General features: G+C 41.8%; 1 long non-coding RNA gene across 1 annotated transcript; it reads left to right on the top strand.

The window, feature by feature from the left end:
• The first annotated feature begins 25045 nt into the window (after nucleotides 1-25045).
• Nucleotides 25046-33901, top strand: LOC140917962 (uncharacterized). The gene is made up of 3 exons (XR_012161051.1): nucleotides 25046-25124; nucleotides 28432-28579; nucleotides 33857-33901. It is a non-coding gene; the product is annotated as an uncharacterized LOC140917962 (long non-coding RNA).
• Nucleotides 33902-72089: the final 38188 nt, after the last annotated feature.

Below are 72089 nucleotides of genomic sequence, written 5' to 3'. Positions count from 1 at the left end.
ATATTCCTAAAATTTAGTTTATTTACAAATCAAGTTACCTACTTATTTATGACACTTAAATATTTATGCATTTAGTGGACAGTTAATATTGTTGTTATTTACTATTTCTTAGGCATAATGTGCTCTGCGCTGCACAAAACAAATATAAAGATTGTCCCTCCTTCTAAGAGAGTACAAACTACAGCCCTGCTCCAAAGCCCATTGAAATCCATGGGAGTCTTTTCATTGATGTCTGTGGACATAGGATTGGGCCCTAACTGAAGACAGGGTAAACTGGCAAACCCAGGAAAGAACAAAAGCTTTGAGGCATTTTCTATTGTTTGCTTGTTTGTTTTGTTTCTTCGAAATGCCCACTGGATCAAAGTAAGTTTCAAGAGTATTTCTATGGGATTTTTGTCAGAAAATATTTAGCTCAAGAGGGTTTTTTTTAATCTATATCAGATTCTTTTTCTCTCCCTTTCCTTTGGGAACTGGGCAGAAGAGATCATGCACCCTGTCCTAAAGAACAGAGTTACATACCATTAAAAAGAGGAGGATAAACTGGAACACATGTGAAGGACTAGACAGTCTTAAAAAGAATATTTTTAGCCATGGGACTAAACAATAGGAAATATTCCTGAGTACTCTACGCCACATACCATCCAGTATACGTGTGACTGTATTTATAGGTATATGTATTATACAGTATATAGCGATTTCTATTGTGTGTGTATATACATTTGTACAGATGCATACATGCATACAACAGGATATAACCATGGTAACTATAATATACTGGTTGTGAAATATTATCAGTTTTCCCCCCCACTTCACACACACTCACACACGCACACACAAATGTGTGACTAGTTTGTGCTTTCTGCAAATCTATTTTAATTGAACTTGATCTTAGAGTAAGATGAAACTTCAGCACTAGTAATACATGCTGTTCATGTCCTCTGCAGGCTGGAAAGCTGTGTCATGCAAGACATGTCACGGTTTATGCTGCAACTTTAGGGCAGAGGTCTAGCAATTCTTTTCAGGAAGAAGCAGCTCTGTAACTCATCAGAGAGAAGCAGATATTGCCCGTCCAGAGTTTAAAACCACAGCAAGAACGTATTACCTTTTTCCAGCCTCTCTGGACAGAGTGTGTTTCTCCATTCGGTGAAGAGGGAACTGCTAGAGGTATACACAGATTCCCTTTAGTTTTTAGCCATCTAATTGTACCAGCCGAAGGGGTGAAATTGCGTGGTTTACGGGAGGTTTCTTTCTGAGTCTCCCCTCCCCCATTTTATTTTAACCTACTGTTTAAAATTAAAAAAAATTGATTGTATAGACACGTTAGCTTGATAGAAGAGTATTGTTAAACAAACATGAAAAATAACGTTGCAAGGGGCTACATTATTTAGTTTATAGATACCTTTATTTACTAGTGTTAGTGATCTGGATGTACTCATATTCTGCATAGAAGGTCATATGGTATTTTTTGGTGGTGTGGAGGGTAAATTGTGCGTACACACACTGTGTTGTACGCGTTTGTCATACAAAGGCATCCAACACTACTCCCCAACCCACTGAAGTATATATACATGCAGACTGATGCAAGTAATGTCTGCAGCTGAAAAACTACCCTATCGTATCTATATTACTGTGTATTATTCCGCACCAAGTATTTAAATTATTTTGCAGAATGTTGTTCATGAAGAGTTCAATACAGCTTGTAGTTCTGAGTGCAGCAAGTACTCAGTTCCAGCGGAGAGGTAATGGAGAAAATAGTTAATGATAACCCGATAGCCGTAATCACTTCTTTTGAGACAATCCAGAAGTATGTCCTAGTCTGTGGAGCTGTAAAGCTTTCTGGTCTATTATTTTTTTAAATGAATATGGATTATTTGGAAAAAAATTGTTACTGAGCCAAAAAAAAAAATGTAAAAGGAAAATGCTTTTCAGAGAGTCATACTGGGAAAGAAACTTCCTAGCAAACTGGGTTAAAATAATGTTGAAAGTTTCAACATGAACCAACAACAGACCAATTCAGAGGAAAATGCTAAACACTCCATACTTAGCTCATCCCATTGTAATCAGGTTGTAGAGGCCATTGCACACTGTTTAGGTCACACTCCTTGCAGACCCCTGCAATATGTAGGTGCAGAGGGGTGACTATAGGATAGATGGGCCATCATGCTTAACTCAGAATTCCCTAAACTTTGGACAATTTAAACCAGACTTTTAATGGGACTTGAAAAGTTCTTTGTGAGATCTCTCTTTCTTTCTTCTTTTCTTGCAGTTAAATCACAATTCGTGGGGTGGTTGGGAGAATGGGGTGAGGAGATAAAACCCTCCCTGTAGGTTTTAAAGAAATGTATTGATCTGATACTCCATAACGATACAGATATCATGTAAATATAGAAAATATATTTTTAAAACACATGCTCTAGCCCAACTAGAAGTTATGCAGGAATTAGTGGGTGAAATTTTCTGGCCTGTGTTATGCAGAGGATGGATAGCATAACCATAATAGTCCCTCCTGGCTTTAAAATTTATGAATACAGGAACTGCTCCAGCTTTTTATGAAGTCATTGGGAATTTTGCCATTGAGTTCAATGGTTGCAGGATTGGACCCAAATGTAGGTTAAAAAAAGACACCATTATTTGCAGTTACTGTGAAGAAGCTGTTGTAGGTTCTTTTGTAAATACCCCTAATAGGATTTTGTAAACCAGAGCCCTCTAATGATTATTTATTTATTTTATATAGACTTGGTCTATGATGTCATTGATCTCTTGGGGACCCCTTTTCCATAAAGACAGCGACATGTCACACAGCTGATGCTCATGCATGCTACATCTCTGTACTGACATGTTAGGTAGAAAACATATATCTCCTGTGCAAAACCAGCTACTATTTAAAATGAAATAAATAATTTGCCTTTAATGTTCAGTTTCCCAGTGCAGCTAATTGAAAGGCTTTCATTCACATTCTGCACCTGCTAAAAATCAGATTACCCCTCCACTCAAAAAAGCTGTTTTCAAAAATTGGGGAGTAGGGAGTTTCATGCAGAACACTGAAATCAGTTAGACTTTTTGTGACTTAAAATGGGAAAAGTAGGATTTTGTCTTTAATTTCGTTTGCAAAATAAATAACTAAAATAACAACCAAATAATCAGCAACAGCAAGTGAAAAAGGTCTTCCCTGGCTAAGATTTTAGATGGTCTATTTCAATGAACAAAGTTTTGCGGCCAAATTACAACCCCCCTACAACTAACAACCATTAACTACAGTGGTGCTGGTGTAGTTTGAAAAGAATAGATCTCAGATTGGGTTTTATTAATCTCCCAGAATTAAAATGTGTAACCTTCGCTGACATGAAAAAATATTTTTAAAATGTCATTAGTAAAATGATGATTTATAGTGTTTATTAGCTTGCTGGTTTTGTACATACTGCTTGAATATTATGCAACAATTGCCAAGTTTTGAGTGAATTTCTGCTGAGGGAACGATAGAAATGAAGAGGAACAGAACATTAAGGGAGAGAATGTTTGCTTCTGTAATTTTTAACAAAGCCAGCTGTGATATTCCTAAAAAGGGTAGATCAGATATCACTTCTGCTTTAAATATTTGTGGTCATTTCAGGTCTTTGTGCAAAACTGTTTGATGCTGTCGTTTGTTGTGCAACACCAATGTATGCTGTGATACAGGGGTGCTGCCAGTTCAAAGGAGACGGCCCTGTGTAGTGTCTTTTTTTCATGTTGTGGCTTTTGCTAGAGGCTTTTGTTTAAAACATGCATCCAGCACGCTCAGTCTCTGTCTCTCTCATTCTCTCGTGTGCTGGAGACGATGAGTCATTTGCAATAATAATTATAAAATCAACTGTTGAATTTAGAAATTGAATATGCATGGAAATATTGCATAATATTGCTACCTTTCCCAGCTTAATTTAGGTAAATAAGTCTGAAATGTGTGTTGGTGGTATAATGGATATTTATATACTGGAGATATTAATTACATTGAGCTAATTTAAAGTTTCTGTTATTAATTCCCTTCTAGTTTTACTGCCTTCAGGATTAATTGCAACCACCGACATGCACACCCGTTTGGTAATATTCTTAATTACTGTTAAAATGGTGCTTTAACAAGCAGCTGTCTTGCACTCTCTCTTTCTGTGTTTCTTTTGTTTATTCAAAACCAATATTAGCCAAGAAAAAGAACAGGCCAATATTCTGAAAGTAAAGACTGGCCTGAGGGAATTGGGCTAGCAATGATTTTGGTGAATGTTTAATTTCTTGTTTGGTTGAAAAAGGGCTGGATTGGCTATTGACAAGTCCCTATCAATAGGCAGACCCTGGAGGTCTGGCTATTTGCACATGGACTGATTGACTTGTCCTTAATAGACATATAATTGTTGACAAATACCTTTGAATAGATGATGGCAGGCATGGCTAGGTGGACAAAAGAGGTTGCTCTGTGACAGAGACCAGAGCTGAGCGAGGCAAGAGAGACAGTACCTTAAATAGGAAATAGTTTGCCTCCATAAAGAAGCCTCTCAAGTAAAACCCGTAAAAGCAATCCAGCTTTCTCCCCACATTGAGTGTCAACCAGCTCAGATGGTAAAAGCATCATTGTACTTCAAATGTGCAGGATCCGTCCAGGATGAATTTCACATCTCTCGTTCTGCTGGGTAATGTGAGAAATGCAACTTAATCACAATATTAATAATACGAGGCACTTCTGTAGTACCCCTTCCCTATGAGGTGGAGGCACTTTAAAACGTGAATGGGTTTCACCTCAAAACTCTTCCATGTGGTAGGTTAAATAAGACTGTCATTCTCCTTTTTACAAATAGGGAAACTGAGGCACAGGTAGGTTGGTGCCAACATTTTCACACGTGGGTGTGTGATGTTCAATTGAAACAGGCACCCGATTTTCAAAGGTGCTGAGCCCTTGCAGCCAGAGGTGCTGAAACTAGGAGTGTTGGGGGGTCCTGCCGCACACCCTGGCTTGAAGTGGTTTCTATCAGATACAGGGTTTACAGTTTGGTTCAGTGGCTCTCAGCATCCCCCACTATACAAATTGATCCAGTACCCCTGCTTGCAGCTCCCATTGTGAGTGCTTTAGCATCTCCGGAAATGAGGTGCATCGACAGACATATTTAAGTGCCGAACTTGGATCACCCAAGCTTGAAAATTTTGGCCTAGCTGACTTGCCCATGGTCACACAGGAAGTCTGTGACACAGCCCAGCCTAGTCCTGTGCCCTAACCTCATCCTCCCTTTTGAACAATGTTCTCCCTACCACACACGTGAGAGGATTAAACAATGCATGCACTGATTACCAGCAGAGGGAAAGAGAACTGAAGAGGTGCAGGCCAGGGAGAAAAGATAATAAACTCTGTTTATCTGCTACATGATAATCATTCTATATTTGTTATGTTGGGGAATTAATTACATGGATTTTTAGCATGTTTAGTACATTATAGGCATGCAATACTTGTCACAAGACAAAAGGCCATTGAAACGATGCTGCACAGCCTTAGGCAGCCATAAAAGAACAAACTGTTCAAGTTTGTACATGAGAGTGAGATCAGAGAAGCCCTGGCTCCAAGTAAAATATCAGAGGAACTTACATCTTTACCTACATAATAAATCTCTCCAGAAGTGGTCCGAAACCTGGATTCTGGCCCTTTGGTCCACGATTTGATGTGCCTGTCTTTCCAAATCAACAGCCAGCTGAGAAATCACTCTTGAAAATTTGCCTTGCAGGACGTGCTCCCCTGGTCAGTTTGGTTTCAGTAATTTCTTTACCCTTGGGACGCTGCTCTTGTCAGTTAGCAGTATCATGGTTATCTCTCTGTGTAAGGAACCCTCTATGGGGTGGGGGGGGGGTTGTCAGAAAGGATGTGATTTAATATTTACATCTCTAAGCTAGGGTTGTCCTCTTCTGCACCCCCCCCCTCCAAAATCCCTAAACCCAATAAAAACAAAGACAAAACTGCTCCCGATCATGACCACAAAGCCTAGGAAAATAGGTTACTCATTAATGTGACACCATTAAGGTGACACTGCAGACAACCTCTGACACCCAACATGAGGTTGAATGCCTCGTGCCAAAAAGACCTTGAGCCTTGTCTTTGACTTTTATTGATCAAATACGTAGATTAAATACAGTATCAGATGGCCAGGCTAAAGCCTAGAATTCTATGCAACATCTTTATATGCAACTCCTTTGGGCCTTATACAGCAAAGCCCCTTCTGAGTCATGAAAGAACACACAGACATACAGCAAGTAGATAGATAGATAGAATAACTGTACAGTGAACAAACAGATATAGGTTGAGACAGATACAAATTTACCTGGTGAGAGACAAGCTTTCGTGCTTACAAAGAGCTCTGTGTAAGGTCGAAGCTCACATCTCTTACCAAACAGAAGTTGGTCCAATAAAGGATATTACCTCACCCACCTAGTCTGCCTAATGTCCTGGGAGTAACACAGCTCCAACAACACTGCATACAACACATTCATCTGACAGACCGGCAGGATTTTGGGTTACTGAACCTTCCTACATGTCATGAAATTCAAATCTCGTCTTGACAGTTCTTTAGATATAAAGGACAATTTTTTAAACGGTGTCTTTGCAATCCCTAAGCATTCCTAAACATGCAGCATTCTGCAGCCAGCTGCTTCAAAATGTTTGTATGTGTATGTATCCATTAATTCAGAATTACTCCAATTACGAGCTTTTGATGCTCCGAAATCTCCTCTCTAACCCAAAAGAGATGGAGAGCCCTTGGACTGTCCAATCAGATCATTTCCCCTCCTGCCTGCAGCAGATGTAAGCAATTTAGTTTTTTATTTCTGCATATTCAGTGCGAGCGGAGCTGTTGGTGACCTTTCACCTTGGAGCCTGCAGGATTCTAACCCTATCAAATTAAAGCATTTTGCTCACTTATTCCCAAATGCTTGGCTGGTGCTAAACAGGCATCCCGCTGCATAGCAATGGCGGGCGTTCGTGTCCGCTCATACCCCAAGCCTAATCAGAGATTATTAAGGAAAATATACAGTGCTTTAATTTGATGAGACTGGTTATAGGTACTGCAGTTAAAGGTCACACTCTTGCGTGTATCTCCCTCCGTCGCTGTAATATTTCCCTCTCGCTTGACAATCCTCGGCTCCAAACAATAGGCCAAGAAGACACGTTTATTTTTGTCACGCTCTGATGAGCTCAATAGGGATAAAAATGAATTATTTAAAGTTCGCATAAACAAACAACCCTGTGCAGGTTCCCCTACCTTTTTCTTCCCCCTCCCCCCCGCGTTTTCTTTTTTCTGCTTTGTTTGGTTCTTGCCTTAAAAGAACATGCTAGAGATGTGTGCATCAGTTGGAAAGAGAACCCATTTAGATGTCAAGTCCAGATAGGCTGATGCCGGATGGCCAGTGCCTGCTTCATAACTCCTCTTGTTGGGAAGCCAGCAATGTCTGGCTGTTAAAACCTTTCAGATGCTTCTGGGTGGGTCCCAACAATGTGTGCCTAGTAAGGAGGACCTTCTGGCTTCTTTGGCTCTTAAAGGTTTCCTCACCGCTAGGCGGTAATTGAGATATCCAGTGCTGAACAAACACACAGGGCCTGATTCTGCAAGGTGCCGAGCTCCACTGAAGCCAATGGGAATTGAGGGTGCTTTCAGCTGTTGGAAGATTTGGGGTTGTGGGGAGAAGTGTGCTGACTCGGACGTATCTACCTGGGTACTGAACCGTAATGGACTTGCATCATATTCTAAATTCATCCAGCTTCACATCAAGGGCAAGAGGATGGATGCAACAATACAGCTTCCCCCCCCGCTGCTTCTCGTGGCTTTAACTCTTCTGCCACTCATTAAAATACAGAGGTGATTTAGTCTCTTGTAAAAGCAGTGTGTTGAGAGAGAGAGAGAGAGGGAGACAGGGAGCGAGAAAGTGAGGGTTAATTCTAATCTCCTGTCAAGCCTAATGGTTTGAGCATATGTGTCCATGCAGCAGACCAACAGCAGGCGTATTTATTTCCAAAATTTACATGAGAATTGCTTTATGCAGCTGTATGTAAAAATTCAAACCACACAGTGTCACTGTATCCCGCAGGTCACTCCAAAGCCCAGTGGCATTATAGCTGGGGACAAAATCTTGCCACTTTGCCGAGGTTTCCTTTAGGACTGAAACTTGTCCTGTTAAAAACAAAAATGGGAGCATTTCCACCCCCTCCTCACTCCCTCCAGCTTCCATTTACATTCCTCAGAGGCTTCCAAACGTACAAGGAATTGGGGCCTGATCCTGCTGTCACTGATATCAACGGAAGTTTTACTGTTAACTTCAAAGGGCGACAGGACTGGGCCCTGGATCATTCCTTTGTCGATGAATAATCCCGTTAGCTGATCCAGAGCTCTGACTTTTTACTATATACACGTTGCGGACAGGCAAAGGCTGACGGGTTTGCAGAGGTTCAGTTTCAGTGCTTATCCTAAACAGAGGCAGATTGGCTCAGGCTGCTTGGGATGCTGACGGCATCCTGGCCTGTCTGTTAAATGGTTTGTGAGAGCCTGTTTTTGTTTTTTGCCAGATTTGACGACCTCCCATATATCTCAAGAGCAGCCAGGGCTAGACATCCATTTTGTATCTCACTGGCAACCTGAGGATCCTAAGGGGGTTCAGGAGAGATCATATCTTAAAATCACCTTACTTGGATTATACTCTGGTGTATCTACTTATGCTTTTAGAAAAGCATCCTGACATGCGAGCCAGCGTGCCGGCCTCACAGACGCTGATTCTGTGTGTATCCAAACTCATCTGGAAATTTTTGGCAAATTTTATGAGATCAGGTTTCAGGTTCTACCATGGTTGGAAATGTTGAATTAGAAGGCTCTGCGGTGGAACTTTCCCCAAAAATGCAGCGTTACGGTGTGGGGCGGGAGAAGACGGGAGTTACATGAACTTTTTCAAACTTTGGAAAAGCTATAGATGGAGGTTTGGGACAGTTCTTGTTTAGTCTGAAGTGGATCATTCAGCCTTAAAATCCACATGCACCCTGCTATGTCTCTGCTCTTTGATCAGAATGAACTTGCTTAAAGATCAGCTCAACCACGGTTCAAAGTTAAGTTTTTTGATTTAAAGCCCTCTGCTCCCATCCATGAGAGATGGTCAGAAGCACTTTAGTAAAAGCCACTAATAAGTGTGATTCAGTAGTGGCCATGCCTTGTAATGTGCAAACCAATTAGAAAAGAGATGCTTATTGTCAGTGTTACAGCTTAAACACAGATCACTCCAAATATCTCTGGCAGAACATACTGGATATTACAAAAGTCCTTAGCTTGCCACTGCGCAGCTATTCAGAACTACACTGACAGAGGAAGAGAACTCAGATCCTCTCACTCCAAAAGCCTTACACGAAAGGAGAATCTCCATTAGCTGACAGCAATACAGAGCTATGACACACACTTTGGCAGTTCCGATACTATCCATTAGAGGGTGGCAGTGCTCCTCATGAGATACTTTCCAGGTTATTACAATAAGCTTTTACATGTATGACTATAACTCATTTCTAGAGCTCAGAGCAGAAATCAGCCCCTACCCCAGTATTACAATTTATCTCCAGGTGTTGTTTTATTCTGCACAAGAGAGGGATGTGTGGTTCCTGATATAGTGAACAGAGATTGTTCTCCTTCCCGAATTGCCCCATACCCCTCGCTAAACATTCTCGCCTTTAAACCCACAAAAAAAAAATCTATCCCAGGTGCGCACAAGAAACAAAATGCAGGAAAAGCACAATATCAAAATATTTCAGGTAGCAGTGTCACCGTTTTATTAGAAGGGCGGTGATCGCTCTTTTGAGGAGGGATCATTACCCCGCTATACACAGCAGCAGACTGTGCTGCAAGGATCGTATGGAAACACCAGACCACAGTTCCCCCCTTCACCATTCAGAACTTTACTTTGTCGATAAGAACTAAGAGAATAAAAATAAGTTGCTTTTTTTTTTAATTTTATTTTTTTCTTTGCTCCTGGTGAATGAGAGCAATTTGACTTTAAATATCAGTGCTGTGGCCAATACCTTCAGTCGCTGCATCCTGCTGGGTCCTTTCACTGGGGATTGCACAGACCTCTCTTTTCTTTTCTGACTGGACCCTTAGGCACTTTCCTATCTTCTCCATCTCATTAATTTGCCCTTGTATGTGCCTTTTGGCAGGCCAGAGAGTGTCCTGGTAATTCAGGGGGAAAGGCAGGCACAGCCTTTATTACCACAATCACTTAGCTGTGGTGTAGCAAAGGACCCGATTTACTCTGGAATTAGACATGAAACTGTTTCAGAGGACCGATTCTGTCAGCCCATCCCCCAACCAGTTGTCCCACTGATTTCAATGGGGCAACTGGTGTGAGTAAAGGCTGCACGTATAAATAAGGGTATGTCTACACTATGAAATTAGGTCGAGTTTATAGAAGTCGGTTTTGTAGAAAGCGTTTTTATACAGTCGACTGTGTGTGTCCCCACACAAATGCTCTAAGTGCATGTAGTCGGCGGAGTGTGTCCACAGTACCGAGGCAACTGTCAACTTCCAGAGCGTTGCACTGTGGGTAGCTATCCCACAGTTCCCGCAGTCTCCGCCGCCCATTTGAATTCTGGGTAGAAATCCCAGTGCCTAATGGGGCTAAAACATTGTTGCGGATGGTTCTGGGTACATATCGTCAGGCCCCCCTTCCCTCCCTCCTTCCGTGAAAGCAAGGACAGACAATCGTTTTGCGCCTTTTTTCTTGAGTTACCCGTGCAGACGCCATACCACGGCAAGCATGGAGCCCGCTCAGCTAACAGTCACCGTATGTCTCCTGGGTGCTGGCAGACGCGGTACTGCATTGCTACACAGCAACAGTTTATTGCCTTTTGGGAGCAGACAGTACAGTATGACTGGTAGCCATCGTCGACGTAGTCCTGGGTGCTCTTTTAACCTACCTCGATGAGGTCGGGGCGCCTGGGCAAACATGGGAATGACTCAGCCAGCTCATTTCCCTTTTAAGTTTTGTCTCATGGCGATTGAGTCCTAGCGGCAGTGCACTGTCTTTTAATCAGCAGCCAGCAGAAGGTGATGGCCAGTAGTCATACTGCACCGTCTTCTGCCGAGCACCCAGGAGATGACGATTGCTAGTGGTCGTACTGCACAGTCTGCTGCCAGCAAGATGTATAAAGATAGATGAAGTGGCTTAAAACAAGAAATAGACCAGATTTGTTTTGTATTCATTTTCTCCTCCCTCCCTCCGTGAAATCAATGGCCTGCTAAACCCAGTTTTGAATTCTATCCTTGCGGTTTTGAGTTCTATCCTTGAGGGGGCCATTCAGTTTCTCACAAAGCCCACCCCCTTTGTTGATTTTAATTCCCTGTAAGACAACCCTGTAAGCCATGTCATCAGTTGCCCATCTCTCTGTCAGGGCAATGGCAGACAATCGTTCCGTGCCTTTTTTCTGTGCAGACGCCATACCACGGCAAGCATGGAGCCCGCTCAGATCACTTTGGCAATTAGGAGCACATTAAACACCATACACATTATCCAGCAGTATATGCAGCACCAGAACCTGGCAAAATGAAACCGGGCGAGTAGGCAATGTCAGCACGGTGACGAGAGTGATGAGGACATGGACACAGACTTCTCTTAAAGCACGGGCCCTGGCAATGTGGGCATCATGGTGCTAATGGGGCAGGTTCATGCGGTGGAACGCCGATTCTGGGCTTGGGAAACAAGCACAGACTGGTGGGACTGCATAGTGTTGCAGGTCTGGGACGATTCCCAGTGGCTGCGAAACTTTCGCATGTGTAAGGGCCCTTTCATGGAACTTTGTGACTTACTTTCCCCTGCCCTGAGGCACAAGAATACCAAGATGAGAGCAGCCCTCACAGTTGAGAAGCGAGTGGCAATAGCCCTGTGGAAGCTTGCAATGCCAGACAGCTACCAGTCAGTCGGGAATCAATTTGGAGTGGGCAAATCTACCATGGGGGCTGCTGTGATGCAAGTAGCCAACGCAATCAAAGATCTGCTGATATCAAGGGTAGTGACCCTGGGAAATGTGCAGGTCCTAGTGGATGGCTTTGCTGCAATGGGATTCCCTAACTGTGGTGGGGCCATAGACGGAACAGATATCCCTATCTTGGCACCGGAGCACCAAGCTGGCGAGTACATGAACCGCAAGGGGTACTTTTCAATAGTGCTGCAAACACTGGTGTATCACAAGGGACGTTTCACCAACATCAACATGGTATGGCCAGGAAAGGTACATGATGCTCACATCTTCAGGAACTCTGGTCTGTTTCAAAAGCTGCAGGCAGGGACTTTATTCCCAGACCAGAAAATAACTGTTGGGGATGTTGAAATGCCTATATGTATCCTTGGGGACCCAGTCTACCCCTTAATGCCATGGCTCATGAAGCCATACACAGGTAGCCTGGACAGTAGTCAGGAGCTGTTCAACTACAGGCTGAGCAAGTGCAGAATGGTGGTAGAATGTACATTTGGACATTTAAAAGCACGCTGGCGCAGTTTACTGACTCAGTTAGACCTCAGCGAAACCAATATTCCCACTGTTATTACTGCTTGCTGTGCACTCCACAATATCTGTGAGAGTAAGGGGGAGACGTTTATGGCGGGATGGGAGGTTGAGGCAAATTGCCTGGCTGCTGGTTACGCACAACCAGACACCAGGGCGGTTAGAAGAGCACAGGAGGGCGCGGTGCGCATCAGAGAAGCTTTGAAAACCAGTTTCATGACTGGCCAGGCTACGGTGTGAAAGTTCTGTTTGTTTCTCCTTGATGAAACCCCCCGCCCCTTGGTTCACTCTACTTCCGTGTAAGCTAACCACCCTCCTCTCCTCCCTTTGATCACCACTTGCAGAGGAAATAAAGTCATTGTTGCTTCACATTCATGCATTCTTTATTAATTCATCACACAAATAGGGGGATAACTACCAAGGTAGCCCAGGACGGGTGGTGGAGGAGAGAAGTACCAGGAGGAGTGATGGAGGAGGGAAGGACAAGGCCACACAGAACTTTCAAAGTTTAAAACTTTAAAACTTATTGAATGCCAGCCTTCTGTTGCTTGGGCAATCCTCTGGGGTGGAGTGGCTGGGTGGCCGGAGGCCCCCACACTGTGTTCTTGGGCATGTGGGTGAGGAGGCTATGGAACTTAGGGAGGAGGGTGGTTGGTTACACAGGGGCTGTAGTGGCGGTCTGTGCTCCTGCTGCCTTTCCTGCAGCTCAACCATACGCTGGAGCATATTAGTTTGATCCTCCAGCAGCCTCAGCATTGAGTCCTGCCTCCTCTCATCACGCTGCCGCCACCTTTCAGCTTCAGCCCTCTCTTCAGCCCGCCACGTACTCTCTTCAGCCCACCACCTCTCCTCCCGGTCATTTTGTGCTTTCCCGCTGTCTGACATTGTCTGCCTCCACGTGTTCATCTATGCTCTGTTAGTGTGGGAGGACAGCATGAGCTCAGAGAACATTTCATCGCGAGTGCGTTTTTTTCACCTTCTAATCTTTGCTAGCCTCTGGGAAGGAGAAGATCCTGTGATCCTTGAAACACATGCAGCTGGTGGAGTTAAAAAAAGGGACAGTGGTGTATAAAAAGACACATTTTATAGAACAATGGGTACACTCTTTCACAGTAAACCTTGCTGTTAACATTACATACATAGCACATGTGCTTTCGTTCCAAGGTGGCATTTTGCCTCCCCCCAGCGCGTGGCTAGCCCCTCCCTGTGGCTAACAGCGGGGAACATTTCTGTTCAGTCACAGGCAAACAGCCCAGCAGGAACGGGCACCTCTGAATGTCCCCTTAAGAAAAGCACCCGATTTCAACCAGGTGATCATGAATGATATCACTCTCCTGAGGATAACACAGAGAGAACGCCAGCAAACATACACTGCAATGCTTTGTTCTACAATGATTCCCGAGTACGTGCTACTGGCCTGGAGTGGTTAAGTGTCCTACCATGGTGGACGGAATAAGGCTGCCCTCCCCAGAAACCTTTTGCAAAGGCTTTGGGAGTATAATCAGGAGAGCCACGAATGCCAGGGCAAATTAATCATTAAACATGCTTGCTTTTAAACCATGTATAGTATTTTAAAAGGTACACTCACCAGAGGTCCCTTCTCTGCCTGGCGGGTCCGGGAGGCAGCCTTGGATGGGTTCGGGGGGTACTGGCTCCAGGTCCAGGGTGAGAAACAGTTCCTGGCTGTCGGGAAAACCGGTTTCTCCGCTTGCTTGCTGTGAGCTATCTACAACCTCATCATCATCATCTTCCTCGTCCCCAAAACTAGCTTCCGTGTTGCTTCCATCTCCATTGAAGGAGTCAAACAACACGGTTGGGGTAGTGGTGGCTGAACCCCCTAAAATGGCATGCAGCTCATCATAGAAGCCACATGTTTGGGGCTCTGACCCGGAGCGGCTGTTCGCCTCTCTGGTTTTCTGGTAGGCTTGCCTCAGCTCTTTAAGTTTCACACGGCACTGCCCTGGGAGATTTTGACAAATGTTTTGGCATTTCGAAAACTGGAAGGTAGTTCTGATAGCACAGATTCCTCTCCCCATACAGCGATCAGATCCTGTACCTCCCGTTTGGTCCATGCTGGAGCTCTTTTGCGATTCTGGGACTCCATCATGGTTACCTCTGCTGATAAGCTCTGCACGGTCACCTGCAGCTTGCCATGCTGGCCAAGCAGGAAATTGAAATTCAAAAGTTTGCAGGCCTTTTCCTGTCTACCTGGCCAGTGCATCTGAGTTGAGACTGCTGTCCAGAGTGGTCATAATGGAGCATTCTGGGATAGCTCCTGGAGGCCAATACTGTCTAATTGCGTCCACAGTACCCCAAATTCCACCCGTCAAGGCCGATTTCAGCGCTAACCCCCTTGTCGGGGGTGGAGTAAGGAAATCGATTTTAAGAGCCCTTTAAGTCGAAAAAAAGGGCCTCATTGTGTGGACGGGTGCAGGGTTAAATCGATTTAACGCTGCTAAATTCAACCTCAACTCCTAGTGTAGACCAGGGCTGAGCTTGTCTGGTTTGGGCCCCAGGTTTGCTTCCTGTCTCAGTTTCCACAGGACAATCCTGATTTTGACAGGCTGTCTCATGTCACAATCAGGACATGCGAACCGCTGTCATGCCATTGCTGCACTGAAGCTGTGCATGGCAATATAACACCCCAGCACAGCACCGGTCAATACTGTTAACAAGGGCTGATGAGTGGGAGATAAGCTCCCACTCAACATTTCCTTCAGGAAATCCATGTTCAAAGTACTGCAAAGTGTGTGTCAGTCTATTGGCACAAACCACGCCCCAGGTTAGTTTGTAACCTGTCCAGACTGTCTTGAAAGTGCAGCTCATGTTTTTATTTTTACAGAACCAACTGTCACAGAGTGGTGGAGCCCATGACAGGAGTGTACACTTCCATAGTTTAGGGATTGATCTGAGGCTCTTTGAAGTCAGTGGCAAAGGTCCAGTGATTTGGGGTCCGGCCTTTAATGAACAGTGAAAAAAGTTGGTTGCTTGGCCTCAAGTTTCTTCCCGTTTCCCATCAAAAATGCAAGCAAAAAGTGGTTTTGCGGTGGAAATGCCACTCTCACTTGTGGCAAATGCACGAAGAAGCGGGACTCTGCTCCCACAGTGACTTAATATTTGTTTTTATTGCCACTGCCCTTTTCCCTGAAGGTGCTCTCTGGTGAAACAGGAAAAACCTTGCTGGAATGAGCCAATTTTCTTGAAAACATGGCAAAATGTCTGGTTTTGCCAACAAAAATTGGAAATTGGAAACTGCTGATTTTCCAAAATTCTAGCAGAGACCCAGCTGATCCGTTGTGGTCTCCATCCTCACTTTCTAGTGTGGGATTCTTGTTCAAGGGTTAGAGCAAGGAATCGGGCATCTGACTCGCTGTGGGACCTCAGGCATGTCATAGAATCATAGAATCATAGAATCATAGAATATCAGGGTTGGAAGGGACCCCAGAAGGTCATCTAGTCCAACCCCCTGCTCAAAGCAGGACCAATTCCCAGTTAAATCATCCCAGCCAGGGCTTTGTCAAGCCTGACCTTAAAAACCTCTAAGGAAGGAGATTCTACCACCTCCCTAGGTAACGCATTCCAGTGTTTCACCACCCTCTTAGTGAAAAAGTTTTTCCTAATATCCAATCTAAACCTCCCCCACTGCAACTTGAGACCATTACTCCTTGTTCTGTCATCTGCTACCATTGAGAACAGTCTAGAGCCATCCTCTTTGGAACCCCCTTTCAGGTAGTTGAAAGCAGCTATCAAATCCCCCCTCATTCTTCTCTTCTGCAGGCTAAACAATCCCAGCTCCCTCAGCCTCTCCTCATAACTCATGTGTTCCAGTCCCCTAATCATTTTTGTTGCCCTTCGCTGGACTCTCTCCAATTTATCCACATCCTTCTTGAAGTGTGGGGCCCAAAACTGGACACAGTACTCCAGATGAGGCCTCACCAATGTCGAATAGAGGGGAACGATCACGTCCCTCGATCTGCTCGCTATGCCCCTACTTATACATCCCAAAATGCCATTGGCCTTCTTGGCAACAAGGGCACACTGCTGACTCATATCCAGCTTCTCGTCCACTGTCACCCCTAGGTCCTTTTCCGCAGAACTGCTGCCTAGCCATTCGGTCCCTAGTCTGTAGCTGTGCATTGGGTTCTTCCGTCCTAAGTGCAGGACCCTGCACTTATCCTTATTGAACCTCATCAGATTCCTTTTGGCCCAATCTTCCAATTGGTCTAGGTCCTTCTGTATCCTATCCCTCCCCTCCAGCGTATCTACCACTCCTCCCAGTTTAGTATCATCCGCAAATTTGCTGAGAGTGCAATCCACACCATCCTCCAGATCATTTATGAAGATATTGAATAAAACCGGCCCCAGGACCGACCCTTGGGGCACTCCACTTGATACCGGCTGCCAACTAGACATGGAGCCATTGATCACTACCCGTTGAGCCCGACAATCTAGCCAGCTTTCTACCCACCTTATAGTGCATTCATCCAGCCCATACTTCCTTAACTTGGTGACAAGAATACTATGGGAGACCGTGTCAAAAGCTTTGCTAAAGTCAAGAAACAATACATCCACTGCTTTCCCTTCATCCACAGAACCAGTAATCTCATCATAAAAGGTGATTAGATTAGTCAGGCATGACCTTCCCTTGGTGAATCCATGCTGGCTGTTCCTGATCACTTTCCTCTCATGCAAGTGCTTCAGGATTGATTCTTTGAGGACCTGCTCCATGATTTTTCCAGGAACTGAGGTGAGGCTGACTGGCCTGTAGTTCCCAGGATCTTCCTTCTTCCCTTTTTTAAAGATTGGCACTACATTAGCCTTTTTCCAGTCATCCGGGACTTCCCCGGTTCGCCACGAGTTTTCAAAGATAATGGCCAGTGGCTCTGCAATCACAGCCGCCAATTCCTTCAGCACTCTCGGATGCAACTCGTCCGGCCCCATGGACTTGTGCATGTCCAGCTTTTCTAAATAGTCCCTAACCGCCTCTATCTCCACAGAGGGCTGGCCATCTCTTCCGCATTTTGTGATGCCCAGCGCAGCAGTCTGAGAGCTGACCTTGTTAGTGAAAACAGAGGCAAAAAAAGCATTGAGTACATTAGCTTTTTCCACATCCTCTGTCACTAGGTTGCCTCCCTCATTCAGTAAGGGGCCCACACATTCCTTGGCTTTCTTCTTGTTGCCAACATACCTGAAGAAACCCTTCTTGTTACTCTTGACATCTCTGGCTAGCTGCAGCTCCAGGTGCGATTTGGCCCTCCTGATAACATTCCTACATGCCCGAGCAATATTTTTATACTCTTCCCTGGTCATATGTCCAACCTTCCACTTCTTGTAAGCTTCTTTTTTATGTTTAAGATCCGCTAGGATTTCACCATTAAGCCAAGTTGGTCGCCTGCCATATTTACTATTCTTTCGACTCATCGGGATGGTTTGTCCCTGTAACCTCAACAGGGATTCCTTGAAATACAGCCAGCTCTCCTGGACTCCTTTCCCCTTCAAGTTAGTCCCCCAGGGGATCCTGGCCATCCGTTCCCTGAGGGAGTCGAGGTCTGCTTTCCTGAAGTCCAGGGTCCGTATCCTGCTGCTTACCTTTGTTCCCTGCGTCAGGATCCTGAACTCAACCAACTCATGGTCACTGCCTCCCAGATTCCCATCCACTTTTGCTTCCCCCACTAATTCTACCCGGTTTGTGAGCAGCAGGTCAAGAAAAGCACCCCCCCTAGTTGGCTCCTCTAGCACTTGCGCCAGGAAATTGTCCCCTACGCTTTCCAAAAACTTCCTGGATTGTCTATGCACCGCTGTATTGCTCTCCCAGCAGATATCAGGAAAATTAAAGTCACCCATGAGTCACCCATGTCATTCAACTTTCATTCAAAATTAAAGTCACCCATGTCATTCAACTTCACTGTGCCTCAGTTTCCCTATCTATAAAGAAGTGATGACAATTAGGGATGTGACTGATCATCTCTTTTGGAAACTGGTGAACCCCAAATACTTGCTGCTTTTTCCTATCAGAGAGTGAGAGGAGAACTTGGTGCCCAAGGACATGGTTCATTACTGGGAGGCATTAATTTGTGCAGCAGGGAAATTCTCTTCCTCATTCACAGATTCTCCCTTCTCCCCACTTTCAGTGAAGACTCAGGACTCCTTACTTTTCAGAGTTCTCTCCAGAGGGAATGCCAGTCTGAGAGCTCCCTCAGTTTTCAAGGGTGAGGCAATAACATTTGGGTGATACCTCGTTGTCTATAATTGGGAAGAAATTTTTGGAGTGATGTAATGGCCTCATGCCAGGAATAGATGCCTCTTTATTGACCTGATGTGGTACCTAGAGAGCCTCAAAAGCTCTCTCGTATCTGTGAGCTCTGAAGTGAAGCCCCATGATTCCTAATGTAGTTGCTTGAAAATTCATGAAGGTTCCTCAAGTCTTTCAGGGTGCTAATTGCTCATGTGGGTGACTGAAGAGCCTGCTGCAGTAAGAGCGGGTGAGTCATTCCTGTGTGGCCATGGAGAAGCCTTCTCTCACTGCCCTGACAGATTCAAAGGGTGCTTCTTGGTCCCACAGAAAAACTCTTGGAATTCAGGGGGAAGTGGCCTTGCCTTGTGGATCTTCCTCAAAGAGAGGAGATGAGTTAATAGCCTGCTGGTATCCCTTAAAGCCCCAGGTTGGGGAGAAGAGGCCAACCTTCCATCCCTTAGGATAACAGAAGCAAGCAGTGACTCCAGGACTTGATGGGATGTCCCTTGGAGGTCTTAGTTTGTCAAACAGTATCTTGACTCTGAAAGGCTTGGTTTATGGGTAGTCCCTGTGAACCAAAGAGCAGTGTTCAGTTCTGGAAGGAAAGGAGGGATTTAAAGAGATTAAAATTGGTGATAGAAATTTCATAATCCCTAATCTAACAGACCAATTGCCAAAGGCAACACATCCAGTGTGGTGTTTCCTTAGAACAGTGGTTTTCAACCATGGGTACGTGTACCCCTGGGGGTATGCAGAAGTCTTGCAGGAGGTACATCAACTCATCTAGATGGTTGCCGAGTGTTACAACAGGCTACATAAAAAGCACTAGCAAAATCAGTACAAACTAAAATTTCATACAATGACTTGTTTGTACTGCTCTATATACGATACACTGAAATGTAAGTACAATATTTATATCCCAATTGATTTATTTTATAATCATATGGTAAAAAATGAGAAAGTCAGCAAATTTTCAGTAATAGTATGGTGTGACACTTTTGAATTTTGAATCAGCATGTCTGATTTTGGAAACAAATAGTTTTAAAGTGAGGTGAAACTTGGTGGTATGCAAGACAAATCAGCCTTCTGAAAGGGATTCAGTAGTCTGGAAAGGTTGAGAGCCACTACTCTAGAACACATCTGGGCATTATTAATTTATTAATAGAAGTCTTTTGCTGCACGTGAGATAAATCAGCCACCATTACCGGGTCAGCCCACTGATAACAGTGTTTCTCTTGGGAATCTGCATGTTTATTTCATGTAGAAGATTTAAGGGAGAGGTGAATAAAGTTTTAAAATAATTCAGCAAGGTCTGGGGCTTCAATCAGAAAGGGATGCCCCCTATATCCATGGTTGTGTTACATGAATCTCCCAGTCCTGGATGACGGACATGAAGTTCTGGAGACACAGACATTTCCTCTCTCTAACCTTTGCTTCACGAACTTCACCCTCTTATGTAGACCTGGGCACGTTCAAAACAAAGCCAATATTTGCAAAAGGTCAGACAAGAAAAATAGGGAGGAAAATATACGAAGAGAAATAGCATGAGGAAACAAACAAGCAAACATCCATCTACATGTTTACCCAGGTCAACCATTTTGGGTAACAGACCGTGGGAATTACAGACAGTGGTATTGGGAAAGTGCTATTGACAGCCATTGAGAGCAGGATACCAAGGACAGTTTGCTGTAGTGGAAGAGCTACAGTTACACCTGACATTTTGTTCATTTTGATTTCTAGCTTCAACTTCCAATCTTATCAACTTTAAAAGGAACAAACTTCAAAACCAAGAACCACGGCGGAATAGGATAAGCCCTGTAACTGGCTTGATTTCCTTCCTGCCACTCTATCATGTAATTGAGTTGAGGGAGCAATGTCTTTTCATGTATTCAGGGCGTGACATCACAAGCCCATACATAAGTGAGTTACTAATAACGATCAAACGACCAAGTCCGTCCTCGTCTCTGATTTCCCAGTGTGTTCGTCTCCAATGTGTTATGTTTTAAAATGTAACTACAAGGGAGCAGAGATAGCCTTTATTTCTATGTACTATACAGCACCGAGCACACTGATGGTGCTAAGCAAATAACAGGACAAAAATACCTATTAATTCTGGATAGAGAAGCAATTGGACTTGAACCCCTTCTAGACAATTAAGAGTTGAAGACTTTCATTCTATGCTATTGGAAAGGTTATTTTCCATAGACTTGCGATAAGATTGCACGACTTTCATCTTTACTCTTGATGTCACAAGACGCTCATGTGCGTCTAGCAGATGATAATCAGTGGTGACCCTACCAAAACCTGTCTTTTTAAACCTATCATAAATAGATATGGTTATTCTCTTTTATTTTCCTATACTGAATACCTTGAGCACTGAGGCTATTTAACTGCAAAATTTTATTTAGTTGTTTAAAATAACTGGTACATTTGGAAAGGCTGTCCAGCCATAGACAAACTGTGTGTGTGTATGGTGGGGGGGAGGGGGACAGTGTCATGTAGCTTTGCTAAATCTTATTAGTGTACAAAGATAAACTCCGTTTGCCCAGTTTACATGGGTCTGTCTTGGGTTAGACCTGCCGAGCACACTCAGCCCAGTCTAGCTCCCACAACAAAAACACAACAAAATCAAACAAACTGTAAGTTAGAATTATTGCTCTTAAATAAAGCTGATTTGAGTGTCTGGCTTTTAAGAAAAACTCCTTTACCGTATACTAAGCACCTTGGCTTGACTGGCAGTGAATTTCCTGGCCTAGTCTGCTGGGAACTTTAAATGAACACAAGCAATTATAAACCCAAAGTCTGTAGCAATTTGTAGGCATTATCTCAGGATAATTACCCTGAAACGTTCACGTTGCAAAGCAAAGGTAGATAATTTAAAAATCCATTTTTCTCTGTCCGCATTACTGTTTGGGCATAAGACCCTTCCCTTTTGCGGGCATTGTAGTGAGATAATAAAGCCTGAAATTGGTCCTTTGAAGATACCTATTGCAGTTTGTTAGAAAGCAATGAAGACAATCTTGTTTGACCTTTCTTAGCTGTATTATACTTAAATACCTAGAGAAGTTTAATTTCTCAGCACAAACTGACAAAAGCCAGAGGACTGAAAGTCAAAGTAAAAAAACCAGCCCTTAATGAGCTAAGGACAATAGTACCATCTACAGGGCCTCAGAGGAAATGGCTGCTTCCCTGCTTTGTGGGTAGGGTAAGTACTCCATGGGTGTGCTGAGCCCTGGACTAGTTGTGACACCCACTCTGGTAGTGTGAGCAACACCCTAACATTTTCTTGGGATTCCCTTTTGTGCAGCCAATGAAGTCATGAGAATGCACTCAGCTCCCACCTACATAACCAGGGAAAACAACCTGAGAAGCTGCTGAATGCAGCTCATAGTAAAGCAAAGGTCCCTGGTTTTGGTGGCTTCCCCATTCCCCCACCCCAAGCTTACAGGGAAAGGGACTGAAGAACCTGGTAAACCCTGCCCAGCTGAAAGTAAAGATTGCTCTGTCCCCGTCACGAGTGATGGAGAAGATGGTGACAAATCTCCCACTGTGAAGGACCAGCAGCAGGAGAGATGCTAGTGGTGTGATACTTGGATGAACCAAGAACAGTCCACATTTTTTTTGGCGGGGGCGATGGAGAGGTTGTGCTATTAAAATATGGGATCGGTACATGTTTCATGCTCTGATGTAATCAAGCCAAGCAAAAATCTACCCATGCCACATATACGTATGTAAATCTATGTATACATACAGCCACCCATCAGCACACCTACCAACCTACACAATACACACACACACACACACACATTTAATAGGGTAGATTTTTGCTTGGCTTGGCGATATCAAACCATGTGTGTTATATACTATTCTTAAAGAGTGATGATGGATTTTTGAATCGCAGCATCATTTACTCTAGTGAAGAAGCAGGTCCTTCTCACGTTGACTTTAATGGGGACAGGATGAAGCCCCACAGGTGGGAAATGGAAGGCTTAAAGTATAGACAGTGGAGAAAGGCAAACAAATTTGAACACTTCCCCAGCCTTTGGTTGGGGCAGGGATGTCACTCCTTTCCTGGACTCCACCTCAATGGACCCACTCCACATCACTTCATTTCCCCCCCTTAGCCATTGTGCAGTCATGTCAAAACTAAGACAGTGGAAGCTACAAGTATTCTTCTAATGGGATGGCACTATTATGTGGATGTAATGCAATGTTTCGTACAATCTGTGAGGAATGTTATAACAGGTGGTTTGCTGTATCTTTTACTTGAGATTCTTGGGTGAAATGCACTATAGAAGTGCAAAGCCTCATTGTTCATTATCATCAGGTAAACAGAACTGGGGAGCCAATAAAGCAGCTACACCCATTTATCACAGAGTATTTACCAGTGGATTTTTCTTTTTAAAACAGAACCTTTAGTCAAAGTGAGCTCAAGTCTGCGAGGTGCTGAGTGCTTACAACATTCCGTCAGCTTCAGTGGGAGCTCAGGCCTCTCAGAGCTCACAGGTGGTGCTGACCACCTGGTAGGATCAGGCCCAGAATTAGCAGAAGACTACGGGTTATTACTTATTCCAGCTCTAAGGGTACTGCTCAGTGTGTCTGTTGCAATTGCAGTTCCTCTTTTTGGCTCCAGAGAGTATGGCTCTTTTTTTTTTTTTTAATAGTTGAGGTGTAGAGTGAAAGGTGGGCAGGAGAAGAGGGACAAAGAGAGTTATCAATAAGGGGGCCAGCTGTGTGAGGTTACTGACCTGATTTCAAGCGTACTGGGGTACTCCATGACCCCTGTAATTTTACTGCCTCCTGAGTTATCGTTTGTGATTTTCACTGGAGTGAAATGATACATCAGGGAACAGTAAGGATTCCAGGAGCCCACAGATAGACAGAATACAAAGTACCTACCAAAACAGCTGCCATACCTCTGGCAAATATATTTTTTTAATCTTTTACAATGGAGACTTCAACTGCCTATCCAGATCCCCTGAGGTGTGGTTAATTGAAAACACTAGAGAAGGGAACGTTTTTTACAATCGTGGGCCCAGTTCACAGTGCAGACGCTATACAGGCACCTGCAACTCAGCTGTCAAGGAGCTTAATCCAGATTCAAACATCCCCTCTTCGCAGCTGTGGAATGTAGCCTCGGAGCTCCTGCTGCTTCCCCATGAAGACCTGCTCCCCTCAATGACCACAGAAAGAACACTGCTGACTCTGCCAATGTTGTGCTCAGTGGAGTTCACACCAAATGGGGATGGAACAAATTCTAAGGCTGATTAGCAACATACCAGAGGCCAATCAGAGCCACAGAGAGACTTAAAAGATAACATCAGGAAAAATATTAATAAAAAACGAGCTGATATCAATCAAAGGAGAAGGATCGTCATTGGCAGAAGAATGGAGAAGGTATTCTGTTAGAAACAGTATAGCTTATCCAGCTTCTGGCTGGAAACACAGTTGGCTTGCAAACACAGCTTCCACACGTAGTTATGGCCAATCATTAAAGTCATGATGACTGGCCTAACTCTTTCAGATACTACGTGTTTACTAGAACTGGTTTAAAAAAAAAAACCCACAGCTTGCAATATATTAAAGTGTTTGAATTGGTTCTAATTTTTCTGTGAAATAGTGATCTCACTTTTTCTGAAAAAATCACTCCCCCCAAAAATGTAGAATTGTTTTCTATTTGTGTGTGTGTGGGGGGACCCTCTCTATTACCTTTTTAATTTGTTCTCCTTTATAAAAAGAAAAAAAAAAGGAGCTTTTTTCCTCATTGAAACAAAATGCAGTTTTTAAAAGCTTTCACTGGTAAATGAAAAACGTGGTCAAAACAATAATTATTTTTTGTTTGGGTTGAAAAGACATTTTCCACTGAAAGAAGTTCAGGTGGCACATTTTTGACCAGCTTTAACATTTACGACAAGCTCTAACATTTACACAGTTTTTTAAACCACTTTAACTTGGATAAATGATTCCAGACCCTTTATAGGAAAAGTCTGATAACATTTAATTAGCATCAAATGACTAGGATGCTATATAAATGACTCCTAAACAACTAGATCTTTGTTTCCCTGCTAAAGAATTCAAAAAGTGGGTTTAAAAATTCTATAGAAAGTTATCACCATTTATTACATTTTACAGAACTTCCCCATAAAGGCTAAACCATTACATCCATTTTATATGAAACATGCATATTTTTAATGGTCTGTGAAAGATTTGTTTCTTTTTAGTGGATTAAGACTGTTAAGAGTTGCTTGATTGGGAGCCCTGTACTGAAATCTTTTTTTGTTCAATAGAAGAAATGCAACACACGATGTGTTATAGTCAGCATCTATCTTGAGCTGGAGTCAGAAAGGAGAGCAGAGACTGCTGGTAAGATTACTGTTTAATGCCGTTTGTGGTGATTTTGTGATATGGACGCCTTTTAAACTAAACTGACCCTTTTTGCCAAAAACTAGTTCGTTTCACTCAGGCCAGTGAACAGCCACAACTTGGTAACAAAATCAAGTCACCAATTGCTTGGCCCAGACTTGAACTGGTGGCCTACAGGTAAAAGGCTGCGAGTCCCAAACAAGTAAAACACATTTAAAATTCTGCTGCTCAAGGCAAAATGCACTGCTGGGGCAAACTACCAACAATTCACTTCGTTTGGGGCTAACCGCTCCTCCAAGACTCAGCCAACAGAATGTTTCTCCTACCAGCTTGTGGGAATGTTCCTCTTTCTTTCCCTTTTAAGGCAGGAGTTCACAACAGATCATCAGCTTTAATCTTGACATTCCTATCCATTTCATGTCAAGCCTTAGGGTTTAATTATGACTGTGACAGCCAGAGCCGCCGTAGCGGGGGTGTAGAGGTGAAGTGGGAGTGCAAAGTTGAAGTGACTAAAGACATCATGCCTCAATAGGACAAAGGCAGGGAAAATACCTTCCTGGGTTCTGGGTGGAGCATGCTCAGCAGTGCTAGTGGCTATAGCTTTATAAAAGGCGCAGCAGGACCCTCCAGTTGCTAGGAGGGGCATAGGTGGCCATGTGCTCATTCACCCAGTTTGGCCCATTTGAGGGCTGGAGCGCTGTTGCCAGTGCAAGCCAGCTCCTCCTTGTGCTCAGGGAGTGTGAGCAGTAGCTTCCCTCCTGCCTGCTACACAAGAATGTGGGTATGAGGGGAGATTCAACCTACCCTTTTGCCCTTCTAGTGCACTTGTGCGTTTGAAGGCTGACCGGACTTTTGTTTTACGCCTGGCAAAAGACAACGAACAATATCCCCGACACACATGAACCGGTATTTCCCACCCTCCCCACCTCACATTCCCCAAGTGATTTTGCAGAGGAGGACACTGTATCTCTCGATTTTAAAACCTCATTTCAATGCATTGGCAGGGAAAAATGTTTTCAGCTTCCCCCATGCTCCCTTGCCTGCTTTGTGGCTTGATTTAATTTTACCAGGCTAGAGCCAGAACAATTATCTGATTCTTCATGTACGGCATGCTTTCCGTGGTCATTTCTGAAGTTTTACTGGTTCGTAACCTCTGTAATCAGAAGACCCAGTTAAAAAAAAAAAAAAGAAACTAAGTGAACAGGCAGGAATTTGTTCATATTATCCCTTCCTAGCTGTCCAGGCTTTCATCCTCTTCTCTCCCACACATGCCCTTATTGCTCCGCGACTCACCCACCAATGAGGGTCTGTCAGTGGCAGTGAGGGGTCAACATCAAAGCACTTTTACAGCTAGCAGCTTGCAGCTAATGCTGGCATTATGGAGCGAAATAGACCAAGAGAGCCAGAGAGAGAGAGAAGCATAGGGATTGAATGAATGGCTCTCTCATATAAAAAGAGACCAAAGAATAGAACAAAACCTTCTATTCTCCCACTCTTTATAATACTCCTGAGCTGAGTGTGCGTATGTGGTACACAGCTGAGTTTGAACTGCATTAGCACTCTTTCAGTTTACAAACAAGAGGCCTAATTTAGAAGAAAAATCTCCTATCTGATTATTTCTTTGTGCTCACCCATGTGGCAAAAAATGTCTGTACAGAGAAGGGGGGCTACTGAGGTGGCTTATTAACTTCTCAGGCTATATCATGATTGTGAAGGGCAATTGGGAGATCATTATTCATCCATAATTTCCAGACTCAGAAAAACAAAAGTACAAAATACGTGCAGTGAAGTCTGGCGGGATTGCTGTTTGTCCCTACACCAGCATGATGACAATACGCTGAGTACACCCAATACTGGCATCAAGTCTGATGCTAAATCTCCCCGTCCCCCAAATACTAATGAATTATTTTGTCCGATGCCACAGATATCAAGGTTGGATGTCTTTCTAAAAGATGTGCTCTAGCTCAGCCAGAATTTGCGGACTTAATTCAGGAATCACTTGGTGAAAATCTATGGCCTGTGCTATTCGGGAGGTCAGGCTAGATGGTCAGAATGGTACCTCCTGGCCTTAAAAATCGACTAATCTATATTTTGAGCACTGGAAATCAAAGCTACTGTGTCAATGAGAGGTGTTCTGCAGAGATTCTGGAGTTTATGCTGATATGAAAGCCACAGGTTTGCTACTGACTGCATCTGGAGAATCTTGCTCTTTTGTATTAGGTTTAGCTGAATGATAGCTACAGTATCACTGGCTGACTGAGCCTGGCCCTGCTTTGAGGCAGTCAAATTGGGAGCAATGGGCATGAAGGAGTGAGCAGCTGGCAGCTTGGAAGAAATACTGGGAGAAGTTCAGTTTGGTTCTCAAATAGACATCAGAGGGGAAGGTAGAGAATGCAGCAAGAGTGCAACGTGGTCATAAGAACGTAAGTGGCCAATGCCAGATGCCGCAGAGGAAATGAACAGAACAGGGAATCATCAAGTGATCCATCCCCTGTTGCCCATTCCCAACTTCTGGCAAATAGAGGCTAGGGACACCATCCCTGCCCATCCTGGCTAATAGCCATTAATGGACCTATCTTCCAGACCTAAGGATAAGCCTGAGCCTCAAGGCTTTAATCCAGATCCAAATTTCCCCAAGAATCAGGGACAGCTGGACACAAGGATTTGGTTCAGGCCCATGTCTAGGTGAAACCCATACCTACCTCCTGGATAATATCCCATTTTGTAAGGGGCATGTAGTAGATGAAGGGGACTTAACCTGCACGGAAAGGGCCACATTCTGCACTGAATTACACCATATGTAGCCACATTGACTTGAGGGGTGTAAGACGCACACATTTAACTCAGTAAGCTTGGTGATCTTGAGTATCTTGCCATGTTTTTTTCTTTGAAGCCATGAATGGAGACATCATAGCATGGATTGGATAGTTCACAGATGATGGAAACAGAAATAAATTAATCTCCAAGATTAGGGATAGCTCAGTGGTTTGAGCATTGGCCAGCTACACCCAGGGTTGTGAGTTCAATCCTTGAGGGGGCCATTTAGGGATCTGGGGCAGAAATTCAGGGGAATTGGTCCTGCTTTGAGCAGGGGGTTGGACTAGATGACCTCCTGAGGTCGCTTCCAACCCTGATATTCTATGAACCTGAAGAAAATAGCACTGAGCTTGAAAAACTGCTAGTTTAGTTTGGGGGAGTCTGTGTTGACCTAGGCATTTATACTCCACACATTTGTACTGTTTTTAGAGACAAACCTGGGAGTCTGAGACATAATGAACACTAGTACTTGCTTCTTTTGTACAAATAGGACAAGAATCTAATGGAGCTGACCCTCAGTTTACACTGCTAAAAGAGGAACCCACAAGCTCTCAGACCAAAAGAGAAGGGATAAATAAAATTGCCACATAACCCCAAGATGTCTTCACGCCCTGAGTGTTGCTTTAATGGCTTATTTGGTAAGATCTTGACATGACAATATGTTAACATGACAATATGTTTCAGAGTCCTTCATAGTATTATATGTATAAGACTTAAGCCTAAGCTTCAAATCATTATCACACATTATAGTTTCCCTTGTTGATAGGATAAGTCATGTCCTTTGGTACTCATATGCTCTCTTTAGGTGCTTAGAAATCATAATGAACTCAAACCCACAGTCTTTTCTTCTAAGCAACATTTTGAAGCTTTCCTCCTTTGATATCCCTTCTATACCATGGAGAAATAGAGGTGTGGTTGAAATGGAACATCCCACAGGAGGGTTTTAACAGGTAATATCTTACCTCTTTACCTTTCTAATGTCAACATAAGACTAAAATTCCATTTAAGAATTCATAGTATAAGAATGTTAAAATTTTAACAATTTAGCACTCAAAAGGCAACAAACACCAAAGTTAATTTATACATATCCTTAACTCTGCCCCACTGAACATATTTTATTTATTTATTTATTTAAATTTAAATAACTATAAAGAGGCCTATCCAAGATTCTAGGCATTTTAACGTACCATTAACAATATCATTACATTTCAGCAACATTAAAATAATCAATTCAAGAGGAACTTAGCCAGCCAGTCCCCTACCATGATTCCTTTCTGTCCCTTCCTTGATGTGGGGAGTAAACTCTCATCCTTCTTCAAAAACCCTATCAAATGTGACTTTTGCAGTGCAATTGGAAGATTACCAAATCTGGGCTATTTTGAACCAAGGAGAAAGGTGGGCATGGGTGGATGGAATGAGTTCCAGAGTCCTGGAGCCTTCACTGAGAATGTCCTGCCAGCTGCCTTTACTATTACAATAGAGTCTATAATTACTTGATCACATACTATTTTGGGGCATTTTTTCCTACAATTTATTTTCACTCTCCTCCAGTTACATATTAACTCCCTCATAATGTCCAGTAGAGCTACTGACTTGCTTAGGTGTCATTCTGGTGCTGTGCAACAAACTAAAGTGAACACACAGATGTCTTATGTATGCTGACAAATATTTGTAATGACCCTGATCCAAAATCCATCAAAGTCAATGGGAATCTTTCCACTGGTGTTTGGATCTGGCCTTGTTACTCTATGTTGTGCTAATACTTAAACTATGGTAAGAATAGTTTTCTCTGTGTTTTTCATATCAATGGTATCCAGGGACGCTGGAATAAAATGAACACTACATTCTCCTAGAACAGTGGTGGGCAACCTGCAGCCTGTGGGCTGCACGTGGCCCGTCAGGGTAATCCGCTGGCAGGCCGTGAGACAGTTTGTTTACATTGACCGTCCACAGGCACGGCCGCCCGCAGCTCCCAGTGGCCGCGGTTTGCTGTTCCTGGCCAATGGGAGCTGGGGAAGCGGCATGGGGCTGCAGGGACATGCTAGCCACCTCTTCCCACAGCTCCCATTGGCCAGGAACTGTGAAATATGGCCTCTGGGAGCGCCGGGCAGCCATGCCTGCAGACGGTCAATGTAAACAAACTGTCTCACGGCCTGCCAGCGGATTACTCTGACGGGCTGCGTGCTCTAGAAGGTGATTCACATAGGTATTTTATTCTGTGGGGAGAAAAAAACACTGCATGGTATTTTGGACATGGGGTGGAAATGACTGAAAAAAGGAGCTAGAATAGAAACTTTAACTATAGAGGTCACTAGCTACCATTGTTTCTACAAAATATTAAAATTTGGAGTGTCAGCTACATCACTCAGAAATGTGTGCTGGCCCCGAAAGGTTTTCAATGAGAAAATGTAAGCAAGTACTAAGGGCCAGCTTGTGGAGCTATGTCCATTTACACCAGCTAAGGATCTGGCCCTGTATTGGGTTCTACACACTCGGTGCTGTCTAGCGGTTAATATATAAAAATTCTCTAATGAGTTAAAGTATGGCATAAAAAATGAGCCACCATGAAAATCAACATGATAGTAAGGGGAAGTGGATTGCCTGGGGAGAAACCTCAGTCGTTGCCTTTAGGACTTGCTAGGCTAACTCCAAATTCTTATTTATATTATGATACTTGCCACCATTGTTCATTAGTTAGTATGTGTTCATAACTGCAGACTGTTACAGACAGAAAATAAGGACATAAATATTTAACCTTTGAAGAGGGAACTCATTTACTGGAATTCCAACTTTATGAACTAAGGTTATAAATATATCTCAGATGTACTGCAACCAACATAATATAATGAGACCACATGAATGGCTGTCATCGTCTTTAACCTTTGATTGTTTAAAAGCTCAGATCTTCATTTATATTAAGGGTTAGCCGTGATGAACAATGAACTGAGCTGTCCAATCAACAGGCATATGCTATTATGACATATGTCACCGAAAGAAGCCATCCCACCGCCTTCTTCCCAGTCACTGCAACTTAGCTGTAGCCTGTTGAGAGTTCGAAAAGGATGTACATTTTAAAGTTGCCTCGTGGGGCCTCTGTAATGCTAGAAAAATCTTTTCGCTTGCCTGAGAATGGCCGGTTTATATTATAGATGTTTTAAATATTCAAATTCAAAGACTAGAAACAAAGTGCATTTTAAAAAAAGTATGTTGTCCTGGCAAAGGTCTGCTTTTAGGTGCGTATATATAGGACTGGATGTCAGGATCTCCTATATGCTAAATCCCGGTCTTAATGTCTCTTTGTGTGTGACTTTGGATTAGTGTCTTAATTTCTCTGCCACAGTTTACCTTTCTGGGCAAGGAAGAAGGGTGTCTACACTGCTAGGTTTAGCCCCATAGAGTGAGCTCCGTGAGCCTGAGCCTGACCTGGGCTCTGAGACTTGCTGCCACAGAGTTTGTTTTTTGCTGTGTAGCTGTGCCATAAGTGACTTGCTCAAAGTCACACAAGAAGTCTGTGGTCGGGCAGAGAGTACAACCTAGATCTCTGGTCTCCCAATCTTGTGCTTCAGTCATAAGACCAGCCTTCCTAAATGCTAAAGTATTGTTATTCTAATCAGACTTATGAACTCATAAAACCCTCTCTGTTATAAAAAGCTTTGTTACAATGCAGAATAATACAATATGCTCAATTAACAAATTTACTGTCAAGGAAGAAAATACAAACCAATTGATAAATTAAACAGTAATAAGTCACCAGGACCAGATGAGATTCATCCAAGAGTTCTGAAGGAACTCAGACACGAAACTGCAGAACTACTACCTGTGGTATATAACCTATCCTTTATATCAGTTTCTGTACCAGATGACGGGAGGATAGCTAATGTGACACCAATTTTTTAAAAAGGCTCCAGAGGCAATCCTGGCAATTACAGGCCAATAAGCCAAACATCAGTACCAGGCAAACTGGTTGAAATTGTAGCAAAGAACAGAATTATCAGATACAGATGAACACAATTTGTTGGGGAAGAGTCAGCACGGCTTTTGTAAAGGGAAATCATCCCTCACCAATCTATTAGAATTCTTTGAGGGGATCAACATATGGACAAGTGTGATGCAGTGGATATAGTGTTCTTGGATTTTCAGAAAGCCTTTGACAAGGCCCCTTACCAAAGACTCTTAAGCAAAGTAAGTTGTCATGGGATAAGAGGGAAGGTCCTCATATATCAGTAACTGGTAAAAAGACAGGAAACAAAGGGTTGGAATAAATGGTCCGTTTTCAGAATGGAGAGAGGTAAATAGCGGTGTCCCCTAGAGATCTGTGCGGGGATCAGTCCTATTCAACATCTTCATAAATCATCTGGAAAAAGGGGTATACAATGAGGTGGCAAAGTTTACATACTATACATACAAAATGATAGGATCTAAATAGCTGTTACCACTCAAGAAAGAGATCTTGGAGTCACTGTGGATAGTTCCCTGAAACCATCCATTCAATGTGCAGCAGCAGTCAAAAAAATGAACAGAATGTTAGAAACCGTTAGGAAAGGGATAGATAATAAGGTAGAAAATGTCATAATGCCCCTGTATAAATCCATGGTACCCCTACACTTTTAATACTGCTTGCAGTTCTGGTCACTCCATCTCAAAAAAGATATATTAGAAATAGAAAAGATAGAGAGAAGGGAAACAAAAATGATTACAGGTATGGAACAGCTTCCATATGAGGAGAGATTAAAAAGACTTGGACTATTTAGTTTGGAAAAGAGACGACTGAGCGGGGGGATATGATAGATGTCTATACAATAATGAATGAGGATTTGAATGGAGAAGTGAATAAGGAAGTGTTATTTACCCCTTCACATAACACAAGAACTGGGGTCACCCAATGAAATTAATAACGCAGCAGGTTTTAAACCAAACACAATGAAGTACTTCACAAAACCTGTGGAACTCATTGCTAGGAGATGTTGTGAAAGCCAAAATTATAACTGGATTCTAAACAGAATTAGATAAGTTCATGGAGGATAGGCCCATCAGTGGCTATTAGTAAAGATGGTCAGGGATGTAACCCTATGCTCTGGATGGCCCTAGGCCTCGGACTGACAGATGCTGGGACTGGACAACAGGAGATCGATTGCTTGATGATTTCCCTGTTCTGTTCATTTCCTTTGAAGCATCTGGCAATGGCTTCTGTCAGAAGACAGGATACTGGTCTAGCTGGACTGCTGTCTGACCCAGTGTGGCCATTATTATGTTCTTATATATAAGCCAAAAATTAAAAAAAAATTGTTCTTGATTTTTCAACTAAAATACTAAAAATTTCAAGAAAACCAAAACTTTTTCATGAAAACCCATTTTTCTTAAAAAAACAAAACATTCTTCAGCCAGCTCTGCTCATTTTCACAAATAATCTATGCTCAGGATTTGAACTCAAATCTTGAGCGGTAAAAGGCCAATGCACCTAGCCGCACATTCAATGGTATTAGAATAAAATATTGTACATCCAAACACTACAATTTTGCACCATAACAAGAATTGCCAGATCCAAAGTACAGATCAGAACACATAGTATAGGAACACAAATTAATTGAGTGACTTTCAACAGTTCTATGGTAGTGAAAGAAAAAAAGATCACAACAGTACATTCTGTTCAATAAATAATGAAGAGTTTGCCAATACAATATAAACCTTTCTCACCATGTTACTGCAAAGCAGCCTATTCTGCAACATACTTTCAGTGTTACATCACAAAAGTGGTATCAGAAAATGGTTTATTGTAAATTGCAACCCAGATTGCCATATATCCACTACAACTCCAGGAATCTGAACTCTAAAGTAATTTAGAGGTAGGGTTACATCATGAAGAAAGGATATCCTCCCTGGGAGATAAAACAATACACAGTGTCTATGTCTTACAGATGTAGTGAGAGACAAAGCCATTGGAAATGGACATCAAGCTGGGGAAAACTTTTCTGAGACTAGAAAGCTTTTTCCAGGAAAATCAATTAAGAAGGTTTGTTTCTTGAGCACAAATGCTTATCCTGTTTCTCCCCCTGCCTTTATATTGCAATACAGAGTCTGTCTGATTTTAATTAAGTTTGCTCCTATCACTTTGATTGAAATAAACAGCTGATCATGCTATCTCTTTGATCACCAGGCTGTATATTATAGCTTGTACAGGGCATGGTCGTGCTTATAGTGTCAATAACAATAGCTAAATCACAAAATTCTATTTGGAGCCACCTTTCATTTCTGTAGACTTTTCCTATGTCTTTTCCTTCTATTATTGCATACAAAATTTTGGCCTCCACTTTTCTAATTAAATATCAACTTTCTATGACCAGTAATTGAATTATCCCCTAATACATGCCTAACATAGCACAACTGACCAAAATAAATGGTCACCGTTGTATTTATGTACAAATGATTTAACTCCATTGGGTTGGATTAGAGCTAGCTGAAAATTTTCAAAGTTAGAAATTTTGATGTAACTTTCAGTAGAAATTTCAAATTTTCACCCAAAAAGGAGGAAGGAAGAAAAATTAAATGTAAATGTTTATGATTTTTCCTGTCCAATTTTTTACAGAAAGGTAAATAGAGGCACAGAGATGGTAGGTGATTTCCTCAAGATTACACAGCGGGTTAGCAACAGGAATAGTTCTGACCTATAGGGCCAGTCCTAAATTGCTTTTTTAAACTACGTCTCCTATTTTGGAAAACAGATGCTGTGCATCTCAGACATTGCAGTGAATAATTGTCCCTGGGGAAGTAAGCTATAATTAAAGGAAAGTTGAATGAACAAGAGAAGCTCAGGCTAAACATTAAACTGTATGTGTTGTAAGAAAATTCAGCTTTTTGACTGATTCACAGTGCATCTATAAATTACAGCATAATGTAACGTATCATGTCTCAGATACAAGAACAGTACTGAAAAGAATAATTTAGTTTCTTATACATAGTTAATGATGAATTACCATTTACATGTTTCAGCATTCACCAGTACATATGGCCATAATTCAGGAATCATGACAGTACAAAATCTATTACTCTAACAAAAGACTTGTATCAGACAATTATCTTGATGGTTTCTGTCTTGTTCATGGAGTATCAGTGCCTTCAAAGAGCTTTGTAAGTTATCTGCCAGCTCTGGAAGATTTTAGACACCAATGAGCCTCTCCCCTCAATCGTAAAACATGTAAAAGAAAAACTAATGTTATGTTTTAACGTTACTTAAGAATGGTAGCATTCTTTATTTCTTTCTTTTCAGAAAGGCTGCAGTAAACCATCAGTGTATCCAGTTCTTTCAGTTCTATGGCCTAGGTTCTTTTCTATGCTTTCCCCCAAGAGTTGTGGGCTATCTGGTCCATTCCTGAAGGAAGAGAGGGCTATTTTCTCTCGATGAAGAAACCAACCACTTTGGCCTGGAGTATACAACCCATAGTTAAGGCTAAGATATTGTCACAGATATTTTTAGTAAAAAAGTCAGGGACAGGTCCAGGGCAATAAAGAAAAATTCACGGAAGCCCCTGACCTGTCCCTGACTTTTACTAAAAGTATCCATGACAAAATGGGGAGTGTTGGGCAGCTCCAGGGCCAGCTGGGAGCTCTGGGGCCCCCCACCAACCATGGGGGCTTGGAGCTCCAGGTTCTCGCTCTGCTGCTGCTCCGAGATGTGGGCTCCCCTGCCTCCCGCAGCAGCTGGAAGCTGCGTGGGGCCAAGCCAGACTACAGGGTCCCCCCTGCTGCCCACGGTGGCTCAGAGCCCTGTGCCACCCAAGGTGGCCAGGAGCAGTGGTGTACTCCTGCTGCCCCTGGCAGCAGGGAGCTCCGGGGTACCCCCTGCCACCCATGGCAGCTGGAAGCTGTGGGGGTCCCCCGCCACCAGCGGGGGCTGGAAGTTGCGGGGTATCCTCACTGCCTGTGGCAGCTTGGAACTCGGGGGCCCTCGCCTCCTCTGGCTGAGTCACGGGAGGTGGTGGGACCCTGCATTTCCCAGCTGCTGCAGGCTGAAGCCACGGAGGTCTTTGGAAGATACGGATTCCATGACTTATGCGACCTCCGTGACAAAATCGTAGCTTTACTCAGTGAACAAAGGAAAACCAACCATAACCTCTTTATTCTTTGATCTATATGATTTTGCAGACTGGACTATGAGTATTGTTCACATATGAGTAGGCTTGGAAGGATTAGATTTTTATCCATAAATGTTGATTTCACCGTACACACACAATCAACGAAAAAATATTTCTATCGATGATCATCTATTTTTACAGATAGGTCAAGTGAGAAAAGTCCTGCTTGAGAACTTATTAGTGTTTGATTTACGGATCTTCAGTTTGTATATTTTGACATGTGATGTTGACAATTTGTATTTTAGCAGTAAAAGCTTTTATTTTTTCAATCTCAACATCTACTGTCATTAAATAATTATTGTCCGCCCCACCCATTATCTGACCCTCCATAACTTCCCACAACTGTGAAAATTTAAATGAATAATAAAAATGCTTAAAACCCAGAATTTTGAAGAACCGTGAAAATTTAAATGGACAAAAACTAAAAAAATGCTTTGAAGTAAACACTGATATTATCTGTTGAAATTATAAAAATTGAATTCTGCCAAGCCTACATATGAGTTAATGGAAACCCATATGATAATTTTACCTCCCTGTATTTTGTGCATAGCTGCATATAGAAAGGAAGCTTTTAATTAACTCCTTAAGTATTGCATAAAATACACACTTAGGTATCATAAAACCATAATAACATAAGACAGTCATTTCAATGGAGTACAAGGAAGTAAAGTCATATACCTCAGGACAATGAGAATAGAGCTGTAAAATAGTCTAATCCTGAGTTAACTACTGATGCCCTATGGAAACTACAGCATATCATTTATCTTTCTTGTGGACAATCAATCTACCTGTAGGACTTTGATGAACACAAAACAAATTGCACACAGATTCTACTTCTGAGTTTAGCATATCTGGTTTTCATCATGGTTTGCTATCACCTGCTTCATGTTATGGTTTAACCCATGCCAACAATCCATATCCAGAACCAAGTAATCTCAACAGGAGAAATTGGGCACTATAGTAGGCTACAAGCTCCCGCGGAACAAGACCTGCCTCCTTTCTTAGGTTCTTCAGTTAATTCAGTGAACTGCTGATGGATACCAACATTCCCTCAATTTGAATTACAAGCATCTCAGAATCTTGAGGCCAAATATTGGTCTTCTATTGGATAGATGAAATGTTTTTGAAAATGCTCTGACTCTTCCATTTAGTCAAAAACTTTGTTTCTTGGACCAAGCAAAGAAATCAACTCCATTTATTGACATTGTCACTTTTATTCTCAGCTTCTCATCAAAGAAGTTTCCATTGAGTCTGTCAGATTCCTTGATTAAATCATATGCCTCAGCTTTGAGCCTGTTTTTAGCTCAGTTGACATCTCGCCCTAAATATAAGCTTCTGCTTAGGGCTACCTCTTTCTCATTCAACCTGTCAATCCTAAATTTATCAAAATCCAAGATGGGGATATCCTTTTAACCTATTTATCCACATTAGACAATTCTTGGCTTTTCCCTCAAGGAGATTTCTGGGAAGCTTTCCACTCTTCTGTCACTCTGTTAGGCTATCAAGGTTGTCACATATGTGCAATTCATTTGTAGTTCAGATATTTGATAATGTCCAGGGGGTTATGAAGTTTTATAGTACAGCAGAACTAAGGCTCCCTGTCTGAGTCCAGTCTGAGGGTTGTTTTGAGGTTCATTCATGTCTGAAGACCTTACCTTAAAGATAATGGGCTTGATTTTCTTCTGACTTACATTGTTATAAATCCACTGACTGCAGCAGATTTACTCCTGATTTACACTGGTGTAAGTGAGCGGAGAATCAGGACTAATGTTTTTTTCATATCAGTTAGCCTCTTATATGACATAATAGATCATGGTTTAAATATATTTTGTTAAGATGTAAACCTAATACTGTGGCCATTCCCCTCTGATTCTGTAAATGAAAAGTCAAATCCTTAGACTTCTTTGGTGCACCAGATGTTCACTGATGTGGTTTAGAACTTTTCCTAAGTTCTGTACATGCGTTTATTATGCAACCCTGATCTGGACAATCCCCAAACTTTGGGAAAGTCTGGGTCCAGAGACAAACTCTGCAGCCTTGGCCAATGTTTAAAATTTAGAGGTGAGGGTGAACATACACCTCAGTTCCAAACACCTATGATTAAATGGAAAACAAGGGGTACATTTACCTCCCTCTATTATTTGTATAGCCATATTTACAGTGGGAGAAGAGGGACACATGGCCAAGAAGGAAGGACAGCATGGTGTAGAATCAAAACCCAGGTCGCATCGCTGTAGCTTCCCTTTCATCTATAACAGACTGAACAAAGGCCCTGGATCAGAACACCCCCAATTGTGGGATTAGATCTGAATCAACACAAGCCCAATTCTATCTGCTTTGTAGAGTGATATAGTTAATACTGAGTAAACCTACTGAAATGGTTCATCACCATATGTGAAAGGCCAGTCTCATTTATTGAAATAAGACATGAGGGGATATATTCATCTGTGGAGTAACTCCATTGGTTTAGGAGACTTCATCAGAGTTACTTCAGGGACAAATTAGCCTTTAGGTAGGTGTCTTACTGTAAAAAAATTTTCATCCCTGCTAGAAACTAACTATGGTTCTATCAGTCCTTCATATGGAATGTCACTCCCTGGTATACTTTGGCATATCACACTGTATAAATAGTCCTGAATGAGTCTTAGCTACAAACTTTACCAGGCTATCGGGTTCATCTAGAAATTAAAATATTTTGGATTTAATCACTTCTCTTTTCTCTGATGCATCTCATTATACTTTCCAGGTCTGGTATATTTCTTCTATGAAGTTCACAAGATAAAATCAAGTTAATCAAATGCCAACTCCACCCCAACATGCTATAACAAGAAATGAGAGGGAAGGAAAGAGAAAAAAAGAAATCTACGCTAACATCTTTCTTTGGCTCTCCCAGTGCATCTTGTCTTACCAGCATCTGTCTTCAGACTCAGATACTGTAAAGGGATCTGCCACTGCAGGTCCTTATACCTGTGCAGAATACCAAGGATATAATGGCTCAGAACTACTGGATGGAGTTGCAGGATTGGGGCGTAAGGCTGAGATTTTCAAAGTTGCCTAGGGAGTTTAGACACACAGTTCCCATTGAAATTAGACTGTAAGATTCATGGGGTAGGTGTCATCTCTATTTGTGTGCTGAGCTGCACTGAGTATTTTATATGGTCAATAAAATTTATAAATATTAACTAGCTAATCCTTCCAATTCCTTGAGGTGGTTGTTAAGCATTATTATCCCTATTTTACAGAAAGAAAAACTAAGGCAGAGGGTAGCCACTCACATGGTGAGTAAATGGCAAGATAGGATTAGAACTCAGAGTCTTCAAACTTGTGAGCAAATGTGCTCCTTACTCCTGATCATGCTGTAATAGTACATACAAATGGACATGTGCCACTACATTTCTATGATTTTTTCCTTTAAAGGCTAAGAATAGCTTCCGGAACTTATTAAAAAAATCTCTTCCAGGTTGCCCTCTGTTTCATACATTAGTTTGTTTCATATTAGCTATTGCAACACAATTTATCCTTATTGGATTATAAACCAGGAAAAAACCAGGGGAGGCCTGATTCTCAGTTTCATGAAGGCTGCTTTACACCACTATGATGACATGAATTGGCTTTAAAGTGAATGTAAATTACACCCATTTTAGGGCCCTTTGCACCACCAGATAGGTATAAAGTAGTCTTATGTTCAGCTGATATAGAGCAAATCTATTTTTGCTGACAAAACCACGTGATAAATCATTAAAATAAAAATCGATTACTTGTGATTACTGGAGTAGGGGTAGCTGAAAGCATGCTGAAGACTTGAGTCTTCTAGAACATTAATAACCAAGAACCACTAGAAATAACCATGGTAACAAACAGTAGCTAAGTACAGTACAATCACCCTGATTACCATAGAATTAGCACAAAACAAATGTTTATTTTTCCTAAATATGTGGATGATGATGATGATGATGATGATAATGTTAGTAACTACCCCAAATTACAGAGTAGTCGCCCAAAATGCCAATGGCATTGCATTAAATGCTTTGCTCTGCACTTGTTTTCAGACCTGCCTTTTCTAAATTGTGTAGGAAGTGTATTTATAACAGAGCTTTTCTGCTCTCTCTCTTCCTCGGTCTGTCCGCCAGCCCCACTAATCTGAATATCAGTTGGATTCTCTGATCACATTACAGCTGACCACAGCCCTTTTCTGATGTCACACTCATTGCACGATTAACCTTTTTAATAAAGCGCTCTCCAGACGGCGACCCCAGGTCTGAGTCTCATTTCCACTAAGGCTTTGTCTACATGGGAAAGTTATACTGGTATAAGCTAAGGTGATATAACACCCCATGTGGACATTCTTATTTTGGTCTAAATGAGTTTTTTTCGGTTTAGTTTACTTCACTTTGGGATGGATTTTAAGCTAAGCAGAAAAAAAAAAGACACTGATTCCAGCATAAGAGTGGTTTTATGACAGAATAAAAGTGCCTGCTCAGGGAGTTATACCAGTATAACTATATTGGTTTAGCTATATTGGTATAACTAGTAACCCTGATAATGAGAGTCAGGCCCCACATAAACTTCTCATGGAGTTCAGAACCCAGCCTTGCTCATACTGGTCAGTTGTAGTTTTGGCATGGACTATAACGGAATTAGATTGAAATGACTGTGCAGAATACTGAATATAGAAACATATTACAGTAGCAAAAATAGTGAAGATAGCAATTAAGATCTGGAGTAAGATGGTCTTGTTGATTCATAACATACAGAGAATGCACCTGCTTCTATTGTCACACTTGCTTTACACTAGTGTAACTTTATTGACTTCAGTGGAATTGCTCCTGATTTCCACTGATGTAAGTGGGAAGAGAATCAGGTCCTATATATACTGTCTTGCAAAATAATCAGCTGGTATAAATCAAGGTAGCTCCACTGAAGTTAATGGAATTATTCTGATTTATATCAGCGAAGGATATATATTTATGTGTATATATATATGTGTGTGTGTGTTTCTGTGTGTGTGTACAGACACACACACAAATACAGTGTATATTTCTCTGTGACAGGAACACACACACACACACAGATAGATATAGGGCCATGGCCTTAGAAATACACACTCTATGCATCAAGATTCCCGGAAAGTTGAAGTTAAAATCTAGTCACAGCCTATCAGGCTCACATCAGTGTGAGGCATAATGACAGCTGGCATTCGGCTGTTTTCAAAAAACCCTTTTACAGTATACAGCACCATGCTTCAACACGCGATTGAAGTAATTAGCTACTGAGCGGCTGAACGTACCCCGCAGAGCACTGGTGTCTCGTCTGACACATCTGGGCACAGAAAGTAATTGAAACAGCTGCTTCTGCCCATATGGCAGCAAAAGCTGGTGGTAGAGTGCCGGCTGCCTGGGCTGCACCAACCTCCGGCAAATTAGCCATCATTAATCCCAGAATCTGACCAGCATACTCAGAGCTACTAATCAAGACACTGGGGAGGGGGAAAATGGGAGGGAGGGAGAATGCAGGGGTGTGGGAGGAAAGGGGCTGTTTAACTCTATTTCAAATGGCAGTAAAGTTAAAACATCACTCTCCTCTCTCACCAACACACTCCTCAATCGGCTTGTCTAGGTGGCTTTGCCCATGCCATTCATAAGAGGGTTGCTAAAACAGCAGCATCACCGTCTAAAAGTGTCACACTGATAAATGTACGTCTGGCATCACACAAAGATTATAAATAGCTGTGTGTAAGCTAAGAACCTGGAGTGTTTTTACATGTTAGTGGATGCGGCAATTGAACCAAGGAACACTATGATCATATGATGCCCTTATCTGTGGATAAAAGCTGCACCCAATCTATATAATCGAGGTTTTCTTCATTATTTTCTCAAGCCTAGTGCAGGTGCAAACCTATATGTGCAATGTGTGCTCATTTGGGCTCGTGACACCATACCTTGTAATGAACTTTATGTAATCCGGAGTTAGTTGCTCAGAAAAATGCATCCCTCTTTGGCATTGTAAAGGGCAGTAGGTTAGGGAGAACTCACTCTTAGATCTAAGGCTGTGGATTCACTGCAGAAATACAGACTGAAATATAGAAAAAAGCCTTCTGATGACAGTGTCAGTAGCATAAAATAGCTAAAAGAAAAGGAGTACTTGTGGCACCTTAGAGACTAACAAATTTATTTGAGCATAAGCTTTCCTGAGCTACAGGTCACTTCATCGGATGTTTATGCTCAAATAAATTTGTTAGTCTCTAAGGTGCCACAAGTACTCCTTTTCTTTTTGAGGATACAGATTAACACGGCTGCCACTCTGAAACATAAAATAGCTAGTGTAGTTAAGTGATCGCCTTGATTGTCCCTTCTAGATGTCATTGTGCTATTGGATAAAGGTACGTTTTCGGTGAGCAAGCCGAAGAAAGTTGTGGTGTTTATACAATAGAAAAATAATATCCTGTAAACAAGGTCTTGTAATTGTTACCCTTCTATATCCTTTATTTGGCCATTCTCCTTTTACTGCTCCAGCTGTAAATGAACAGAAGATATTACAATAGCTGATCCTACCAGGTACAAAGAAGCATCAAAATGCTTTTCATGATCCAAGTGACTCTTTCCTTCTTGAACTGAAAAGGTTGTTTCCTACAGAGTGACTACCTTATTTTGTTTTCTCTTCAGCTTTCTGAATCAATGAGGTATGATACGACTGAGGATTTTAGCAAAGCAAAACCTGGTGAGCAGAACAGAGATTCAAGAAATCTTCTTAACTGTGTTGTGGACTCATTTTAATAGACTAACCTCCTTCAAGTGTGTATTATGTTCTGCACATGGATCAACAGTGTCACCAACATAAATCTTGTGCAAATCTTGATGTCGTTTTCAGCTTTGCCATACAATATTTAGGGTGTTTGTATGGAGGGTAGGTTGTAACCTGTGAATTATGCCTTACTTATCAACCTCGTTAACTAATCAAGTCAGGAGTGGATTCCATTCAGGACTTTACCACTGACTCACTCTGTGGCCTTATGACATTAGACATGTGTGCCTCTGTTTCCCCACCTACTACATTGTACTTAAAGAAAAGATTAGCTAGCTAACAATTGGTAAATTGGAAAACAATTGAAGATGGGGAAGGTGAAGGGGGGTGGGGCTTATGCATGCAAAGATAAATATCAAGCAAACAAACTAAGCAACACATGGGACTAACAATGCATGTGCCAGCCATCAACCTAACCACTCTGCTTGGATCTTGTCTTCACTTACCATCAATCACCCTTGTGAAATCTGTGCTCTTTGGAGCAGGGACCATGTCTTCCCGTATGTTTGGAAAGTGTGGGTACTCCCACAAATAAAAAAAAGGTTAAATACTAATACAATACCTTCCTAGAATGGATTGGAAATTCGTTAATATTTGTACAGTACTTTGAGATATTCAGATGAAAGATGCTATGTCAATGAAAGTATGTATTATGTCACACAGTCAGCATCATGACTTCACTGCAGGATCATTTAAGAGAAGATGAGCTGCAAGAGAGCAATTGCTTTGGTAATTAACAAACAGTGTAAACGAAATTATGGAGAACATATGAAAGGCAAATGGCTTCTCATGTATGTGATCTTCTTTGAGAGTTTTCCCTGGAATGTTATTCTCTCTAGTAAAACACTAGAAATCCTTAGATCCTTCCACAAGGAAATATCCCTCTTCTGTTATGTAGGGATAGGAGTTTGCCCAGATTACCCCAGTACATATCTGTGCTAACAAAAAAGGTTAATAAACTCCATTGCACTCAAGAACGGCATAAGCAGCATGCCAATTTTGGCTGCTGAGTCTCATGTCAATGTGCCTGGTTCTGTTCTCACTGGCTTCTTAAGCCCTGCCAGAGACATTCTGGTTCATGAAAGTGGCTTGTTAAAAAGAGAAAGAGGAGAGAGAGCTGGCCTCTTGCACTTTGCTTCCAGGAACCCATAGTCTGCAAGGGAGGGAAATATGGTGTTAATGCTTCCCTTGACACAGGTATCAGGTAGTGTTGGCAAAACATATTCTTCCCTTTCAGACATTCCAATGCTTCTGGATTTTGAAGACAAATGGAAACTATGTCTTCTATCAGGGTGTCTGTAGCCTGGGCTCTTCCTTACTTCCAAATTCACTTTTTATTATTTCTTGGCTGGCAGGGTACATCAGTCCTTGTACTCTCTTAAAGGCTGAAAGGAGGGTCACTGACTGCTTTTTTTCCCTTCAAAATGCTGTTGGCTATTTATTCAAAGAGTACATGAAGTTCCATTTCAGTAGTTCAGTTGTGTGTATTATAAGAATTCTGCAATAATTTTGTTTCCTACGTATATGTAGAGCGTGAATGAGAGAGAGAGAGAGCATGCACTAGGATTGGAGGCCGGTAGTAATTTTGTCTTTGTCTTTGCGGGGGGGATGAGAACAGATCATGTGTATTTTTAGGTACAAATATCCTTTTAGGTACTGGACTTCATAATATGATGAATTAGCACTGATGCACAATGGCTGACCCATGTGCATATCACTTGATGCTCTGATCACTTCTGGTCTGCTTATTTAATACTCAGCAACCCGGTACTGATCAAAGCTTCCAATAGGCAGAGCCCAAATTGTTTTTGGGATCACCTCTCCCTTAACGAACAGGACCCACTGTTTTAATAGAACTTACAGTTAGGCATGTGCTTGAGTGCTCTGCGGAATTGGGTTCTTAGGCATCTGAAGTGAGTGGGACTTAAGTGCTTTGGTGAATCAGGGCCGTGGTTGTACAGGGAGTCGGTGGCAGAGTTGGGAAATGAACTCTGATCTCCTGAATCCCAGTTCAGTGCCTTAACTGCAAGAACACCCTTATTCTCACATCTTTCCTGTGCCCTCGTTTCTCTACCACTAAACTGAGTGCAGTTGCGAGAGAAGACAATTCAGGGGGAAAGTGTGCTTTAAAGAGGGTCTGTAAGGGGGAAGAGCACACAGGAAGCAGACAACTTCCTCAAACACAAAGGGAAGCATGGGAGAAGGCATAAAGATGTGAGTGGGAGAAAGAATCAAAGCAAGAACCCAGGGGGCTTTTTTGCCTTCCTCTTCAGAATGGGGAATGGGTCACTTGCTCGTTCGAACTAGAGCAAATGGAGTCTCTGTAACATGAAGTCAAGATCTGAGGTCTTCAGTAACTCAGCCAGAGGTTATGGGCCTACCACAGGAGTGGGTTGGTGAAGTTAAGGGATAGGGATAAAGTGAGACAGGCTAAAAGTCAAGTAGAGTTGGACCTTGCAAAGGGAATTAAAACCAATAGTAAAAGGTTCTATAGTCATATAAATAGGAAGAAAACAAAGAAAGAAGAAGTGGGACCGCTAAAAACTGAGGATGGAGTGGAGGTCAAGGATAATCTAGGCATGGCCCAATATCTAAACAAATACTTTGCCTCAGTCTTTAATAAGACTAAAGAGGATCTTAGGGATAATGGTAGCATGATAAATGGGAATGAGGATATGGAGGTAGACATCACCATATCTGAGGTAGAAGCGAAACTCAAACAGCTTAATGGGACTAAATCGGGGGGCCCAGATAATCTTCATCCAAGAATATTAAAAGAATTGGCACAAGAAATTGCAAGCCCATTAGCAAGAATTTTTAATGAATCTGTAAACTCAGGGGTTGTACCGTATGATTGGAGAATTGCTAACATAGTTCCTATTTTTAAGAAAGGGAAAAAAAGTGATCCAAGTAATTATAGGCCTGTTAGTTTGACATCTGTAGTATGCAAGGTCTTGGAAAAAATTTTGAAGGAGAAGGTAGTTAAGGACATTGAAGTCAATGGTAAATGGGACAAAATACAACATGGTTTTACAAAAGGTAGATCGTGCCAAACCAACCTGATCTCCTTCTTTGAGAGAGTAACAGATTTTTTAGATAAAGGAAACGCAGTGGATCTAATTTACTTAGATTTTAGTAAGGCATTTGATACTGTGCCACATGGGGAATTATTAGTTAAATTGGATAAGATGGGCATCAATAGGAAAATTGAAAGGTGGATAGGGAATTGGTTAAAGGGGAGACTACAACGGGTCCTACTGAAAGGTGAACTGTCAAGTTGGAGGGAGGTTACCAGTGGAGTTCCTCAAGGATCAGTTTTGGGACCAATCTTATTTAATCTTTTTATTACTGACCTGGGCACAAAAAGTGGGAGTGTGCTAATAAAGTTTGCAGATGATACAAAGCTGGGAGGTATTGCTAATTTAGAGAAGGACAGGGATACCCTACAGGAGGATCTGGATGACCTTGTAAACTGGAGTAATAGGAATAGGATGAAATTTAATAGTGAGAAGTGTAAGGTCATGCATTTAGGGATTAATAACAAGAATTTTAGTTATAAGCTAGGGACGCATCGACTAGAAGTAACGGAGGAGGAAAAGGACCTTGGAGTATTGGTTGATCATAGGATGACTATGAGCTACCAATGTGATATGGCTGTGAAAAAAGCTAATGTCGTCTTGGGATGCATCAGGAGAGGTATTTCCAGTAGGGATAAGGAGGTTTTAGTACCGTTATATAAGGCACTGGTGAGACCTCACCTGGAATACTGTGTGCAGTTCTGGTCTCCCATGTTTAAGAAGGATGAATTCAAACTGGAACAGGTACAGAGAAGGACTACTAGGATGATCCGAGGAATGGAAAACTTGTCTTATGAAAGGAGACTCAGGGAGCTTGGCTTATTTAGCCTAACTAAAAGAAGGTTGAGGGGAGATATGATTACTCTCTATAAATATATCAGAGGGATAAATACCAGAGAGGGAGAGGAATTATTTAAACTCAGTACCAATGTGGACACAAGAACAAATGGATATAAACTGGCCACTAGGAAATTTAGATTAGAAATTAGACGAAGGTTTCTAACCATCAGAGGAGTGAAGTTTTGGAATAGCCTTCCGAGGGAAGTAGTGGGGGCAAAAGATCTATCTTGCTTTAAGATTAAACTCGATAAGTTTATGGAGGAGATGGTATGATGGGATAACATGGTTTTGGTAATTAAATATTCATGGTAAATAGGCCCAATGGACTGTGATGGGTTTTTAGATGGGGTAAGATCCAAGTTACCCGGGAAAGAATTTTCTGTAGTATCTGGCTGATGAATCTTGCCCATATGCTCAGGGTTTAGCTGATCGCCATATTTGGGGTCGGGAAGGAATTTTCCTCCAGGGCAGATTGGAAGGCCCTGGAGGTTTTTCGCCTTCCTCTGTAGCATGGGGCACGGGTCACTTGCTGGAGGATTCTCTGCTCCTTGAGGTCTTCAAACTACAATTTGAGGACTTCAATAGCACAGATATAGGTGTGAGGTCTTTTTTAGGAGTGGTGGGTGAAATTCTGTGGCCTGCATTGTGCAGGAGGTCAGACTAGATGATCATAATGGTCCCTTCTGACCTAAATATCTATGAATCTATGAAAGTTCTGTGGCCTGCAATGCGCAGGAGGTCAGACTGGATGATCAAGATGGCCCTTTCTGACCTTAAACTCTATGAGTTGTGAAGGATCACACGCTTGTGGAAGGCAAGTGCAATCAAGTGAAGGAATGTGAACGGGGAATGACATGGGCACAACACCAGGAGAGGATGATGATTTTCACAGTAGCATTTTGGATGATATTCTGTGTGGGACTTGGCTAAGTGATGAGTAAGCAGGGGCATAGTCATTAGGAAAATGCAACGGAGTAAAACTAAGAGAAAAAGGATGAAACTAAAGCAGGGAACACTTTAGCTGAAACCTCCTGACAGTGATATCTACTAGCCCAGTGGTTCCCAAACTAGGAGTGCCGCTTGCTCAGGGAAAGCCCCTGGCGGGCCGTGCCGGTTTGTTTACCTGCTGCATCTGCAGGTTCAGCCGATCATGGCTCTCACTGACTGCGATTCGCCATTCTTGGCCAATGGGGGCTGCAGGAAGCGGTGCGGGCCGAGGGATGTGTTGGCCACCGCTTCCTGCAGCCCCTATTGGCCTGGAGCGGCAAACCGCGGCCAGTGGGAGCTGCGATTGGCCAAACCTGCGGACACGGCAGGTAAACAAACCGGCCTGACGCGCCAGGGCCTTTCCCTGAACAAGCAACGCCCTTAGTTTGGGAACCACTGGCCTAGCCCATAGAACAGTGTCCTGGAAGTAGTGGAGACCCATCTTTTGGGACATTGACAACTTGGCTTTAGAGAGCACTAGCAAAAGTGCTGTGCAGGGTATAATATGGGAATGGCCCAGACAGTTTAACAGGTAATTCCTTAGTTATTCTGATTCTGTGTAAAGGTTTGGGGTTGGTTCAGAGAAAGGACTGACTTTTTCTCATTCCAAGGGAGCATGACACCGTGCATGCATCAGTTCACAAATTACTTATCTGCGCATGGCCTCAGAAAGCTGGAGGACAGCACCTTTTGCAGCCAAGAATGGGAGAGATGAAGTACTGACTTCTTTTTTAAAGGATGGAGTTTTGGACCTTAAAGATTTAAAAGTTTTCCTTTTAGAAGCCACACGAAATATTCTACAGATGTGAGCACCTGCAACGCTCCAATAGTAAACATGTAACAAGGAGCATTTTTTCCTTTTTGTCCACTACCAATATTTATGAAACTAATTACATTTTTGCAACAAAAGAATCAGTGTTTCCCCTTCCAATTCCTTCCACAGTTTGACCCCTTGACGTACGTACCACACTGCACAATTAAAGCATTCAGCGTAACACCTGCATTATAACTTCACAGTTAATTGGAGGACATGTGTTCTATTATTCTAAATTTAATCCAGCCATGTGTATATTCCTTCACCCACATGGGCACACATATAGCAGAAATTCTGAAGGTCTCATGTTTTACTTCTATGGATAAAGCTGGGTCTTATGCAAACCTCAGGCTTTCTGTATTTAGTGGTAATGTGCAAGGGATGGAGATCTCTCGTTTTCACACAGGTCTGCTTTTTAGGAGTTTATGAAAAACAAATTAACCCCCTTTAAAGATAAGCAATTGTTCATATAACCTGCCTGTCTACCCAGAGGCCTCCTATATGGTATAGGATATTCACGGACTGATCATTTTTTGATAGTTCCTATATGAGCCTTGAGCTTCCTGCCAGGCCAGACCATGTTAATAATTAATAATATTAATTATTATTACTATTATTTATTTGTACCGTGGTTGCACCTAGCAACCCCTGTCATGGCCCAGGACCCCATTGCGCTAGGTGCTGTACAGACACAGAAAAAAAGATGGTCTCTGCCCCAAAGAGCCTAACAAGGCTTAGCTAAGGACAGGAGTCAGGAGCCTTCCAACTTGTAACAATCGTCTTGCGTTTTCCCTGCTCTTTCTTTACCTGAGACCCCAATAAGAAAGACTCCTGCTTTGCAAGGGTATAACACCAAAATCTTCTCAATCTACATCTTCAGTCTCCATCAAAGAGATCATGCACAATTCTGCCACCCTGTCAGCTGAGAGGAAAAAAGTATAACTCTCTCCAGAGTGCCGAATACTCCGTGAAGCTCAAATCATTTTTAATTCAATCACAAGCATCACCCCTCTGGAGAGGCCGGAAATGACACATCACTAATTTTCCGCACAAAGCCTTTTTATTCCTTCACATTGTGCTCCTCCCCTACGTTCTACATTGGACTCTTCTATCTATTGTTTTTGCTTAGAGTTTTAAGAGAGTTTGAAATTACATTTTGAGAACATTTTCAGTGTATAGGCCCACGGTGGAGCACTCCTATAGAGAGTTAATATAAATCAAACTAGTGTGGACTTAACTGTGCAATGGTTAGTCTGGCTTGGGAGCACTTACTCATGTGAGTAAGTTCAATGGAAATACTTTAGTGCTCACTGACATTAGAAAGGGTGGCACAGTCTGGCAGTACATGGAGATCATTCTCAAGACTGTGTGGTCCAGTGCATTTACAGTATTTGCAACATGACAGACAGCTGTTTAATAATAAACCTGTCCCAAAAACCCCAAAGCCAAAAACCTCCCATAGAAACCCTTAGTGACAATGAGTGGTACCTTACTCCTTGAGGAGTCTCTTTGAAATCAAAGAGTAAGAGTATAAGAATCTGGCCCTATGTAATTTGGCCTGAATCCTGCAGTGTGATCAAAGCACTTAAGCCCATGCTTAACTTTAAGCATACAAGTATGTGCATAAATCCATTCCTATTAAGCAAAGCATTTGAAAGTGTAGAACACATGTTTTTTAAAAAAACAACAAAAAAGAAATCTCATTTTCTTTGAGGACTCAATCCTGCAAGGGCTGACCTGCAAGAGATTTAAGCACATGCTTAAAGTTATGCATGAGCTTTACCAGATCAGGCTCCAGTGCTCAGCACCTTGAAGGACTGAGCTTTTAAAGAGGAAATAAACTATTTCAAACACATCTGTTGCCCACAAGTTCAGCCATCAGCAATTCACTGTGTTTTTTTATCACTCTCACACAGAGGGGTGGGAGTGAGAGCCAAGGGCATGTGGATTGGGAACTGCATTTAAAAATGGCCAAAAAGATATCCCAAAAGAAGGTATTCATATAGAGCATGATATCTTCCATAAAGTGATCCCTCTTCCCTTCCCCCGAGCAAATGAATGTCAAAAATTTGTTTACTTCACACACGCACACACACACACACCTTTGTTGAGTACAGATGATTTCAGAAAAATGGATACACTGTACTGTGCCCTTACTGTATGTAGAGACCGATACGGCTTTTGAATAATTTAAACCCTTATTACACAAGTGTCTCTATAAATAGCTGCTCTCCAGCCTATGGATTTGTGGAAATCCCCTCGCCTCCCCAGTCAAAAAAATAAAAATAAAAAAGTACTTGATGCTAATACCAATGATCACACAGTGAGTTGGAGGAAGCTGCATCATCTCATCCTATCTTTCTCTTAGTTTATAGGTTAATATTCCATGCAAACCCTTTCCTGGTTGATTACTATTTGATTTCACAGTGCATGATTAACAAAACAAATCTCTGGAAGTCACGGAAACATATTTGCTTGTTATAGACAATACAGCTGATAAGATGCTCTGTAATAACAGACCCACTCAGCCCCCAATGAAATACATTGAGACATATAAAAATATGAAAATTTAACTTTTAGTGATAGTGACTGCATGTAGTGCCTACAGCAGTCTCATCTGTCTGACTTTGCTTTGTGAACTACAAATGACCTCGCTGAAAAACAACAGAGACCTTTTCTTGCTCCAGGCTATCTCTTGATTGTATCTCTTCCTTCAGGTTACTGTAACTGCTCTTTTCCAGGGGTAGGGGGGGAAAAAGACAGAGAGACAGAGTAGAAACACTTAGCTGAAGATCCAAATGCCCCCCAGGCCTGCTTCTTCCTTAGTTCTACCATCACTCTATTAATAACGGACAACGTTTTCATTAAACGATGCACTTTCCCGCTCCAGGACAGACTTGAGTTTTCTGTACTGATCATTATAAGAGTCCCAAGAGGGCTCCTACAACCACACTGTCTTCACAACAGAGACAGGAACTATCTGTTCTTACACACATACCATACGCTGTGCTGATCCCAAGAGTGAGAAAGGCCTAATAACCCCCAAGTGAAAGAGGTACAGAGCCTAGTTATCAAATTCCATTCTGTAGGATAAAAGCATCCCCCCTTCAAAGTTCTCATTTAAGGTCTTTGTGGATAAAAGAGTTCTCCCAGCTGCCCCTGAGTGGCAGGAAGCCATTTCTCTTGCATAGCAATTAGCCTTGTTTTATTTATTTATTTTTTTAAACTGAAGAAACTTCCCTAATCAGATCGAATCATTTTCAGCTAAGGGGTTGTTGCTGCTGCTTTTAAGAAACTGATTTCTGATCATTTCAGTGTAATACTTGAAGGAGTAATTGTTAAAAAGGGGCAGATTTAGTGTCCCCCCCTCCCGCCCCCACCCTTCTTGTGATTTTTGGCTTCCCTTTTCTCCCCTATGTGTGTTGCAATACGCAATAAGCAGATTGTTGTTATTATTTGCTTTTTTGTACTATGAAAGCACCATTGTGCTAGGTGCTGCTCAAACCTTTGGGAGGAGATAGTCTCTGCCCTGAAGAGTTTACAGTCTAACTAGGCAAGAATGACAGAGGGTCTGAGAAGAAGCAGAAGCACAGAGAAGTGAAGTGACTTGCCCAAGGATACAAAACAGGTGTGGCAGAGCTGGGGCTAGGACCTAGAACACCTGATGCCTAGTTCAAGTAGAGAATCAAAGCATGCTACGAATACACAAAACCCCAATACATCGCCATAAATTACATCCCCTCTTCTCAGTTACGGGTGATGTAAACAGTGATTGTTTGGCTTGATGAAATGATTGCAGCATAAGGGCCTGATCTGGCTAGGTCTGAATGTCCTTTTATTATTAGCACGGTTTGTATTATGGTGAATTATCGGATGCCTCATTTAAGATTGAGTCCTTGTTCTGCTAGGTGCTAGGAAGAGACAGTCCCTGCCCAAAAGAGTTTACTATCTAGATAGATAAGGGGTGGAGGAAGGATTACTCCATGTCACCATCCAGGGCAACTGCTCCTTTATTCCCATTCTGTGATCCAACAAGGGCACCCTCTTTTAGATTTCTGGCTCCCAGCCATCACCTATCTCGGGCAGAGACATGCGACTCACTCCCTCTTGACCAGGGTTTTTCTAGGCTGCACATTCCCCTGCCTTACTCTGTGTTATTCCCAGAAAGCCAGACTGGCCAATATCTGCATTTTGCTGACTCTTTGAAGGCTATGAACAGCATCATTGCCAGCAGCTATGAGTTTCCACACAGCTCTTTCCAAGCAAGCACATTTATTCTTAAGGTGAAAGTATTACTGAGAAAACATTAAAATAAAAGAACCTACACACATGTTAATAAGCTTACCAGAGATCACCCCTACCCCCACAACTCCAGCAGGGATTCTGGTAGGAGTCAGTCCTTCAAACCTCACCAGGGTTTTTTTCCCTTGTACATACAAGTTCATAACAGCTTTAACTCAGAACTAGAACACCCAAGCATAGGTGAGTCTTTCCTTTATACAGCTTGGGCCTTTGATCTTCAGAGTCCAGGAACAGTTAGACAGTGGTTCCCCCTTCAGGGTGTAGCTTCAAAAGGCTGGGCTTTTATATAACCAGAGGTGGGAATTTGCATTCACCTCCTTCTAGAGATCCCCCATTCAAACCACTTGACACAGTTTGTCCAAAAATCCATTCTTGCTGGCCCATTGTTCACTATAGCCCTTTGAAGTTCAGAGCACTTCTCAAGGCTCACAATAATACATACCCTGTGCATTTAATACAATGGACTCCAAAGATATTTATACTTAATTCAGTAAGAGTTTTCAAGAATACTGCAGGACGTTGCCATATCTATCACACTCTATTTTACAAATGGAGAACTAAAGACCAATTCAGCAAAACAGTTAAGCATAAATTCATAGATTTTAAGGCCAGTTTGACCTCATGCATAACAATTCATAGTATCTCCCTCGGCCAATGGTACTGCCTTGTTTAGCAATAAATTTAATAAGCACCTGCTTAACTTTAAGGTCCATTGAAGTCAATGGGACTTATGTACATGCTTAACATTAAACACATGCTTTAAGCGTTCCGCTGAATAGGAGTGGACTGTTGAACTGAGGCCAGAGAGATGAAGGACCAGATTTCAAAAGAACTCAGCTCCTACTTGGGCCCAGAATAAATAACCAGATTTTTGGAAAAGATTTTGTAATTCTGTCTGTAAGTAATTCTGACTGTAAGTGACTTGTCCAAAGTCACAAAGGAAGTTTGTGGCAGTTCCAAGAATTACACATAGATCTCCTTAGTCCCAAGGCCAGTGCCTTAACCAGGGACCAACCAGTACCTTTGATCTGAGGGGTAGTGAAGTTTGCTCAGCATCTCACAAGACTGGACCCTCTGGATAATTCCTCCATGGACAAGAGACCCAAAGGTAAACAGATTAGAGTGGAAGGCAAATCAGTAATGAAATACAGCCTGCATTACAAACATGCCTGCCCCAAATGCTTGAAACATTACCTAATTCAATAATATTTATCTTTTCATTACTTACAATTAAAACTGCTGAATCATGAATTTATAATCTGGTTACTCATTTTATCACCTTGCAATTTATTGTATAAATCATTCCTTTCAGAGGACTAGATCAGTCATCAGCTGCTTCTGGTCTGTGTATAATGCACTGTATAATGAGATTGAGATTGTGGAACATTTTCTAAAGATAAGGCTCTTTTAAGGTTTCTCAAATTAGGCACCCAAAATAACTAGTCAGTTTTGAAAATCTCAGCCTTGACTTGCTTCTTCCCCAACGTAGTATGTTCAATGCTGCTCTGTTACGAAGATATCTCTTGGTGTCTTGTCATCCTTTTTCATTAATTTTTTTGTTGTGCTGAAGTATGGATTAAAAATCTTCTGAACCCTCAGAAAAAATACCCCAAGATAATTCAATTTCTAGGCCCACTAGAAGTGGGCCCATCATGTCAGAGCAGTCCAAACAAAGCTAGCAGATGAGAATTTGCTGTCACTTATGTCTTCAGAAGTAAATAAATGTTCCCTCTCTGACAACTGTATTTTTAAAGTCCCAGTCTCTAGAAAATACATACTCTGATTTTTTTAAATGTCAGCAGGGCTTGGAAATCTATATGACATGAATTTTTGCCTAAAAATCAATCCTGAGTTACAATTTGATTAGCAGAAAATTGTTATCACATTTGTTTCTACATTTGTGTGCCTCATGTCCTTTTCATTCATAGGCTGGCCGATTTAAGCTTTCTTTAAAAACTCCCCGAGAAAGTCTGTGACATTAAAATGTCCTTTGATGCTCTTTCACTAAGCAGTGAATATTAACAGTTATGGTGACCCTGTTCCCAAATGTGTCTCTGTTGGATCAATAGCAGTTAAGTGCCACTGTTTTACAATTAAAAAGGGGATCATTTTAAATTTAAAAGCTCATAGCTAATTTTCTTCTTGGCACTTAATGGCATAATTCATTTTTGAAAAACCACATGGGGAGAGCATATACTTTATTCTTTGTCGGCAGCCTTATAGTGGCTAATTTTTAGTGCTTATGGTTGCATCATGGATAATTTACAATCATGCATTCAAGCATTCCACATGGCATGGAGTGTCCCATAGTTTGTTCCTACCTATAAAGTTGTTATACATGTGAGAAGTTAGAGGAAGAACCTGGTGGTTATTCACTGACTTTTTTTTTCATTTGAATTTTGACCCAAATAAACATTTTATTTCTGTTTCTTGTTAGGCTCTGATAGGCAATGCATCCGCCCATTGCTTCCATATTTTAATGTGTACTACATTGTGTACCATATTAAGAAACCAGTAGGTAGATAGAATTTCAAGATCTAAAGCCTACACTCAATGTTATCAGTACCTGATTGCATTAGAAGTTAACAACACTTATTATTCTACCCTGTCAGGTTGGTCAGTATTCTTCTCCTCATTTCACAGATTGGGGAACTGAAGCAGAGGCATCTGAGGTAAAATCCATCCTATCCTCCACAGCTGCAAAGGGCCACTTTGGAGCAGTACAATCCTCCAGTGCAACAGCCTGCAGGTGTCTGAGAAAACACAGGACATTGCAGATTTTTGAGGAAGATGAGCAAAGACGTCTACAGGCCTTTGTGAAGTAACTCCATAGCCTCCACATGCCATGATGGGAGGATTCTTTTGAGCTGAATCCTCTGCAAATGTGCCAGGCTGGGAACTGGATTTAGCCTGGTTTCAGAGTAGCAGCCGTGTTAGTCTGTATTCGCAAAAAGAAAAGGAGTACTTGTGGCACCTTAGCGACTAAACAATTTATTTGAGCATAAGCTTTCGTGAGCAACAGCTCACTTCATCGGATGCATAAAGTGGAAAATACAGTGAGGAGATTTATATACACACAGACCATGAAAAAATGTGTGTTTATCATACACATTGTAAGGAGAGTGATCACTTAAGATGAGCTATTACCAGCAGGAGAATGGGGTGGGGGGAGAGAAAACCTTTTGAAGTGATAATCAAGGTGGGCCATTTCCAGCACATTTCCAGGATTTAGCCTGTGACTTTTCCATAGCCACACAGAGAAAGTCATAAAGTCAGAAGTCATGTTAGAGCTCAAAAGCTCCTGGCTACTAGTCCTGGACTCAGACCACTACTGGAGCACACCTCTTATATTAGGGTTGCTCTTATCTGCCTCAGTGCCTCTGCAGAAAACATAGGCATGTTAAAGGAAAGCAGTGACATGACTAGGACTCAACTGTAAAAGATTCAGTGTGCGTCTCCAGTTGTAATGTCATAGCCTTGGTAGAGGCTCTCTATTGCACAATTATTCAGTTGTCTGCCTCTGGTATACACACAATACATGGAGTCAGGAAGTGCACCCACTTAGGCTGGGTGCACTAAGTTTAAGGGAAAGCCACCTAGCTTGTTCTTCATTACTAGCAGAGCTGGGTGAGGACCTACAAATAAACTTAGAAAAACACTTCAAGAATTCTGCCTAAAAGAAATGATTTTCATAGGTTCTCAGGCCCGGACGTTTGAAAAGCTCCTGGTTCGAGTGAACCTTGTTCTCCCACTGTGAGCTTATTGGCAAGGTTTGTGCTGCAGGATTCTGTGCACATTCATGTTGTTTCCTACGGGTACAGAGGAAGCAAGGTGGGATTACTACCCATATTGGAAACTAGCACATGACCTGCCCAAGAAAACATGGTTCTACTTGAAAGCCAACAGTGAACTGCAACTCTTGGATGCCCAGAGAGAAAAATATTTTTATTCATCCCTAATAACCCCAAATACAATTCAAGTAAACTTCTACTGGCTGCTGAATGCAGGCAAAACTCAGTGTTAGTTTGCGTGACCTGCATATGTTTGAGATGTTCTGCACCCCTCTATTATTGAAAACTTCATTCAGATTCATCACCTGCATTGCAAATAGACACTGGTTCTCGCTATCCTTTTGTAACAGATCTAGATTTGGCAATATGGATGAAAAGGGGAAAACATTTCTTTGTAACTTTTACAAAGTGCCCCTTGTACGTTTTAAAATCAATCTTTAGGGCTGGAGGTTTTGCAATGCAGAACTTCAGAGAGAAAAAAAAAGTAATTCCCCTAAAACTATACCAGCTATTTTAAAACCAGGAACATTGAAAGACATGAATCAGATGAGCATTTAGGACTACACTAGAATACAAGATGAGTATTACCTTAACCTTTGACATTACTGTTGTGTTTAGAGACAATGATACAATAGGGAGGAGGGATAATGTCATCTTTCAATTTATTTCTCTGTATGTGATTACTGCTAGTGTACAGTCCCAATCCTCCAGTAAACAACTGCAGTGAGTCTTCTTAGGGATGGAAAGGAAAATCATTACCCTCTGATTTCATTAAGTCTACAGAGAAGGATCCTCCCTTCCCAAGGTTAGATATCTTACTCCCCCATCACCCCAAAAATAATACAAGGACTCTGAAAGCTGTTTATGGAAATCAGTACGGCTGGCCTCACGCTGACACTGATGTTAGAAGACAAATGTCACCCTTTATATGTAAAGACTAGCTGGGCTTTTATGTTAAAAGCCTGAGCACATCTTGAATTAAATATATTCTCTTTTAACAAATCACTGCCGTGCATTAGTAAAAATAATTGGAGCCACTGAGGTGCAGGAGTGTGATAAAGACACATCACGTGAAGGAAATGTTCGGGCTGATGCAAGCGGAGTCCCCCAAAGACACCCTCCCCCAGATGGGCATCTCTGTAACCCAAGTCACAGAGAGAACGGCGAGGCTGTGGATCAGGTTCTAAGAGAGTGTGCTGGTCTAACATGCCACCGTACAACACAATTAACTGCTTACACCAGGCGTTGCCTTGTTTCCGCCACATTACAGATCTCACATTTCATGTAATGGTGGTTGCAGAGTCCTCCCAGTTTTCAATTAGCCAGCCTTGCCCTCCCCCTTCCATTCATCTGTGCAGTTACATTTGACTCAAGCGGACTACCAGGAAGCTGATTGCTCACAGACATGACCTCTGAAAATACATGATTCAAATTCAGTGCTTTTTGGTTTGGTTTGGTTTGTGTATTTTTGAACCAGGCATTAGATGTAGTATATTTCATATGCTCATGATTAATCAAATCAGTGGTGTAACTTTCCTTTGTCTTACTGCTGTAGGTACAGGAGAGATGCGAACTAAAATAGTCTGTGCCTACCTCATCTGCAGCATAACCTCTCCGCATGCATTTACCTGCCTATTGATTGGCCCACCTGCATCATAGAATTTCTAAGTGTCTCAGAACCAGGGCTCCATACTCTGTGCCTCTTTGAAGTAGACTGAAGTAGCTGCATACAGGTGATCCTGTTTGTAAAATCAAAGATCTAACAGCCTCCTTTTCCCTGGAATAAATAATACAATCTCTATTTTCTTCCTGCATAATTATCCTTTTATACCTATGTGAAGTGAATACTGTCCAGGGTGGGATAGATGCTTACAACCATTAGAAATAGTGTCCTGTATGCCTGACTTTCATTAGCTGCTAATTACTCATAGGTACCCCAAAGATGCCTAGTCATCACGAATAAAACATACTATGCAATTGAAATGTACATTTTCATATTACTCTGCGCTCGTGGCCCAAGCAAATGTATTGTGACTGGAGATGGACTTAAGTCACACAGTTTGGATCCAGATTTCAAACACCCGAAAGCTGTGGAGGATTAATATCTGGGATTTTAGTCCATCCCATTATAAAGACAATAGAGGCCATCTAAAGAAAGCAGAGCCACAATTAGGTTTAGAGGATTGGATTCAGGGTCTTAATTAGGGCCCACTTCTAACTGTTACAGGCTTTGATTTTTTTTTTAAAGTTCAGACTATGGAAGAAGCAGGCTAAATGGACCAGAGGTTTCCTACATCAGCCTTTAAACTCCAGAGACTTGATTTCAAATCCCGAGGCTACAACGAAACTGGCATTCGGTAGTCTCATCTGAAGCCCTTTAGTAGATATTAGTCTTAAAACAAAACCAAACAAAAATCAACCATACCACCCATTATACAATAGGCTATGTTTGCATATCTCAACACAGAAAAGCCCCAGGTTAGGAATACCCATGATCTTGGCACAAGACTGCTCTATCAGACTAAAAGAAGATACAAATTAGATTTGTGTTCTGGGTTGTTTTTAGCACTGGGTGTAACAAAATGGGCTGGAAAATCTAATAAAACAAACTCCTCACAGAATATTGGGTACTTTCCATTAGTCATCAGGCCAGAAATAACATAAGAAAAGCTCCTCTTGGGGTATTTGGAATTTCTGTTTTCAGACAGAACTAGGAAGCACAGAGGCAAATGAGTCTTTCATTATTGTTCCACAGTGGATCAGCTTCAGTAGCAGTGAGTCAGAGGTAGCAGTGCCCAGTTCAAACCCCTTCTCCATCAGCTGGAGCTGAACCAGGGGGTCTCCCAGCTCCCAGGTGAGGACCCTAACCACAGGGCTAAAAGCTATGAGGGAGTCACCCCTCCAAAACTTCTTGCTAAAACAGTGTAGGCATCTCATACCAAGAGAGGGTTTGCAGCTGGGAATCCCAAATAGGGGGAGATGCTTCCCTGCAGCCCAGACTTAAGCGCCTATCTCCCATAGAGGGGCAGGGCTTCACACTCCCCGCCCCTCAGTTTGGCATCTCCCATTGGCTAGCTTAGGCGAGGAGCCGCTAGCATGCTGGCTTTTGTGAATCCCATTCTAAGGTGCCTTGCGTAGGGAGGCGAGGTGCCTAACTCAGGCTTTGTGAATCCTAGTGATTTTCTAGGCGCCTAAAAGTTAGGTTGTGGCAACGATTGGCATAACCACGCCTAAATCCCCTTGTGAATCTAGCCCAAATTCAATTGATTTCCCATGGTACTTATTACTGTATTTTTTACATGTATGTTTATTGGTTTTCTTTAATTCAATTCACCTCTCTGTGCACAAAAATTATACAATACTTTGAAACTTAAAGATATAAAACAAGCAGTCATGCTGCAATATTTTCCTTAAGCACCCCGGTAAAACAGCCACTGTGTTTCCAAGATCCCAGAGAAATATACATATCCCAATTTCTATCACAGGTAATCTGTCCATCTTCTGCCTACTGCATTTTGACTGAAGCAAGCAAGCAAGCAGCTAGTAAGATTTCTTTAAAGATGATCAGCAAAGGAACAAAAAATGCATCTGTTCCTTCTTGCTGCTGCTTCTTTATATTATATAAAAACACAAAGTAATTTGTTTAAGCTTTTGTTTTGTTTTGTTTTGTTTTTAGTTTAAAAACATCAGGAACAACACCTGGTACAGAACAACTGCAGAGTGCCTCCTCAGCAACACAGGCTACCATGAGCACACCAGACCTGTCCTCCACACCCTCCACGGACTTCACACAGAATTTCAAATCAACGTCAAGGTCTCGGTTCTTATCTGGGCCCAGGATATCTAAAAGAGCCTAATGCTCCAGAATGAAGACTGGTTGACAACTACTCTTCTCTGACACAAGGGAACCTTTAGAATAAGGCTAAAGCTTGTCTGTGTGGGAAACAGAACTTTCTCTGGGCCCAGGCTGAGTCAGTGGATTGAATTCCTCCAGGGACTAAGGACCATCACAAATCTCACCACCTTCTGTTCCAAGTGCAAGACCATGCCTTCTCTACCATAAATACATAGCAAAAGGTTTATTTAAAAAAAAGCCCAAACAAAGCAAACTGACAAAACCCCTATCTACCTAAACAAGAAACTCTACTGTACATACCACTCCTGAGAGGATGACAAATATCATGTGACAGATGTGTTGTCATGTTGCTTCATGCATTACTGGAAGACAATCAGATACTATGGTGATGAGTGTAGTATAAGAACCTGTACAGTACCAAATATAATAATCAAGTCTGGTCTTCTTTGTTTTTGCTGGAAGATTCGTTGGAGTTCTCATAGATGTAGCTGATAGGATTTTAAGCAGGTGGAATAAAAATCACTTCCCCTCTTAATTAATTAGGCTTCAGTTGCTAGGTGTCTCGCTGAAGCCTTGGTCCTAAAAGTTCTCCAATCATTTATAGAGACTTCTGGCAAAAATAAAGACAACAAGACCAGAAAATATAACTTGGGGTGGTGGTGAGAGGGAATGGGGTTAGGATAGGAACAACAAAACAACCTTTCGGGACGTTGTTATTCGTTATAAAGTAGGGGGAGAAGGCACAAATCCATTTTTCTCCCCCTTTGCAGGACAGCTTTCGAAGAGTATCCCCTAATCTTGTCTTTCTTATCTCCTTCTTCCTTCCCTACACTTTCTCTTAGCGTTCTCCAGTTTGTATTGCATATACCCACTAGTACTCTCTCCAATTACCATTCAATACAGTACCTATTCACTCACGGAAACGTTCTAAATGTGTGCATTGGCAATGGCTGCCTGAGGACAGGTCCATTTTTCTCTTCTAGCATTCTACGCTGGATTTGATGCCACACAATTCCCCAAATGTGGATGATTGCCATGGTAACCACTGCATCATATTTTTTTGCAAAACTCACCCTCTTAAGTGGCTTAATGGATATGGTATTTATTCCCTTTTTGAAGGTTTAGCTTCAGTGACACATAATACAAATACAAATGGAGCAAATATTTGCGTGCTTCTTGGGATAACAAAGGCATACTTAATCTGATACACACAGAAAAGACATTTTTGAACTTCATTAATACATGAGTGGAAGTCAATGGAAGAAAATGGATCTTGTTAACTGGCTTCTTGGATACCAAACATCTCATTTGCCTTAAACATATCAACCTAGCAACACTATTTATTCAATATAAAATAATCTGTGACATTAGAGGGCCCCAGCATTGCACACAGAGGAATGATTAATCTATTATTCATTCTACAATAAAAACTCTGAGGGATTTACAGTAGGAAAAGTGATATTCAGAGCGGGAGACAATATTCTTCCTGAACTGTATGGGAATTCCTGACCTCTGGGGTGAATAACTCCAAGTTCTTTCAGAAAATGGACCCTTATTTCCTGCAGATAGGAGGAATTTCAAAGGGCCAAGGGCTTATGAATGTGATACAAAGACTTGCAGGTTCTGAGACAGGCGAATGGACACACACACAGAGTTTTCTATAAATCTGTTATCATGGGCTCTGGAGCAGTTTTATGCATGCTAAGGAAAGGAAGAGAATCATGCTGGCAGAAGATGCACAGGGGGCTTTGCAATATTTGGGATCTGAGTGAAATAGAAGGGTAGATTTGGGATTTGATGTAGTCATGTGGTTTTAGCCTCAACGGATTCATTTAGAACCCTAATGAGAGTTACCTTGGAGAAGATGAACAATTGCTGAGAATTGTTGATGTCTGATGGAGGAGACCATGCTAGTGTCATACTGGTCCACAGTAGCAGCAATGGGTATCAGCAACTGGCACGGAGATCGGATCTCTCTCCAGATGGTCACTGACCAACAAGATCAATATAGTATCCACATGTCATATCCTACATCCTGGTCAAGAACCAAAGAAAATATTTCCCCTGGACATTACAGCACACCAGAAACGAACACTTACCCAGTTCCTCTAAAACCTCATTGAGCAAAACTGGCAGCCTCAACCAGAGATGACTTTGCATGTGTCCCCTCCAGACAGGAAAGTGACATAATGACAGTAGCCAACTCTGTCTGTCAGTATCCATGAATGGGGTTTGTGCATGTATATGGGAGGGCTCTTTCTTTGTGCCTCCAGAAGTGTGGGCCAGCTCCAATAACCAGAGCTTTAAGAACGTCACAGTTCTTCCTTTTCTCTTGATAATGTTCTCCGGCTGATGGTTCCCAAACTTTAGTCATGGGCTGCCAGCAGTCTATGAAGAACTTGCTAGTGATGGAGTGTCTAGTCACAAGGAGCTGCCTGCTCTCCTTGCTTTCAGCTATGCATTCACATCAAAAGAAGTAAAACATTCTTTAAATATTATTTTTCCCATCTGAGCAATTGCTGTGGTTGCTAAAGGGATATTATTCAGGCAATGGCAGTAGAGATAGTCTGCACTCATGAATAGAAGTGACGGTGTCCATGAGACAATCTTCCTTGTAGACCATATCATGAAAAAACTTGAAAACATCTAACCTCTGGGGAAAGTTTGGTTGGAAATTATAAGCCCTTCCTCAGCTCATTCAAAATTATACAGCTTACCTTCGAGCAATTCTGAGGGTTTGATTTGCAAAACATCACTAGTCTAGGTCCCTGTATGAAAATGTATGCACAGTTGTGTGCCTAACTGGTATACGCAATTCTTATAATGGCCCATGCAAATTGGTTATTTGAATACACACATGGCCAGGGGGGCAGGCAATTAGCCATTTGAATGTGAAATTGCAGTAACTACATGTACATTTTTGTAGGCTGCCTTGGGATTCTGTCCACTCAAAAATCAGGTCTTTAAATTCTACTTGGTGAGTTTTCCAGAGGCAAACAAATTCCCAGAGCCCAATATCCTATTGAAATCAATGGGAATTTTTTTTCTAAGTAAGGACTGAATAATGATTACAGTACTGGTCCTAGATCATCATACTGTCAGGATGGCAACTTTGTGTTAGGTTTTCAATTATTCTTATTTTTTATTTATATTTAAGATTCCTTCAATTTCTTTTGACTGGTTTTCTGCCCTTTGTAATTACAGAGGATGCTGTGATTAGGCTGCCTTTCATAGCACGTCTCAATCTAGAATTGTTAGAAACTTAAAACAGAAGAGCAGTTTTGCATTCTGCTAACATAATCCACCTCCATCCGCATTATACTTTTCTGTGAGTGATTCGCTCTCTCTCTGTCTCACACACACACAGTCCTTAGTGCATCAGTTGAGAAGAAACACTCTACCATAGTAGCTAAATCACTTAGACCTTACATATGACAATAAAAAATGGCTAGTATTGAGATAGTTAGAATAATCTTATCATCTACAATTCATTGCTAATTATAGCTATAATAAAAAAGACTTCCCCAAGAAATTCCAGTTGTCGTGCTAACTAGTTGCATTTATTCCCTGCTGCTGTCAATGAGTGAATTTACTAGGCCTTTCAAATGCAGCATTTTAGAAACTCCAGTTGCTGTCGTGTTCGCTCAGTCCACTGCAGAAAGGAATGTAATCTGTTGGCCCATTTTTCTTGAAGGCAACCAATTTTTTTTTTGGTTTTGCTGTCCTTTCAGTTAGTGCATGCCATGGATGGGTAAAACAACAGGAATAATTAAGACATAGTTACATATGCCCTGAGATCAGAAATACAACTTTCCAGAAACATCAACCAGAAATCTTAAAGAATCAGGGGCCGGTTTGTATTGTTACACCTAGTAACAGTAAGAGAAAAAGAACTTATTTACAATTCTGAAGCTTACACAAGAAGTCTTATGGAACTACTACTTCAGAGCAGTAATATATTTTTCCCTTTGGCAGATCTTCTCACAAGTTTTAATAGAATGTTCCACATCTGTGGTTTGAGCATTGGCCTGTTAAACCCAGGGTTGTGAGTTCAATCCTTGAGGGGGCCATTTAGGGATCTGGGGCAAAAATTGGGGATTGGTCCTGCTTCAAGCAGAGGGTTGGACTAGATGACCTCCTGAGGTCCCTTCCAACCCTAACCTTCTATGATTCTATGATTCTATGATCTGAGGAGAGTGATCCTCTTGCGGGCATCTCCCTTTTCCACCACCTAGGCCTGAACCTATTTCCTAGCACACAAATTTGCTCTATATTTAATCTCCTCCACTCTCATCTGTCCTGACCCTCTCATTCCCTTTTGTCCCTCTGTTTCACAGGCCCCAGTGATCTTTCCTCCTTCTCTCTTGCTGCCTGCCTATCTGTGATGACCTGTGTCCCGGGGCTGGTGTCTGTGTGAGGATAAAGTCAGATACCACTGGACTCTATCCAAGCTCTGTGTCACAGATTTCTTTTCCATTGGAAGCCAACCTGCAAGGCCCCAGAATTCTGCTACTGCTCACCAGAGGGATGTGTGTGCGTGTGTGACAGAGGGAGAGAAAGAGAAAGGAAATGGAACACTGGTGATAGAAGAAAGGACAACAAGTATATGAATAGATCACCTGATAAGAGTCCCTGGATTGGAACTGTGAGCATCAGGTTTTCTGTGAGATGTTCACACCGATGAGTACAAAGTTCACGTTTTTCCAATAATCCCTCTCTTTCATTATTTCCCCCAAATACTCGTTCCCCAGAATACGCACAGAAAACAAATAGAAAAGAAAGGCAAAGCGGACAAACGTATTTGTGTTTGATTTATTCCAACAAATGTTGACAGGAATCTATTTTTGAGGCATTCACACTCAGCTCCAGTCCTTATGGAGAGATAACACACGTTACGTATCATTTCCTTTTGAGGCTTTCTCCTGAGAAGTATATCAATAGTTGGGGGTAAAAGAAAAGTCACACACACCCCCATACTATTTGTTGGTATTAATGCTGAGAGTCTCAAAATTGAGGGGTGTCTCCCACAATTGCAATAAAGTCTATGGCTCATTGTTCCCACACAGTAACAATCAATAGAAATGTAATTACTAGTCGTCCTATTTGGCATAGCTAAGAAGGGTATCACAGCTTTGTGCTGGTTCTTCCGCCAAGGACGCAGCTTTGCAAAACTGTTCCTTTTATCTTTCTTTACATATTTATTACACCTCTTTAGACTGATCCATGCAAACTAAATGAAAACAACCAATAGAAAGAGGCCTGCTTGTGCCAGCAATCCCCAGACTGTCAAGCGATCACCGAAGATTGGACAGGTCCTGATGAAATAAATGTTGGCTGCTGACTCTTCCAATTTTGCAACACTCCTCTGTGTCACTGGAGCAGCCTTGTCCAAGATTGAGATATTTGCAAACTGTCATCTTTCATAAATATCTGCCTTGAGTGACACTTTGCTCCCCCCCATTTCCCTTTGAAATGTACCTAGCTGGCACTGAGCCTGCGGAATTTCATTGCTTGTGATAGGTGATTAGCAAAGAGATGATTTCCTCCTCCCTTCCCGCTCTGCCAAAGGGCTGAGTGACAGGTCCAAAAGGCGAAAGGCAGACTGGGGAAGCAAATCTGCCAGAGGCATAAGTGATGACACTCCGAAAACACTTCATTCATCTTGCCAAATTACAGGCTGGGCTGGGGACTGATGGGGGAAAAAAAAGTCTTTTGCATTTTCCTGGTATCCTCTCAGCTCCAAAAGCTGAATATTGCAGAAGGGCTCTTGGTGTTGAAAGATGCTCACAAGAACAGAGTGCTCAGTTCCCCTCTCCAGCCTTTCCCCTCTGAAAAACTAGTTCAGACCTTTCTGAAGTTAGTGGCTTCCGGACCAAGCATATAAACTGTATCTGTCCTGGCCCTCTCTTTCCCATTTGGCCCTCTCTTTCCCAGACCCTAGTGATCTTTAAAAAAATTACCCTCCTGTCATAATCATCAATAATTTAGGGGCAATTTTCAAAAACGCAAAAGGAGAGCTAGGGGTCTAACCCTCACAGACAGTCAATAGGAGTGGGGTGTCTAACTTCACTACATGCCTTTAAAAACAATCTTCCCCTAATTTGCTTACTAGGAAATGCCTCACCTGGGCAAACAGGACACTTGTAGTTGAAATATTACTTGACTATTTTGGAAGGGCTATACCTGCTGTGCTGGTGATCTGGAAGTAATGCAGTTCTGAGACAATGATTAGCTTGGTCCTAGGGGAGCTGCACTAATGGAGCCACCAACTTTTGGAAGGGAGGTAAGGCTGATGTTCTGAGGACTTACAGGCCATATAACATTCTGTGACATATTCATGCTTAAGTCCATCCCTACTCAGGACAGCACTCAAGCCCTAAAGAGGGATGGCTTCCTGAACTGGAGCCAATGACAGTCACTCTTTGTCACCTGGAAATAGCTCATCTACCATACGTTGAGGGGGTGGAGACATGGAAACCCTTGGGAATGGGAGTACTTTAGTGGCTCTGCGGCCACTGTTTGATTACTCTCAGGAATTGAGTCCCACCTCAGGAGATATTGTGGCCCTGTGTGTCTCTGAAGACTGGCCTGGTGGTGTAGCTCCAGCTGTGAACTATGAGCTGAGTTTGTAGGATCAGAATGAGACTTTTATGCCTGCAGCGATCATTTAACGCAATTTAACCAGAGATGCAACCATTTCATGGGTGGAGGCTTACAGGCTGCACAACAATGAAAGGATGGGGAAGGGAAAATGTCGAGGGACTTTGGAATGACAGACTCCTACCCTTACAAAATGTGCTCCACGCACCTTCATTTCCAGGAGAAAGGCACCTAAACTTTTAGGTTTCACCTGACAGATAATGGGCCAGATTTTAGTGTCAGTTACATTGGTCTGATAGCACCAATGTTGCAATAAGCGCATGTTAAACATTAATGTAACCGTTGACTAATCACATAAACCGGGTTGAGGCCTAAACCAGGAATAACTGCTGATGTCACTTCACATTTTCCCTGGTGCAAATGAGTGCCAAATTTAGTGCCTTGTGTTGTGATGAACTTGGCTAAAATTTCTCTAGCATCACCCACCAACCCTGTCTCTCAGCAAGTACTAAAAATGGAGCCCGAGACATAATGCATTGAAAAATAGAATGCCTATCCTATCCTGTGAAGAGTGAAGTGGTTACTTTCTGAGTGGAAAAATACCTTCCGTGCTTATCTCACCATCGTAGAAGTAGAAGATGGAATAGAACTATTTGATTATCCATTCCCAGGACTGTTCCCTGGCCTACAGAACATTTACTAATGCTTCTGAGATAGTCTCACCATGTATATTTTAAATAATATTCACATTACATCAAAATCCATTGAGATGAACTGAACTGAAAGAGCTTTTAGAATACCCAGACATTTGGAATCAAGCATGATATTGTTCCTTGCACCCCTAGAGCTCTAAGGATTAGTGACAGTGGGGCCCAAAAGGCTCTGATAAGTGCCCTAGGTCTGCAAGGTTATACAAATCTTCCAAGCTACTTGATACTGCCAAAATGGAAAAGAAATCTCAAGTTAACACACTTTCCTTGAAAACATTTTCAAGCTTTCTGCTTTCATCTGAGCTGGAAAACGAACCTCTTCTGTGATCACTTTGTGCTAGGACCAGGAAGCATCATGGTATATGAAAATGGAAAATAGCAGGGATCAAACTTGGCTGAATCTTTTCAATGAATTTTAATATTAAAGTGTACAAAAATGATCTTGTGCCATTTATTCTTCGCTATACTTGACAATGTATGTACAACAGTCATACAGCATTTATATAGTGATTTACATCTTCAAACAACAGCTAATGACACCTCACACCACCATGCAAGGTAGGCAAGTAAATAAAGTGTTCTTATGCCCTCAAGTTAGATTGGGAAACCCAGTAACAGAGAAATAAAAATGAGGGCTTCAAGAACACATCGAGTCCGTGGCAAAACAGGGATTAGAACCCCGGGAGCCCCTGGTTCCCTCTCCCTGGCACTAGCCATATCATATGTACATGGGTGCATGTATGAAGACACGTTTGGGTCCTGTATCTATATCTTTAGATGTACAGAAAGTGATAAATGGCACATATGTGAGCACGGGATGCAATATAATGCAACTGTCCACCTACAAAAACACATACCGCACTATATGACAAATTTATTGTACATTAATCAGGACATAGTGTCCTACTGTTAATGCAAGCTACCATGTCATTTACCTTTATTACTTATACAGCTATGGTCATTAGTACATTACTATAATTTAATAAAGTGTATTATTTCAGTCCAACTAATGTCACTGGTGAACCTATTTCTAGCCACTTTGTATATTTCACATGATGATTTAGCGCTGGTCTGACTCTTGTGTTTTCAGAAGGAAGCTGCCATACAGATGAGTTCTCTCATGGCCTCACTAGAGTTTTGCAAAATCTTCACAATGTAAGGGAAAACTACTGTGTTTTGTTTCTATTTTCTAAAGTTCTTTTAAACTCCAAAATGGACTAGTTTTGCCTTAAAATTCATCAGAGTTTGTAATTTTCTTTTGTTCCAAAATGAGTAAATTTTTCAGCGAGCCCATTTCTGAGTAAAAAAATGGGTTTACTGCAAGCCAAAAAACGCTGCCTCAGAATTTGATGTTCAAAATTTGGGTTTTCCCACCTTTGATTCAAAAATTGCTCTTTTGTCACAAATGAAATAGCAAGTTAAAAACAGGAAAAATCTGTCTGAAATTTCACATCCAAATTTTTCTCCAGCTCTTCTCTGAATGTCATATTGACCCTATGCCCTAAAAGTGTTTTAAAAAGTTTCTCTTGCATGTTTTGTAGGACATTTCTCTTACTTGTGTTGAATATAAAAATGCAAATAGGGAACATTGATCTAGAATGGAATATTTTTCTAATGTTTCCATTAAGCAGCAGATGCTGTTACCAAGCTGTCATCTTTGTCGCTAGGGAAATTTTGTGTGTATGCCAGAAGACAATTGGTTGGCATAATACTGTCACCCTATTGCATGGGTTGTTGAACGATGGACTGAAGAATCCCTGAACATGGGACCCACATCTGCAGCCCTTGCCCTCCGAACTCCAATGAGAATATGGATTGGATGATCAGAACTTCTTGCTGTGGTCAATGAAGTTAATAGGACTATTCTGTCCTTAGAATTAAGCAAGTGCTTAAGAGCTTTGCTGGACAGTGGCCCAAGTGGCCTAGTGGCTTAATTACTATTGCTTCCTGCAATTACCAGTGCAGGTAGACTATATAAATACCTGTCCATCTCTCAGAGTCACCCACATACTCACATATGCACTCAGGGACAATTTCCCCCCTGTTGTAACTGTTGACTTCAGTGGAGCTATACCAGGGATTAATTTGATCCACACACAGATCACATTTAATTTCAAAATGTGGTATCTCTTATCTGTAGGATAACATTGTAAAACTGATTTTGATATCTTTTTTTCTCAAACATCTGGCTGCGATCAATGTATGTAGTCAGTGTATATATTGGATGGAGTAAGAAGGTTACCATGTTCACAATTCTCCAACATACTGATAAGAAAACCTTATCAGTATATTGGTGAATCACAAATGGCAACAGGTCAAATCAAATTTTTATCAAGCAGCATAAAGATCATAAAAGCACGTTCCCAAGGCTACCTCCACTTTAATAAAATGAAGTCATCCATGTGTTGCTTTGTATTAATATTGCAACTAGTTTAAACATATATAAGCCATTATTTTTCCTCAAGTGTTAAATCAAATTGAATCACAGCTTTTTATGAGCAATAAAATGATAATAGACCAGATCTGGTCAGCTAGGATAATAACTTGATTCCGTACTTGGGATGTACATGTTTAAGGTTTCCATGATAAAACTGTAATTTTATACCCTAAAGTGTGTTAATAACATTAAGTGATGTAATAGTGAAAGTGAACTGCAGAATATAATACCCACAGGGCCATCATAATAGAAATAATTTATAATGTAACAGCAATAAAATCTTTAATGTTATCTCAGTCTAGTCCTGTCCCCACATCTGAGGTTTCGGATTACATATGATTTTTCTATGGATTTACGTGTTAACCTAAAATAATTAAGAAAATGGTTTTCAGAGTGCAAGAGCCTTTGAAAGTTGATGACCTGATGATCATTTTATTAACTCTTTCATGCCCAACAAATTCCAGTGTGGTTAGTAGCTAGCATAGCATGGGGTAAATATTTTCTTCTTAGAGGTAAAAAACAAGTTTCATATTTAATACCACTGAAAATGATATATATGAAAATGATATATATGAGCATGTATAAATGAGGCTCTCTCATTCAAAAATATATGATGAATATACATCCATTCCCTGCCCCCTACTCCCCTCCCCCCATATAACTATATGCATATATTTACTTAGACAAAGAGGAAGATTTTGAAAGTCTCCTAACAGATGTAGGAGCTCAAGTCCCACTGAAAGGCAAAGAGGCTTGTGTTCTTAAATCTCTTAGGTGTGTTTGAAAATCCCATCAATAGAGCTATATGCACTTATATATTAAACATAAACCTGTATAACAACCTGAAAGCTGCCTTTATTGGCCAAATAAGGATTCCTCTAACAAAAGGGGAATCCCTAGATAAACTAAAACTGGCTCTATACCTGCTCCCTTGCAGCCTCTGGGATATGGGGCACTTGGGGTATATTGGGATGGGGGAAGAGGGACTGTGGAAGGCAGTTGTAAATTAGACCAACTAAACTGGCCTAGTCCATCTTATGGCATTGATGAGGGAAACACAAAGGTGGCATAAAACCTGTTCCTCCTGCCCCTTTGGGTCTTGTGCCAAGCATAGATCAGCCAAACCTGAGGATTATTACAAAGTGTCTCCAGTATCAATGATATAAAATAGTTATTGTGCCATTAACAAAATTCTCTGTATCTCACGTCCTCTCTGGGCCCTCAAGAGAGTCATGGAAAATTATGGGAAATGTACAAAAAAACCTTATCATCTTGAAATATGCATGTTATACATAATTGTCTCTTTAAAAGCATATGCATTAGAAAAATATTAGGTCCCTAATCTTCTGTGACATCATTACGCAGGTTTTCGATTAAACACAGGCACTCATAAAGTGTAACATTTTATTTTAGTTTCTCTGCTGGAACTGTTAGACTTCCTGACCAATTCCAGCCAAGCTACTATATGCACTATGAAAACTCAAAAGACTGTAGATATATTACCACCACCGCTTGGTGTATCCATAATTCCTTTGATCTGAACACCTCAAAGCACTGTACAAATATTATTTGGTTACATGATGTAACAGCCTTGTGCAGGGGGCAAATAATATTATCCCAATTTTATAGATGACAGCAGCAAGGTATAAAGATGGGAAAGTGGCTTGCCCACAGTCAGATAGTGAGTTAATGGTAGAACCCAGGAGTCTTTAGGAGGAATTGCTAAGAACCCCTGTTTCAACAATGGCTAAATTATTATTATTTTCTTAATTGCTATTGTTCTTTCTAGGTTCCTATACTCCAG

The sequence above is a fragment of the Lepidochelys kempii genome, chromosome 10, assembly GCF_965140285.1.
Source record: "Lepidochelys kempii isolate rLepKem1 chromosome 10, rLepKem1.hap1, whole genome shotgun sequence".
Taxonomy (NCBI): Eukaryota; Metazoa; Chordata; order Testudines; family Cheloniidae; genus Lepidochelys; species Lepidochelys kempii.
The sequence above is the reverse complement of the archived record's forward strand: the minus strand, read 5'-3'. Positions and strand labels throughout refer to the sequence as shown.